Source organism: Microtus pennsylvanicus, chromosome 11 (assembly GCF_037038515.1).
Source record: "Microtus pennsylvanicus isolate mMicPen1 chromosome 11, mMicPen1.hap1, whole genome shotgun sequence".
Lineage (NCBI taxonomy): Eukaryota > Metazoa > Chordata > Mammalia > Rodentia > Cricetidae > Microtus > Microtus pennsylvanicus.
In genome coordinates this window covers 47500097-47572185 of record NC_134589.1, presented here as the reverse complement: position 1 = coordinate 47572185, position 72089 = coordinate 47500097, and the positions used below count along the sequence as shown (strand labels likewise).

The following is a 72089-nucleotide window of genomic DNA, read 5'->3' as shown; positions in this document are numbered from 1 at the left end:
TTGGTTAAATAAAGAGACTGCCTTGGCCCTTTAATAGGACATAAAATTAGCTAGGCGGAGTAAACAGAACAGAATGCTGGGAGAAAGAAGCTGAGTCAAGGAGTTGCCATGATTCTCCCACTCCAGACAGACGCAGGTTAAGATCTTTCCTGGTAAGCCAGCTTGTGGGCTACACAGATTATTAGAAATGGGTTAGGTCAATATGTAAGAGCTAGTCAATAAGAAACTAGAACTAATGGGCCAGGCAGTGTTTAAAAGAATACAGTTTCCATGTAATTATTTTCGGGGTAAAGCTAGCCAGGTGGCGGGATGCAGCCCAGCCCCGCTGCTCCTATTTCAACACTGCTCCTTCTCTCAATGCTGACATCCCATCTGGCTGGAACCCAGACATGCTGCTACAGTTTTTGTGAGTTCATACATACACCATTACTGTTGTTTCTGGAAGACATTGTTTCTTTAAAGACACCCATCACTTATGTCAATTAAAAGCTTTCATTATCTTCTTCCAGGAAGATTCCTCAGCTTTGAAGGGATTGTTGAAGTTGCTATCTTTTCACCAGTGTGTATTTTTGGCTTTCTATTAAGAAATGAGGTGTGGACTTATGTCTGCCTTTTCAATTTGATCCCATTTATCAATATGCTTATCTGTAGGCAATGCATTGATTTCATGCACAGTGAGAAGGAAAAGTCTAATATCACTCTTCCATATGTGGATATTCATTGTTCCCAGGATTATTTCTTGATGAGATTGTCTTTTTCTCTAAGGTGAATTTTAGGTGTTGCTTAGCTTTAGTTGTTATTGATTACAATACCTATTGCATATTAAAATATTAGTTTTTTTTCTCACGTATAGGAAAATGACTTAACTTATATGATCATATTTTTTTATCATTGATAATTCTGTTGTACTATACCACTGAGATTTCAGTTCATCTGTGACAAAAACTGCTGTGACATTTAAAACCATGTAGAAAATAATGTTCCAGGAAGAATATTTACTTGAAAAGGTACAATATAAAAGCTGTATGAATGATTGTCTATTTTTATGGGCAGTTATACACATAGAGATGTCAAGGCTCAGGTATTTATGTAGAAGATGATATGATAAATTTAACCAAGAAAGGACAAGGAGAAGTAGTGGTAGAATTTAGCATTCATGGGTTTGTATGTTAAGATTACACACACATGAAAATGTGCACTGGACAGACATGCAACAAAGAAAAGAACTTTGACGGTCCTGGTGTTTGAATAAAAATGAGAGAGTCAATGAAGTCTTGAATACAGTAACAGATTTTGCATCATTCCATATAGGGACAAATTAGGGAATGAATTATTAAGACAGGAGATCTAGTTCATGGAAAACTAGAGGTTATAACTGTTCACATGGCATGAAAGTATTTGGACAGCATATTTTTGAAGTACTATAAAATATTTTTGAAGTACTATAAAATATCTTAAAACAAAAGACAATGTTTGAGATTTAATTTTGTTATATTCCACCTTCTTTCTGTGGTTTGGGGCAAATAAACTTTGAATGTCTTCTGGCTAATAATTCCATGAAAAAAGATAGTACAAATAATACTGTTATACAAGAGGCTGAGAAAGTCAGAAAAGACAACACAGAAATAAAAAAAGGGGGAACGATAAGAGATGAAATGATATAAAACTAGTGTAGGAAGAACAGTAGGAGACAGTAAAACGAGATTGTGGTTGAGTTATTTAGATGCTATGGAACATCAGTCTAGATCATGATACATCATTTATTCATGTTTAAATATTATACTGTAATCAACACAGAAATTTGAATAAAATAATAAAACCTTGGGAAAACTTGATTTACTTCAATTTATTTCAAGCTATACCACTCTCAGGCTTATACCCAAAGGATGCCCCATTCTTCCACAGGGACACTTACTTGCTCAACTACATTTAATGCAGCTTTATTCATCATAATCAGGAACTGGAAACAACCTACATGTCTCTCAACTGAAGAATGGATAAAGAAAATGAAGGACATTTACACAAGGAATCATCTGCTTAAAAACTGACATGAATTTGCATGCAAATTGTTTAACAAGAAAACGTCCTCCTGAGTGAGGTAATCCAGACCCAGACAGATAAATATGGTATGAATTCACTTCTCTGTTGATATTAACTGTTAAGTAAATAACAATCAAGCTACAAATTCACAGATCCTGAGAGGTTACATAATGAGGAAGGCTAAGACAAGCATTGATCTCTCTGTTAAAGGGAAATTGAATAGATTCTTCAGCTGAACTGTCTGCAGGTGGGGATGGGAATGTGAGGACTGAGTTGCAGGGGTGGAGGGAGAAAGTTCTGGGAGAGACAGCTGGAACTGGGAGACCTATTGGTGGCAGTGTAGAAACATAGTGTTGTGGGAAATACCTGGAATCAACCATCCTAGTGAGAACATCCAGAAATGAATGATTACAGAATCTGAACTGGCTGTCTTTTGTAGCCAGACAAGGCTCCTGGTGGTAGGAATGGGTTACATTTGGTTGAATTGTTGGTTGTAGATGTCTTGTGGATATGCCTAAACAACCTAGACTGTTGCTAGAACAGAGGTTAGCTTTCTGAAAAGTGACAGAGGGGCCCAGTTGACGAGACGACATCCGTGCATCACATTGAGCATTCAGAGGATCAGCTCATGAAGGATTGCAGCCTTCACCCCTACATTCTAGACTCTTTAACATATGAAAGAACTCGTCAGGCTACAAAAAAGACAAACATGGACACCAATATAGTCACAAAACTCTCCACATACAATCTGTTCTGCTTGAAACATATGCTGGGACAATGGTAGCGCAGAGCTTGTGGGAGTGGACAACACGTTTGATGTGTTTAGGCCCATCGCACCAGATGGAACCCATGCCCTGGAACCAGGAACTGCACAGTCCAGAGACCTAGGTAGAACCAAACTGGCAAAAAAATCAATGAAATTATTACTAATGGTACTCTTCTGTTTTCATAGATCAGCGCTGTCCAGCCATCATCATAGGGACTTCTTACAACAGAAGATGGGAGCAGGTGCTGAGGCCAACAATCAGAAATCATGCAGAGAGAACATCTCAATTGGAGGTCTCCAATTGTGGCCCTCCCCTTTAAGATTAGGGAGTACCAGGGAAGAGGTCTAAGAAAGATTATAGGAGTCAGAGGGAATGGAGGACTCCAGAAAAACAAGGCCCACCATGTCACCTAAGTAGGGCTCACATAGGCTCACAGAGACTGAAACTTCAAGCATGGGGGGCTGCTTTGGTATGTACCAGGTCCTCTGCATATAGGTTAGACTGTTAGCTGGATGTTTTGTGAGCTTTCTAAGAGTAGGGGTGGGTTTTTGTGATTCATTTGCCTTATTTTTGTACTTCTTTATTCTTCCTGTGTTGCCTGGCCCAGCCTCCATGTGAGGGCTTTTTGCCTTGTCTTATTCTATCTTTTTTGGTCATGTTTGACTGTCATCTTGTGGAGGCCTGCACTTTTCTAGAGAGGAAACAGAGAAGTGATAGGTATAAGGGAGAAGGGCCATGATGGGGAACTAGGAGGAGTGGAGCAAAGTGAAACTGTGGTTGGGATGTATTGTGTGAGAGAAGAATCTATTTTCAATATAAAAAGAATGTAAGGAATGAAAATCTGATAAAACAATGGCTCTTATCTAATGATTTCCTGGGATCACACATGCACGGCCGAGAATGTGTCACTGAGTCATTGATGTCCCCTTCCTTAAGTGAACAATGTTACAAAGTTTCTGTTTGAAATTGAAAATATTATGTAGTTTGTTCTTGCATGTGGGTCCCATTGCATGGAAATATTTTGTGATATTAATATCAATATATTTCATAGATAAATTTAAGTAAAATTTCTGGTAATGCTACCATAAGGAGATTTTCTTCTTACAAAGGACTGTTATCAGGGCTTCTTTCATATCTCTGTTCCTCAGGCTGTAGATGAAGGGGTTCAACATGGGAGTCACCACTGTGTACATCATGGCCATGGAAGTTTCCTTCACAGTAGAGTTGTTAGCTGATGGACATAAGTAGAGACCAATAATTGTCCCATAGAACAGTGACACCACAGACAGGTGGGAGCCACAAGTGGAGAAGACCTTGTGGATAACCCGAGTAGATGAAACTCTCAGGATGGAGGAGACAATTTGTAAATAGGAAACAACAATGAGTAAGAATGGGGTAACAATAACGAGCCCTCCCAAGATAAATATCATTAGTTCATTAATATAACTGTCAGAGCAGGCCAACTTGAACAGAACAGATATGTCACAGAAAAACTGGGGGATCACATTGTCCTCACAGAATGACAATCTAGTCAGGAGTAGGGTATGAAACATGGAATGCAACAAAGTAAGGACCCAGGACAACGCTACTAGACTTACACAGAGCTTGGTGTTCATTATACTGGTGTACCGAAGGGGGAAGCAGATGGCCACATAGCGGTCGTAGGCCATGACCACAAGAAGGAAGCTCTCCATGTCTCCAAACACCATTAAAAAGTATATTTGTGTCAGACAACCTGCATAAGGAATGGATGGGTCCTGGCTCTGCATGTTCTGCAGCAATTTGGGCATTGTGACAGAGGAAAAGCAGAGGTCAGAGAAGGACAAGTTGCTGAGAAACAAGTACATGGGTGTGTGGAGATGGGAGTCCAGTAGAATGAGGATGATGATGATGAGGTTCCCCAGGACAGTGGTGAGGTACATGGCCAGGAACAGGGCATAGAACAGGTGTTGGTGCTCTGGGGAAATGCGCAGGCCCAGGAGGAGGAAGTGGGAGATGACAGTTTGGTTGTTCATTATTGTTCTTCATACCCAGTATCCTAATGAAAAAAATAACAGGATTTCTTATAATTCAAAGAAAAAAATGAACATATATTTAGGATGTATATTCTACCATAATGGATATGACAGTAATCATAGTAAGTATAATCTTAAACTCCAAATGTCTGTAATCATAACCATCAATGATTTTTCTCGACTTTCATATGCAGGTTTCTATTTCCATCCTTTCCTAGACAGCTTTATGCTATTTTTATTGGTATACACAGTAGACTAATGTGTCTCTCTCCAACTGCCTGCTCAATTCTAGTTTGTTCATTTGTAACCTGTTCTATGTTATTTTGTATAATTGATGTTCTTGGAGAATTTGAATAAATTTTAACATCATAATATTACATAAATTTCAATAAAACCCTTCAAAAATAAAAAAATGCTTTAGATTGCCATTTCAAACTAAGACACCCATGTCTCTGTAGCATACAGATTTCTACTCCACTCTTCACTGATCATCTCCCTCCATTGCATGAATGACAGGCATCGGAAGCTCAAAAACCCCAAGAGAAATTCGTGTCTTCACTCTGTTGTCTCCCAAAACATTCTTTTGTTGTTGTTGTTTTTTTTTTGTTTTTCGAGACAGGGTTTCTCTGTGGCTTTGGAGCCTGTCCTGGAACTAGCTCTGTAGACCAGGCTGGTCTCGAACTCACAGAGATCCACCTGCCTCTGCCACCAGAGTGCTGGGATTAAAGGCGTGCGCCACCGTCTCCCGGCCTCCCAAAACATTCTTCAATCTCCTTCCTCCTAGTTTCCCCATAGTAAAGCCAAGGAGGAAATTAAGGTTTGAGTCAGAACTCTATGAATTTTGATCCATTCAATTTTTTTTTTGCTTACCTTGAACTGCTGTCGTACATTATACAGTCTCCTCGTCATTCTCCTCCTATTTCACCCATTTCTTTCTGTGAGATTGTATCCATATGTGAGGATCAGATTTTGTCTTTACTGGAATACAGAAGAAAATTCAGTTCATGTCTATGTTCTCATGTTTGTCTCTTTCAACCTGCTTCTTTTACACTGGGCATTCTAAAAGAGGAAGCCCATCATCTCTTTTCTGGTTTATTTTTCACATTACCACTGTTGCTCTGAGGATAAGGAAAAGCTCCTATTAAGGACACAATGCTGTTTCATTACCTCACATGTGCCAATGGTATATCCTTACTTAGTATTACAGTGACACTTGCTTTTTTCTCTTAATCAAGGTTGGGTTAAAATTTTTCACTGCCCTCATTTCAGATTTCTCCTCTACTTGCCTATCATTCCTCCCCTCTGCTTCTCCTTTATCTGCTTCTTCTTCACTCATATGTAAGGGATATTACTTCTCACATTTACAGCTAAATTTATTCTATCTTTTCATAAATGAGACCTTCAGCCATGTTCTACAGTATCCCAAACATATCCCATGTACTCAAAACTCTGATCACTACTTTAAGACACCTCACCGTCAATTGTAAACTCTGTGGAGGAAATGTATCATATGTTCTCTTTCTGCTTTATTATTTATAATCATTCTTAATCTCCAACTAGAGCCAGTACCTTTCACGATGCATGAATTTGGCCCATGAAGCTTTGTTACTTGCTGCTCACCTCATGCAGATTTCTTAAAATACAATGGAACAAAACATTCCACATAAACAGACTTGAGCAATTAGCACTAAATTTTGTACTTTATAATGAGTGTTGGAGATCTAATGTTGCATCTCCTCAGTGTTAGTGCTAGTCATTTGTATTTCTCTGTAATACTGGTGACTCCAAATCATGTCCATATGCTTTAGTCCAAAAAATGTCATGAAATTGCTGCCAAAGACAGCACGAAAAATATTATAAATAATTAAAAAGTAAAAGCAACAAGTAAATTTAGAATCTTCCCTTGAGTTATTCTTCAGATGTCTATATTGTGTGTGATGGTTAATTTATCCATAGAGTGGGTTAAACCTAATAGCAATTTTGGACAAATACTATTTGCTATGCAGATATTCTTTATTTTTTGAGACAAGGTTTCTGCATGTCACTCTGCAGATTTTCCATAAATGTCCGTTAATATGTAGACTTTGAGTAGAATAATTAACACTTCACATGATGAGCTTCATGCAGTCAGATGAAGGAATTAGAGGAAAAGGGCATATCACTGTATCAAAATCTACATTTTCTGTCTAAGACACAACTCTGTAGCATCCACTCTTTTCAAGGATTCTAATGTTCTAGAAAGTTCTTTGAATAGTGTCCTTATCAGCCTCTCACACTGGAGAGTCTGTGTCCTATGTCACATGCATGGGAGCACACACACACACACACAGCACATGTGTTATTATATGATTCTATACAACACTGTCTAATGAATCTATTACATATCTCATAACTCACAAAAGAGTAAAAACATCTAAGAGATCTAAGGAACTTTCTCTGATATGTTCACCCAAGTCTGACTGAATTTTCACAGACCGACAAGAGTTCAACGCAGCTGAATTCAGAGTTTGCACACTTACACATTGTGTATTAACATTACAGAGATGAAGCCACATAGGAAAAAGAAATAATATGCCCCTTAAAATGATATTCTCCTTATGTATTCAAGACTGGCCTCAAAGATGCGCACTCCTATCTCTGCTTCCCGAGTACTGGCATCATAGGTATGTGCCACCATGCCCAGTGTCTCCTTCTTCTGTAAATTAATAGTACTATTGTGATAGGTATGCATGTGTGCAAAGATCAGAAGCCAGAGAAATCACCATCAACTGTTACCCCTATTGGGCCAATGGGCTTCATACTGTCTTTAGATATTCAGAACATTTTCAAATTAAACAGTACTTAAAATTTACAAGTGATATGTTTATAACATTTGGTACACCTGCCTATACTCTTGGGTTACATAGAAGTACTGAGTTTGAGAGTTCTTCTTGTACCTTTGCATAAAAACATAGATGATATTAATTAATATCTCCCTTGATGGACTGCCCTTAGGAGCAGTCACAGATATTATCATTAAAACATAGATTTGTGAACTTGTACAGATAAAATTAATCATCATCTTGGGTAGAACATTCTGCAGAGTTTGTTAAGACCCCACAGGAGAACATATCAAAACAACCATTTAGCATTACAGCAGTGAACTCCATCTCGCAGTGCTGAAACGGTGTGATACTGAGAGACATTTACATGATGAGTAACTGTGATGAACCCGTCCATATAAAAGTGCTTATAGTATGACCGTGAAACAAATACTCGTACAGTATGGTGATGTCTTGAGAGACAGATAAAAGAAGAATTCTATCATACCTAGAGGCTGTCCTGCATCACACTGGAAATTCATGTGGATTGACAAAAAGACACCAGCTTATTTTCTTGAATGTACTCAGATCTGCTGAGTACAGAGTCACAGTTTCTGGTTCAAGATCCTGCTCAGCTTTGCAGGCAAATGAACTGGTGGCCTCTGTACTCATCCTGTTGCTCCATACCTACTCACATCCCCATGGCCATTTCTGGGCCTTAGGGGCCCTGCTTCCCTGAGGAGTCCAGATCCGGTATAACTCATTAAAGACATAATAATTACCCAGGACCTTTCTACAACCAATTTACCCAGGGATTTCAAGTGAAGACCAATTATTATTACCTATCACTCCTTCCTATACTTAGGGGAAGAAAAAAATTTAATGAATAACAATAAACAAAACACCCAAACAAATAGCAGTGACAAAAGCTTGAAAAAATACAAACTCTTTGCCTGTTCAGGTTACGTACAGGGGTTCTGTTTGATTGTAGCCCACTTTCCTAGGGGGAAAAAGTGAAGAAGGGTGACTGAAATACCACTCCAAGTTATGATGCATTATTCTAATAATGATTTAAAGTGTCTAAAATAATAAAATTTAATCAAGAAGCTATTAGTAATCAGGAAGCTAACCTAGCCTTTAAAGGCTATTTATTCAGCCCACCCAACAGTAGGTTTTATATATATATTTTTTGTTTGTTCAAAACAGAGTTTCTCTGTGAAAAAGTCCTGTCTGTCTTGGAACTCACTCTGTAGACCAGCCTGGCCTCTAACTCATGGAGATCCACCTGCCTTTGCATCCTGAGTACTGAGATTAAAGATGTGCACCACTGCCACCCAGCTCCAGCAATAATTTTTTTAAACAAAGTGAGAGAGTAGAAAACCACACACATTGGAACAGCTTTTAAAGGACAGCTTCTCAATAGATATACAAATTTCTGGAAAATTTTAAACTTCTCAAGCCAACTTTCTATGTGTGCTAATATGTGAAAAGTCAAGATAATCAATCACGACACCAGCTCCCAGATCTTTTCCAGGGTAATAAAAGAAAGACTCAGAGTAGTGAACCATTAGAAAAAAATTCTTGCCTATTTAAAAAGGCCTTTATAAAATAAAAAGGCTCACATGATCTGAAAGTAGCTTTCTTTACTGCTGCTTCTTTAAAAAGTTATCCTTCAGGAAAACTTTTGCCAATGTAAGAGCTGGATATTGAAGGTCATTTTTTATTCCTTAAGTAAACAATAGAGACAGAGACACATAAGAAATCATAAGGTTTTTCTTTTCAGGCTTGAAGAAGTCACACCAACTGTAATCTTGGCAATGCTTAGTTGTCAGATTCACTGATGTTTAATCTGAAAGGCACAGAAATGCACAGAGCAACAGACAGTGACCTAGACAACACCACACATCTTAAGATATATTCTTCTACTCTGCATAAATAGTTAGCTAAACTTTGAATTTTATAATATAAAAATGAGGTTAGAGATATGTGCTGCAAGTCAGTTATTGAGATGGGGAATTGTGTCTTTACTGCTATCTTCCAGGTTCTTTTTGTGAGTGAAAAACTGGCACTAAAGTTATTTCATGCCCCACCTCGGTAGACTCCTGGGAACTTGTCCTTGAGCACTTCATCTCCAGGGCAACTATTCTGTTTTGAATTTTCTGAGGCCTTAGCTAAAGACCAGGCTGTGAAAGTATATTTTATTCACCAAAATTACTCAGTCTAAGAAGAGGTCATCCTTTTGACAAATTATATAATATAATATAATATTTATGGCCAGAAAGTGTGAAACACACCACTAAAGGGCTGTGGGAAGAAACACACCACAGCTGTTCATATCAGGAAGGTAAGTAAAGGCATTTGAGAACATTACAGACAGGAAAAAGCAATCATGCCTAGTCATTAACCCTAAGGCTTTGCCAAGGAGGGATCCTCAATAGCGTCTATTGTGTCAGCTTTGCAGCAGCGCTCCCCAACAACGTCTAGTGTGTCGAAATTACTAGTTGTCGCTGTTTTATATTCTCTTAGTGGCCTCCAGCAAATGTGGCAAGCAGATGACATGGTTAATGTTTCCTTAAGTCAATATAAAAACAATCGATATTTCTGTGCAAGTTTGCTCATTTTGTCTTCTTACCTGTCTATGAAAACCTTAATTGTACCTACTATGACCAGTGTCCCAAACCCTCTCCTTACATGTGAGATCACTTCCTAATTCCATGTTCTATGAGGTCACCATTGGTCATAAGTTTATAGGTTGACTTATAATTCCTTCCTTCAGGATAATTTTATGAACTGATGGATATCAGATGGATGAAATCTTTCTGTGATAATGACAAAGAAAATTTCAACCCCAGGGAATCTAGATCCTTATACATTTAACTTTTGTTTTTGAATATGGAAACAGTAATTGGGATCTAAGAATTTATTCAGAATTTTAAACACTGTTTCCACTTCTGGTTGTATAGAACAACCACATTTTTGCTTGCTAATTAATTGGTTTCAATTACTCCAAGAAGAATGATGCATCCACTCTGTTTTGGTTGACACAAGAAGTAAAAGTGGTTGTAAGGTTGGCTCAAGTACCAGTTCAATCATCCCTGACTACTTAGATGTTCACTCACATGAATGTAATTAAATTGCCTTAGTATTTTCAGTGCCATTAAGGTAATTTATGATGCATTTTAAAATCCATAATACCCTAAAGAAATTGTGTGCCCATTTACACATACACTCACCTCCAACCATCTACATGCAAAGAATACTTAATATTCCTACAGATTTTCCTATTTTTGATATTTCATATGAATATAATCTCTTCATGTCTAACTTATTTCTACTAGCATGAATTCAAGGCACATTTGTGTAGTTCTGTGTTGTCAATAACTACTTATTGACAAATAATATATCATTGTATTTGTATGCATTGGTTATTTACTTAATCATTGGTTGATTTTTTTTCTTCTTAGGGAACATGATAAGGACAATTGTGAATGTTAATGCACAGTCATTTGTTTGACTCAATCATTATAGGTATCTAACAAGTCATGTCATAATTCTACATTAAAAGGTTGTTTTGTAATTTTTAATATATTGTAAATTAAAAACTATCCTTATTTAAAGTAGAATACAAGGTAGTTAGTTTACTCATGGCATTTTTATTATACTTAATTTTGTTCATCATCTTCTCAATGCTTTTTTTACCCCTTATTTTTATCCTCAACTCTGCCTTAATCCTGATGAAATTCAATATTCTCTCTTCTACTTTGATATTACATGTATTCTGTTGTCCTTCCACATAAAGGCCTCTATTTACTCCTATCGTAAGTAATTTTAGCAGTCTGCTCTCTAGACATAATCCCACATAAATATATATAACAATTTTTAATGTTTCTGGAGTAATAGCTCAGCAGTTAAGAGTACTTCCTCCTCCAGTAGTGGGTAGATTCCATTCCCAGAAACAGTGGGACAGCTCACAATCATTTGTAATTCCACAGAAATGTTAAAAACTGAATATTGCTCTGTCCAGATTCTTTCTAACATTTTAGGTACATAAATTTTAAATGGCTGCTGGCTAATAATTTCAGGGAAAGAAAAATGACACAAAATAACACCAATATGCAAGGGGATCACAAGAATTTTTTTTATTGTCAGGACATGTCAGAAAAGACAACACAGAAATAAAAGAAGCTGGGTAGTCATGAAACACACCATTAATCTCAGCACTTGTGAGGTAGAGGCAGGAACAACATTGTGAGTTCAAGGCTAGCTTAGACTACAAAATGAGTTCCAAGTCATCCAAGTCTACATTGAGAAATCCTGCCTCAAAAAGCTAGAAAATGAAGAGAAAAAAAAGAGAGGAGATTATGAGATAAATGTATAATAAATTATTATAAGAAGAATAGGTGAAGACATTAGAAAAGGTTTGTGCTTGGAATATTTGGATGATATGGAGCATCATAGGATCATGATACATCATTTATTTATATTTAAAAGTTATACTGCAGTCAACATAGAAATTTTTATAATATAATAAAACCTTGGGAAAATTGGGAATCAATCTATTTCAAGGATCCAGCAGGCATTGGAAAGTGAAGCCTGGACACCAACCCAACTACTGAACACTCCATCTACCATCTGTCTTGCCTGTAAGGTGTGCTGTCAGTGGTGGTCCAGAACTTGTTGGAGTTAAGCCAATCAAACTTTGGTTTAACTTGAGGCCCACTCCACAACAGAAAACTCTTGTCCTGCACTGCCTGGATGGCAAAAAACCAGGGACTAAATAGCCCAGAACACTAAGATCAAACCAACCACCACTAGTTAAACATTAATTAAATGATTCCCAATGATACTTCACTATACCTATAGATCAATACCATGTCTTATTGTCATTAAAGAAGGTTCATTGGAAAGCAGATTGGAACAGTTGCAGAAACTGAAAGCCAGACATTCTGTAGAGAGAGTCTAAATTGGAGGTCTCAATCAATTTTCTCTCCTTGGGCATAAAGGAACCCTATGTGGGGGTGAGTGGAGGAAAGATCGGAGGAGTCAAAGGGGATAGCAATGCCAGAAGACCTCGATTCACTGAATCAACTAAGCAGGGCTCACAGAGACTGAAATGGCAAACACAGAGCTTGCATGGGTCTGTACCACTTCCTCTGCACAAATATTAGGACTGTTGCTTTGGTGTTTTTGTGGTACTCCAAACAGAAATGAGCAGATTTATCTCTGATTCTTTTCCTACTCATGGATATCTTTCCTTCTATTGGGATTGCCATGTCCCACCTCGACATGAGGGCTTTCACCTTCTCTTACTGTATCTTTTTTTTGTCACATTTTAGTGTTGCCTCTTGGAGACCTGCATCCTTCTGAGTAGAAAATGGGGAAGTGAATCTGTGGAGGAATGGGTAAAAGTAAGAGTAGTGAAGGAAAGTTATCTGTGGTTGGGATATGTCTTATGAGAAAATCTATTTATTAATTTAATTTATTCTTTCATATATTAAATCCTAAGCATAGTTTCTCCTCCCTCTTCTCCACCCAGTCCCTTCCCCCTCTCCACTCTCCACCTCTCCGTTATTTTCCCTCCAGAAAATGGTAGGCCTCCCACAGATGTCAACCAAATATGACGTATGAAGTCTCAATAAGATTAGGCAACTCCCTTCAAATTAAGGCTGGATGAGGATGAGGGTTCCAAAGCAGTCAAAACCATCAGAAACAACAGCCTCCACTTCCTCTGTTAGAGGTTCCATAGAACACCAAGTTATACCATTATCACATATATGCAGAGGGCCTAGGTTAGATACATGTAGACTTCCTGGTTGTCATTTAGTTGCGCTATCAGATCCATGTAGACTTCCTGGTTGTCATTTAGTTGCACTATCGGTCCAGGTTAGTTGATTCTGTGGGCTTTCTTCTTGTGTCTTTGACCCTTATGGCTCCGACAATTCTTCCTTCCCTTCTTCCACTGGATTCACAAATTAGAAGGATGGCTTAAGGGGAGATGCAAGTATCTTTCTTGGATAAAGAAATAAAATAGATATTGAGGATTGACTGGGTACAAATAGGGGTGGAAACAGGAAGGATTAGGTGGGGGAGTAAGAAGGGAAAGAGAACTGGGAGAAACAACTGGAACCAGGGGCAATTTAGTGGCAGGCTAGAAACATAATGTAATAGAAACTCTCTGGAATAAATTAGGATGATGTTAGCTGAGACTCCTAGAAATAGGGGAGATGGAAACTGGACATGCCATGTCCTATAACAGACAAGTTTTCTAGTGGAGGGATTGGGACATTAAAACAACTGCAAAAATATCTGATCTACACTTTGTCCTGACAGCGAGATTTGCCATGGTAAAAGTGGCACAGGAAATGTGGGAGTGACCAACCAATAGCTGATTCAGCCTGAGACCCATTGCGAGTGAGAGTACACCCTGACATCGCCTGGAGGAAGAGCATCCAGAAGATAGATGGGCTAGAGATTCATGATAGAACCAAACAGGTCAGAAAGAAGTAAATGCAATCATCCCCTAGGTATCAGTGACGCTCCATAAAACCACCTATGAAAATAGAGGCAGAGACCCACCACCAAATATTAGGCAGAATTAAGTGACAAACATAGTTTCAATAAAAAAGGAATATAAGGATTGAAAATCTGATACAACAGAAGATCTTATCTAATGCTTTTCTAGAATCACACTTGCAAGGCAGTGGATGACATCAGTAAGTCAGAAATTTCCACTTCCTAACTGAACTACTTTACAAAACTCCCTCTTTTCAAATAAAATTATTATGTAGTATGTTCTGTGGTGTGGGTCCAATTGTAGGGATACATTTTGTAATATTAGTATCAATGTATTAATTATATATTAATTAATAGATGAATCTAATTAAAAATCCCAGTTTTGCCATTATAAACTGATTATCTCTTTGCAACAGACTCTTAGCAGGGACTCTTCTAGATCACTGTTCATTGGACTCTACATGAAAGGGTTCAGCATGGGACCTAACAGTGAGATTAACATAGAAATTTGTGTAATATCATAATATATTAAGAAGGAATAAAGATCAGCCAAAACAGTAACTTGTAAGTAAATTTTTTGAGAGTCACACATGCAAGGCAGAGGAAGGCATCACTAAGTCAACAAAGTCTGGTTCCATACCTAAACTACTTTGCAAAACTGCCTTTTGCAGATGAAAATGTAAGTTTTTTTAAAAGATTTATTTATTTATTTATTTATTAAGTATACAACATTCTATCTCCATGTATGCCTGCACGCCAGAGGAGGGCACCAGATGTCAGTACAGATGGTTGTCAGCCACCATGTGGTTGCTGGGAATCGAACTCAGGACCTCTGGAAGAGCAGCCAGTGCTCGTAACCATTGAGCTATCTCTCCAGCCCGAAAATGTAAGTTCTTGAATGCTGATTCCATTGTAGGGATACATTTTGTAATATTAGCATCAATATATTTATTAGGTAAATTTAAGTAAAAGTCCCAGTGCTGCAATTATAGGCAGATTTTCTTCTTGCAAAGGACTCTTATGAGGGCCTCTTTTATGTCTCTGTTCCTCAGGCTGTAGATGAAGGGGTTCAGCATGGGAGTCACCACTGTGTACATCATGGCTACCACAGTCTCTTTCACAGTAGAGTTGTTAGCTGAAGGACATAGGTAGACACCAATAATTGTCCCATAGAACAGTGAGACTACAGACAGGTGAGAGCCACAGGTGGAGAAGACCTTGTGAATAACCCGAGCAGATGAAACCTTTAGGATGGAGCAGACAATTTGTACATAGGACACAATGATGAGTAAGAATGGGATGACAATGATGGGCCCTCCTAAGATAAATATCATTAGTTCATTAATAAAAATATCAGAGCAGGCCAACTTGATCAGGGCAGATAAGTCACAGAAAAACTGGGGGATCACATTGTCCTGACAGAAAGACAATCTAGCCAAGAGAAGCGTGTGCAGCATGGCATACAATATATTAAATACCCAGGACATTACTACCACACACACACAGAGCTTTAGACTCATGATGCTGGTGTAATGAAGGGGGAAACAAATGGCCACATAGCGGTCATAGGCCATGGCTGAAAGAAGAAAGTTTTCCATGTTTCCAAAAACTATGTGAAAGTACATTTGTGTCAGACAACCCACATAGGGGATGGATGGAACTTCGATCTGCATGTTCTTTAATAACTTTGGCGTTGTGACAGAGGCAAAGCAGAAGTCAGAGAAGGACAAATTACTGAGAAAGAAGTACATGGGAGTGTGGAGATGGGAGTCCAGTAGAATGAGGATGATGATGATGAGGTTCCCCATGATGGTGGTGAGGTACATCGCCAGGAACAGGGCATAGAACAGCGGCTGATGCTCTGGGAGGATGGGCAGACCCCGGAGGATGAAGGAAGAGATGACAGTTTGGTTTGTCATTATCATACGTATCCAGTATCCTAAGGAGAAAATATTAGGATCCTTTCAAATTAAAAAAATAAACATATATTTTGGAAATATTTGTGTAAAAAGAAATCTGACAATGATTACAGTGACTATATTCTCGAACTCCAAATTGTAATTATTACAATCAGCAATGATTTTTTCCCAACTTTTCCCTAATCTGATTCTATCTCCCATCCTTTCAACGGAGATCTATGCATTTTCTACTGAATGTCAGATGTATTAATTCTTGTCTCTTATGCAGCTTGCTCAACTGTTGTTTAACCATTTGTAATTTGCTCTCTTATTTTGTATGTTGATGTTATTTATAAATTTGATAAACTATGTCCTTATAATTTTATATGTTTCTAGAAAAACACACATACTCTAGTAGCTTAGATTACCATTTCAAACTCAGATGTGTATGTCTCTGTAACACACAGATGTCTGCTTTGCTATACACTAACAATCTTCTTGCCACTGCATGTATAAAAGATAAGGGGCCCAAAAGCCACAAGAGAAATTCATGTCTTCATTCTGTTGTCTTCCAAAGCATTCCTCAATCTCCTACCTCTCCAGTCTCTCATTGGAAAGCAAAAGAAATTAATGTTTGTGTCAGAAATCTCTAAATTAGACCCAGTTTTCCCTTACCTTGAACTACTGTCACATATTATACAGAGTCTCCTCTCTAGCCTTCTCCTATTTATTCCATTCCTTTCTGTGTGATTATATCAATATATCAGAATCACCTCTTTTCTTTACTGGAACACAGAAGCAGACTCAGTTCTTGTCCATGTTCTTAATTCTCTTGACCTTGTTTTTCTCCTCCAACATGCTTCATTTACACATTCTAACAGAGGAGTTCCGTCCTTTGTTGTCGTATTTATTCTGCACGTTACCACTGTTGCTCTGAGGATAAGGACACAGCTCCTATCAGGGACACAAACACTGTTTAATTTTCTCACCTATGCCTGTGGTATATTCCCCTATGATCACAGTGACACTTGTATTTCTTTCTTCATCCATGCTGGGCCTAAAATTTTTCCCTCTCAGTCGGACTGTTGTGGTGTATGTCTTCAGTCCCAGTACTTAGGGGGCAGAGATAGGTGGTTCTCTGTGAGTTTGAGGCCTGTCTCGTCTACAAGAGCTAGTTCCAGGACAGGCTCCAAAGTTATAGGGAAACCCTGTGTCAGGGGGAAAAAAAGGAAAAAAATCTTATCTCTACCATTTGAGAGTGGCTCATCGACTTCACTATCACTCCCTTCCCACTTCTGTCCCTTCATTTGGTTCATACTCCTTCATATGTAAATGGTATTATTTATCATGTACACAGTTACATTTACCAGTGCCCCATACTAAATAAGACTTTATCCATGTCTCATAGAATTCTATATGTATCCATTTCATTTATATTTTTTAATCACTGCAGTAATCTACCTTCACATGAATTGTAATCTACATGCATTTTAGGTCTTAAATGACTCCATTCTCTTTGGTTATTTACAAATTTTCTTAATCTCTACCTAGCGTTAGTACCTGTCATGATATATAACTTTGTCCGGTGAAAATTTTTTGCCTGGTGATTAAACTGATATGTATTTCTACAACTTCAATGGTAGAAAATTCCCCATTTCAATTAAAAAACTTGATGAGTTAGCATTAAATTTTACACTCTATGATAAGCACCAGAGATCTAATGTGCAGAGGTAGAGCCCATCATTTGCATCACTGTTCCATAATACTGATAACTCCAAATCATATACATATGATTTGATCCATAAAATGTGATTTGCTGAAAACAAATAGGATGAAAAATTGTATAAATTATAAAATAGAAGGAACAAAGTTACTTTGGAATTTTCACTTAACTTATTCCTCAATTGACAATACTCTCTGTGATGGTTGATTTATACATCAAAAGGGTCAAGCCCAATGCCAAGTTTGGACATATTGGTAATACTATATTCTATAAATGTCATTAAAATCAGCAGAATTTGTGTAAAACAACTAACACTTCATGACATGATCTTCATTCAGACAGATGAAAGAAATAGGGGAAGAACACAATACAGAAAAAATTTACATTTTTGCCTTAGATAAAAGTCTATAACCTCTACTCTCAGAGGCCCCAATATTCTAATAGTTTTCAAATGTTCACCTTTTCAGTTGCTAATCTATACAATCAGTATTCTAAGTCACATGCATGTACACACACACACACACACACACACACGTACACAAGGCTGGCCTCAAACATGCAACACCACTATACTTTTCTAAACACTAGGATTATGGTATGTGCTAACATCCCCAGTTTCTGCTTCTCCTTGAAGTAGATAGTACCTTTGTGTTATGGAGGCTTGTGCACGTTAATCACGATCCATAGAAATCACCATCATCTGTTGCCAATGATGGGCTAGGGGAGTAAATGCCTTATTTAGGTGTTAAGTCCACCATTCTCAAATTAAACAGCACCTAGAAATACCAAGGGATATATTTCTAACAGCTGGTACACCTGCATATCATCTTGGACTATGTAGAAAAACTGGTTTTGATTATAGGGATATCATTTTATATGAGAACCTAGATGATATTATGTCTTCCTCGATGGGCTGCTCTTAGGAGCAATTACAGATGAAATCTCTAAAGTGCAAATTTGTGAACTTGTACAGATAAAATGGATCATCATCTTTGGTAGGACACTCTTCCGACATTGTTAAGACCCCACAGTGGAAAGCATAGTAAATCACTGAGCACTGGGGCAGTGAACTCCATCTCAAAGCACTGCTCTTGGATTGAAATGGTTTGTTATTGAGAAAATTACATAATGAGTAATTGTAATGAAGCCATAAATATGAAAGTTGTTATATGATGACCATGAAAGATTCAGTGTGATAAATTCTTGGAAGACAGTAAAAAGAAGAATTCTACTGTACCTGGAAAACTGTTCTGCATGGCACTTGAAATTCATGTAGATTGACAGCAATACAGTAGCTTATTTTTCTGAATGAACCCAGATCTGCTGATGCTGAGACCAAGTTTCATGTTCAGGATCCTGCTCGCCTTTGTTTTATTTACACACACAGGGACTAATGGCCTCTGTACTCATTACCTATCTGCCCATCCCTACTCACATCCTCCTGTGGCCAGTCCTGGGCCTTAGGCACCCTGCATCTCTCAGGAGTCCAGATGCTGTATAACTCATTAAAGACATAGTCATTATCCTGTTCCTTCCTAGGACCAATTTACCTCAGGGATCTCCAGTAGATACAATTATAGTCACTGATCACTCTTTCCTACATTAACAGGAAAGTAGAATTTAAAGAATAACAACATACAAACAAAAATAAAGACATGTATGATGCAGTTTTCCCGTTTGTATGCTGTGAATATGTTCTATTACTGTTTGTTAATAAAGAATCTGCTTTGGTTTATGACAGGACACAATATACATAGAATAGAAAACTAAACTAAATGCAGGGAGAAAGAAGGTAGAGTCAGGCAGATGCCATATAGCTGCTGAAGGAGAAAGATACCTTACCAGGAAGCCAAAGCCTTGTGCTGAAACACAGGTTAATAGTAATAGGTTAATTTTTAATGTAAGAGCTAGCTAGAAACATGCCTGAGCCATTGGTGAAACAGTGTTGTAATTAATATTGTTATGTGCGATTATTTGGGTTTGGGCAGCTAAGAAACAAAAGTACAGTCTCCATTTACATATGCAGTCCCAAGAAAACTGAAAAAATAAAGGTGGAAAGATGCCTACTCATTGACTGGTCAAGTAATGAGCATGCTTCTGCTTGATGGAGCTCTCATTTTCGAGGGAGAAATGGAGCAGTTGACTAGAACACCAGCCCATGTTATTTTCGTTGGTAAAGACTTAAAGTGTCTTACACAACAAAAATTTACACAAGAAGCCACAGATAGTTTTAAAAGTTTTGGCTGTGATCCTTGCTTTTAATGGAAGTTCAAACTCTCCAGACCATTCTACACTATGGTGCAAGTGGAACGAAACTGTAGAAGATCACACACACTGGGACAGCTTCCAAATATTGCATCTCAATCCAACATGATTGTCTAGCTGCTAAAGTAAAGAGTTTCGGGCATAGACACAATCTTCTAGTAAAATTTAAACTTCACCTACCAACTAAATATGTGTGCCAAGGAGAAGGGCAGGAATATGGTGTTGTTTGTTTTCTTTACTCCTTTTGTTTCCTGCCACCCAGCTACCAGATAAATCACACATGGAGGCTTATTCTTAATTATAAATTCTGATTTATGCCAACTTGTCTTAACCTAAATTATTCCATCTAATTTTTGCCTCTGGGTTTTTTCTTTTCTTTTCCTGCATACCTTGTCTTTCCTTCTTACTGTGTCTGGCTGTGTAGCTTGGTGGCTGGCCTCTGAATTCCTCTTCCTTCCTCTCTTGTTCCTTGATCCCTCTTTGTGCTCCTCCAAGATTTCTCCTTCTATTTATTCTCTCTGCCTGCCAGTCTCACCTATTCTTTCTGTTGCTTCACTATTGGCTGTTCAACTCTTTATTAGACCATCAGGTGTTTTAGACAGGCACTGTTACACAGCTTCACAGAGTTCAACAAGTACAGCATAAACAAAGGTAACACAACTTAAAATAATATTCTACAACAATATGGCAAGTAGATGGAATATTTAATGCTTCCTTAAGCCAAAAGAAAAGCAGTCCATGTTTTTATGCCTGGTCATTCATTTGGTATTCTCACCTATGAATACCATGATAGTACCTTCTACCACCATTACCTCAACTCCTCTAAATATATGTGGGATGACTTCCTAATGCCCTGTTCTATGAGTTCATCATTGATCATGATGCCATTGGTGGCATTTATAATTCCTTCCTTCATTGTAGTTCTGAGCTTGGTAGTCATCTGATGAAGTTCTGTATTTGATTATGAAACACAAATTTTCATCTCCAGGAAATCTCAATCCTTATTGGTCTAATGTTATTTGAGCTCCTAGAGATGAGTAACTTTTGTTTGTGAATGTGAAAATGCTAAGTGAGATCTAAGGATGTATCCAGTATTTTAGAGAGAGTACTACCTGTTCTTGTTGTGGAAAACAGCCATGTTTTGCTTGCTAATGTAAAGGATTCAGTTACTCCAGAAGAATGATTCATATACTCTCTGTATTTTGATTAGCATAAAAAGCAAAAGTGGTTTTATGGTAGATTTAAGTTCCACTCAGTCATCTCCTGTTCCTCAGGTGCTGGATGAAAGGGTTCAGCATGGGAATTATAGTGATATTAACACAAAAATTTGTGAACTATCACAAAATCTTGGGAAAGATTAGAGATCAGTCAAAACAGTGATTTTTAACTAAAGCTTTTAGAGTCACACATGCAAGGCAGAGGAAGGCATCACTAAGTCAACAAAGTCTTGTTCCATACCTGAACCACTTTACAAAACTGTGTTTTGCAAATAAAATGTATGTACTTGAATGTTGGTTCCATTGTAGGGATACATTTTGTAATATTAATTTCAATATATTTATTAGGTAAATTTAAGTAAAAAAATCCCAGTGCTGCCATTATAGGCAGATTTTCTTCTTCCAGAGGACTCCTATTAGGGCCTCTTTCATGTCTCTGTTCCTCAGACTGTAGATGAATGGGTTCATCATGGGTGTCACTACTGTATACATCATGGCCATGACAGTCTCCTTCACAGTAGACTTATTAGTTGATGGACATAAGTAGACGCCAATGACTGTTCCATAGAACAGTGAGACCACAGACAGGTGGGAGCCACAGGTAGAGAAAACCTTGTGAATAATGCGAGCAGATGAAAACTTTAGGATGGAACAGACAATTTGTACATAGGATACAAAAATGAGTAAGAACGGGATAACAACAACGGGCCCTCCCAAGACAAATATCATTAGTTCATTAATAAAAATGTCAGAGCAGGCCAACTTGAGTAGGGCAGATGTTTCACAGAAAAAGTGCTGGATCATGTTGTCCTCACAGAATGACAATCTAGCCAGGAGTAGGGTGTGCAACATGGAATGCAGCATGTTAATCACCCAGGACAGTGCTACCATACACACACAGAGCCTGGGGCTCATGATGCTGGTGTAATGAAGGGGGGAGCAGATGGCCACATAGCGGTCATAGGCCATGACCACAAGGAGGAAGTTTTCCATGTTTGCAAAAAGAATAAAAAAGTACATTTGTGTCAGACAACCCACATAGGAGATGGATGGAACTTGCCTCTGCATGTTCTGCAGCAAGTTTGGCATTGTGACGGAGGAAAAGCAGAGGTCAGAGAAAGACAAATTACTGAGAAAGAAGTACATGGGTGTGTGAAGATGAGAGTCCAGTAGAATGAGGATGATGATGATGAGGTTCCCCAGGATGGTGGTGAGGTACATGGCCAGGAACAGGACATAGAACAGGTGCTCGTGCTCTGTGGGGATGGGCAAACCCCGGAGGATAAAGTGAGATATGATAGTTTGGTTTTTCACTATCATTTTTGTTATCCAGTATCCTCTTGAGAAAAAGTAGGATCCTTTATATAAAAAATGAAATATATTTTGGGTATGTTTTGTATAAAAAGAAATCTGACAATGATTATAGTGACTATATCCTCAAACTCCAAATGTCTGTAATCATTACAATCATCAATGATTTTTCCTAACTTCTTTACCTGATTCTATCTCCTATGCTTTTCAAGAGAAATCTATGCATTTTATACTGAGATACAACTACACTAAAGCTTCTCTCTCCATCATTCTGCTCAAATGTTGTTTATTCATTTGTAATTTGCTGTATGTTTTTTGTATATTGATCTGATTGAAAATTTTTATAAACTTTGTCCTCAAAATTTTATATAAGTTTCAAAAACCCCACATATATTCCAGTGCCTTAAACGACCATTTCAAATTCAGATATTCATGTCTCTGTAACAAACAGATTCATGTCTTCACTCTGTTGTCTCCCAACGCATTCCTCATTTCCTTCCTCCTCTCCAGTCTCTTATTGGATAGTAAAAGAAATTCAGGTTTGAATCAGAAATCTCTGAGTTTGATCCTTTCATTTCTCCTTACATTGAACTACTCTCATACATCATACAGTGTCTCCCCTTCATTCTGCCCCTATGTTATCCATCCCTTTCTGTGAGATTATATCCTTATATCAGGATCAGCTCTTGACTTTACTGGAACACAAAAGCAGATACAGTTCATGTCCGTGTTCTTATGTCTCTTGATGCTTCTCTTCTCCTTCAGCATGCTTCATTTATGCATTCTAACAGAGGTGTCCAATCAACTATTGTCTGATTCATGTTTCACATTACCACTGTTGCTCTGAGGATAAGATAAGGACAAAGCTGTTATCAGGGATGCAAACACTGTTACATATACTCACATGTGCCTGTGGTATATACCCATATGCATTCCCAGTGACACTTGTATTTCTCTCTTCATCAATACTTGAGTTAAAACTCTTCCCCTCCTCCATTTTAGAGTTGCTCATCTACTTTACTATCACTTCCTTATCTCTTCTCCCCCATCATTTGGTTCATCCCCATTTGTATGTAAATGTATTGCTTATCACATACAAAGCTAAATTTATTGTCTCCACAAACTAAGATCTTCAGCCAAGTCCCATAGGATCCTATATGTATCCAATACACTTATTATTTTAGTCCCTGATTTAAGCTACCTTCACATCAGTTGTAATCTACGTGCATTTGAGATCTTATATGACTTAATTCTGTTTGGTTATTTACAATTTTTTTAGGGCCAGTACATGTCATGATGTATGACTTTGTACAGTGAAATAATTTTGCCTGCTGCTCAAACTGATATAAATTTCTTCAACTTCAATAGTAGAAAACTCCCCATTTCACTTGAAACCCTAGAACAGATATAATTCAATTTTAAACTCTATAATGTGTATCAGAGTTCTAATGTGCACAGTTTTGGGACTAATCATTTGCATCACTTCTCAGTAATACTGATATCTCCAAGTCACATATATAAGCTTTAATCCCCAAAATGTCATTGATTTTGTTGCAGAAAACAAACAGGATAAACTTTTTTATGAATTATAAAAAAGGAACAAAGTTAGTTTGAAATCTTCACTTAAGTTACTCCTCAGATGACTTTCTGTGTGATAGTTGATAAGCATATCAAGTAAACTAAGACCAATACCAATTTTGGACAAATTCTAGTTGGTAATAAGATATTCTATGAATGTCATTAAAATTTGTAGATTTTGCATTAAACAACTAAGACTTTAAAACATGAGCTCCATTCAGTCCAATGAAAGAACTAGGGAAGAGGACAATACACTGTAGAAAAAAGTTTCATTTCTTCCTTAGATATAAGTCTATAACCTCCGCTCTTCAGAATTCCCAATATTCTACACAGTTTTCACATGTTTACCTTATCTGTTGCTAATCTATGCAGACAGTATCCTAAGTCACATGCATGTGCGTACACACAGAGAAAAACACACTCACATACACAAATCGTTCTGTGATTCTGGATAACACTGGTTAATGAACTTATTACATGCTCCAAAGCTGACAAAACAGGAGAAACATCAAGAGTAGTAATCAACATTTTCTACTGAAATGCTACAACCAAGTCTGACTGCTTGTTTCTTCACAGACTGGCAGTGTTTAATGCAACTGAAGCCAGAGTTTGTACACATGAACATCACATATTAGCCTGGGAGACGGGTAAACCATATGGGGAAAATCATGCACCATTTAAAAAGACGCTCTCCTTATGGATTCAAAACTGGCATGAAACATGCAACATTCTTGACTATTCCCAAACATTTGGGATTACAGGTATGTACCACCAACCCTGGTTTCTGCCTTTTCTCTAAATGAACAGTACCTTTGTGTTGTGAAGGCTTGTGTACATAGATCATAATCCAGAGAAATCACCATCAACTGTTACCAATAATGAGCTCATGGAGTTCTTGCCTTCTTAAGATGTTAAGACCACAATTCTCAAATTAAACAGCACCTGGAAATAACAAGGTATATACTTCTAACAGTTGGTACCCTTGGATTATGAAGAAGAACTGATTTGATTGTATAGATTTCATTTTACACGAGCACCTGGATGATGCTATTGTCTTCCTTAATGGTCTATACTTAGAAGAAAACACATATGTGACCACTAGAACACAGATTTGTGAACTTGTACAGATAAGATTGATCATCATCTTGGGTAGGGCATTGTTCAGAGTTTGATAAGACCCCACAGTGTAAAGTATATTAAACCAATAAGCACTAGAGCAGTGAACTCCATCTCACAATACTACTCTTGAATTGAAATGATGGGATATCGAGAAGAAATTATATGATGAGTAATTGAAATAAAGTCATTAACACGAAAGTGATTATATGATGACCACGAAACACTAACAGTCTGATAAATTTTTGGAAGACCGAAAAAAGAAGAATGTTATTATACCTGAAATTTGTTCTGCATCACACTTGAAATTCATGTGGATTGACAGAAAGACAACATCTCACTTTCCTGAATGTAGCCAGATCGGCTGAGGCTGAGTCAAAGTTTCTGGTTCAGTATCCTGCTCATCTTTATTTTGTTTGCAGGCACAGGAACTAGTGGCCTGTGTGCTCATCATAAAGCTGCTCTATCCCTTCTCACATTCTCCTGTGGACATTCCTGGGCCTTAAAGGGCTCGAATCCCTTAGGAGTTTAGATACTGTATAACTCATTAAAAATATACTAACTACCCATGTCCTTTCTAGAACCAATTTACCTCAGGGATTTCTACTGGAGACCAGTTGTTACTGATTACTGCTTCCTACACCTAGGGGATTGGAAAAATGATAGAAAAACAAGAAACAAAAGGAATAAACACATGCAATCATAAAAAACCCAAAAAGGTGGAAAGATGCACACCCATTGACTGTTCAGGTAATGAACAAGTTTCTGCATGGCTGGAGCCCACTTTGTTAGAGTGAGAAACAAAGAAGTTGGCTAGAAAACCACTTCAAAGTTATTGGACAATATTTTCATTAGTAATGTCTTAAAGCATCTCAAACCAAAAAATTACAGAAGAAGCCATGGATAGTTTGGAAAGTTTTAGTTGTGATTCTAGCTTTTAATGGCTGAGCCATCACTCCATCCCATCCACTAGTAGTTTTTAAGTAGAATGAGTTCTTAGAATATCACACACACTGGGATGCCTTCCAAATATATCAATTCAACATGACTGAGTAACTGCAAAAGATTTAGGACATATATCAACCTTCTGGAAAAAATTAAACTTCATCAAACAAATTTCTGTGTATTTAATTAGAGTGGGGAAATTCCTGATTTTAGGAACAAAGTTTTTTTTTCTGAGCTTTTCTCCATTAAACATATTGTTGATTATAGCTTGGCCAGTTATATTATTATGTTGAGGTAAGTTTCTTTGATTCCCTGTTTTCATTAAGAATTTTAGCATAAAGGAGTGTTGCATTCTTCTTAAAAAGGCTTTCTTCTTTCTCTCCTGAGAAGATCATGTGACTTTTGTGTTTGAGCCCATATGTGTGATATAGTATATAGTGGTTTACATATGTTAAACAATCTCTGCACATCTAGCATAAAGTCAAAATGGTCATGATGAATCTTTTTTGACATATTCTTAAACTCATTTTTCTAGTATTCTGTTGAGAATGCATTAAATTTTGTTCCTCATGAAGATTGGTTTGTAATTTTCCTGATTTGTTTTATTTTATTCTGATTTTTCCAGTCAATATTTTCTGCCTTCATACTGTTATTTATTCCTAGTAGAGAGTTCTCATTTCATACAGTACCATTTTGGCATTGCTTACATGTGAAAACTTGAGGTTTTGTGGGTATCCTTGTGAATGTTTGCATGTGGAGGCCAAGAGAGAATCTGGAGTTCTTTCCTCAGATGCTGTCCAATGGTGCTGTGATAGGACTTCTCACTGGAGTGGAACCTGACAATTAGGGTTGACTGGCATCACTGTTAATGCAGGATCCTCTTTATCTGCCCAACACTATCATTAAAAAGATGTGTACCACTGAACACATTTTTTGATATAAGTTTAAGGGACTAAATTCAAAACCACATGTCTGCATGGTAAGTATTTTACCAACTTCTTCATTTCCCCAGGATCCTCTTCTTGACATTTTTACTTACACTTTAAAATTAAATCTAGAAGCTCAATGTTTGAATTGTTGCTACGCAAATTTTCTCCCATCTTCTCTTCAAACAGTCTTGTGCTTTCAAGATTTATGTTGGTAACTGAGCTTATCTTGTCAGAGCATAATAAAAAAATCTAAAAAATAGACGAACTAAAATGATTTGGCTAGTCCACACCTTAGTACATATTCAAATGTATGCAAAGCAGCATATAATGTAGAAACTCACATACCCATGTCTCTTGTGGCACTACTGTTAGGACTCAATTCATGAGATCATCTAAGTGCTCATAAGCAATGTGTGAATAAATAATGCTTAGTATATACACTTCATGAACATTTATTCTGTAATTAAAAAATAAAATTGTGCATTATATTTTTTAAGAGATGAAATTAGGTCATGTTAAACCAAAGATGTCAGACACAGTGTGATGAACATCCTCAGTTTCCTCTTGTATGTTGAACAAGAACAATACATAATGCAGAACTATAGTTATTAGGGGATAGAAAAGAACACATACATAGTGGGGGGATAGAAAGAGAGAGAGAACATATGGGAAATTTTATGTTAAATAAAATCAAAGCACCCCATTTTTATGAAATATGATAATGAAATTGATAATGTGAACTATTAATATATGGTCTCAAAATGACATTCTTGAGATTTAACTTTAATTTCATCAGATCCTATATATTGTGTGAATAACATTTTAATAAATGCCTTTGATGGCCGTTTGCATGTATAAGTTTATATAAACTTTTCCATGTAAATATACAGTTTATGTATATATATGTACATATAAATATTACATCCATGTAAATATAAACATGCACATACATGCATATATATGCATATAAACTCTTTATTTACATGGAAAAGAAAACATACATATAGAAGGGAAAGGAAGAACAAGAGAGAGAAGATGTAGGAAAGAATAGGTTATATAAGTTCAAAGCAGTTCATTTGTGTAAAATATGATGATAAGAGATGGAATTAGTATGGTCTTGCTAATGTATAAATGTATATACATACACGTAAATAAAAGGTTGGAAGAGCAGGCAATGCTCTTAACCACTGAGCCGTCTCTCCAGCCCTTAAAATATCTTTATTAGTTACAAATTTATTGTGTGTATGCAATGCTTCTTAATCATATGATTCTCAAACTCCCTCTTCAACTTCCTTGTCCGTCTCCCACATATCTCTCTCTTATGAATATGGGTTATTCCTTCTTCTTATTATATATAACCCCAGATTCTAACTAGTGTTTCCCAGGTGCACATGACTGTGGGCTGATCAAATAGAGGGTAGGCACCCTACCAATGGCCTTGCCTCAATCAAAGAAAAGTGATATTCCCTTCCCTAGTAACCATCCTAGTAACCATAAGCTGCCAATAGCTCCTCTGTTGGGTACGGGGTATTGAGCATCTCTCAATACATGGAGAGTGGCATGTAGGCAGACATGGTGCGGGAGAAGGAATTAAGAGTTCTCCATGTTGATCTGAAGTCAGCAGAAGCAATCTATGTCACACTGGGCAGAGCTTGAGCATAGGAGACCTCAAAGCCCACCCTTGCAGTGACACATGTCCTTCAACAAGGCCATATCTTCTCCTACAAGGGTGCTCAACCTAATAGTTCCACTCCTTACTGGGGCTATTTTCTTTCATACTACCACATTCTGCTTGCTGACCCCCATAAGATTGTAACTGTATCATAATGCAAAGGTACATTCACTCCAACTTCAAAAGTCCCCATACAAACTTATTTAAAATTCTAAAGTTCCAAGTCTCTTCTGAGATTCATACAACCTCATTACTGTAATCTAATATAAGTTCAACATAAAGAAGAGGATCACATATTTCCAACATATAATGGCAGAGGCTATACATTGCTAATCCAAAACATCGGGAAGGGAGCATAGTGAGGAAACACTGCACCAAAGCAAGCCTGAAAACCAGCTGGGCAAGCTCCAAATTCTGCATCTCAATGTCTGATGTCAAAACACTCATCAATTCTCCAATTCTTTTTATCTTTGCTGATTGCAACACAATTCATTTTTAGGGTTGTTCTATTCCCTGTCAACAACTCTTTCAGCATGTGACCCATGGCTCTGGCAACTTCAACGTCTTGGGGGGTCTCCAATGCCATCCAGGCTTCACTTTCACAATTACAAGCACTCTTTTCTTTAGGCCTCTAGTATTACAGCCTGGGAGAGCAGTTCCCATGACTGCTCCAGGGTAGTAAAAAGAAACACTCGTAGAGCAGTAGGACTTAGGAATAATTCTTATCTATCTGAGGAATGAAGACACAAGCTCTGAGGGTCATTAGCTTTTTTCTTTCCATCTCTTTTTGTGCACACTTTGTTTTATACAGCTCTTTATATACATTCTATGGAAGGCATTAAAAAATAAAAAAGGTTACATCTGAGGGTCACATTTCATCCCTTGAGTAAATGATAAGGAGAAGCCATTCCGGTAACATGAAATAAATCTGCCAGCCTTCTGATTAGTGGTACAACTGCAGCTATGAAGGGATATTCAACTGTTTTGCTAACCCCTAAAGAGATGTCCTAGAAATAGGTTAAAAAATGTTAAAGTATTGAAAAGTCTAAGGAAGAAACAAAGAAGTCGTGTGCTATTTTACATTTCTTAAGTGTAGCTGACATTATAGACTGACATTTTGTGATTAACAAAACGTAAATATGTTAGTTTTCCTCAGGGCCAGGAGGCAGCTCTGACAAGGAAGTGCAAACTCATTGGGCTGTGAGTGAGTAATCATGACAATACATGGTTCTGTTGGCTGCAAGGTGAAAGATGGTGGTATAGTGTTCTGCATTTCCCAACATACAGTGACATTGGAAATGTCCCAGTCCTAAAAGTATATTCTCCTATCCTGTGTAAAACTTCAGATCACAAGGAAAGAAACTTGTAACACTTTATTCAAGGCTATGAGGTTAGATTATTATCTTCATCCCTAGCTAATTGGGAAAACTTTTCCCACGGTTTAGTTGAATGAAAAGCTATTTCTCTCTAGACATAATTAGTTCATTAATTGCTATTTTGCCACGCACATAAATTTCAGGACTTAAACAAAAACCAGTTAATTAGCTGAACATTGAAACTTTTATTATAAAACTGAGATTCAGAGTTCATGCAATGATTTAATTGCTAAGGAATTTGTATAGAAATTTAATCGTTGGTCTGTGTTGTCAACCAGAATTGGCAAAAGAGATTGCCATAGTAATTTAGGTTGCTTTGTGTCTAATAATCATGGGTCAACAAATTGGACACCTGGGAACTCTGTGATCATTATCTGTGAAGGTATAGCTTATGGAACAATATGTGTATTTTGAATTCAATCTGAGGCTTTAAATCAGAGAATTGTATGTAACTTATCTTGTAAGCTTGAGCTAAGAAAATAAAGCAGGCTTCTAAGTTTCTCATAGTTTTGTGGAACCAAGTCCTGATTATGTAAATATATTTTATTCACCAAAATTACAGTGTAAGATGGAACAATCATTTTCTGTTGATCCACTTAAATAAATGTACCAGATAAGTAGCGAACACACTGCCAATAAGCTGTAGGAAGAGTCCCATAGCTGCTTTAAGGGAGAATTGTGGTAGCACACAAAAAGATTACAGACAGAAGGAAACATCATTCATAGTGGCCTGTGACCCTGTAAGCCTTGCTTGCTGAGGTTCTTCCATCAGAGAGTTATTGTCTGGTGTGTTGACCTTATGAATATCAGTTGTTATCTGCTGCATATTCTTACAGACTCTGGAACTCCATTCAGGCACACCCCTGACACATGACTTTCCTCAGCAGCTTTCTTTAGTCACAGGGGGATATTCCATAGCCCCTGTCTTCTATCGTTGACTCTACAGCCAGAATCAAGTGACTGAAGCTGCCAAGTTCTGTTGCTTATTGTTCAATTACATCTTCACTAGCTTTCTTTTTCAATAGTTTTTTCACTGCATAAGCTTGGCCATTCTGGAACTTCCTCTCTAGCCCAAGTTTGTTGTAAGGAGGCCATTAGTTAGTTCCTGATTGCTTAGCCCCAAAATAATTACACAGAAACTATATTATTTTAAATCACTGCTTGGCCTATTAGCTCTAGCTTCTTATTGGATAACTCTTACATCTTAATTTAACACATCTCCATTAATCTGTGCATCACCACAAGCTTGTGGCCTACCAGCAAAGTTTCAGCACATCTGTTTCCATGTCTTCTCTCTGACTCTGCTGTTCTTTCTCCCAGCATACAGCCTAGCTTTCCCTGCCTAGTTCTAGTCTTCCCTGCCATAGGCTCAATGTTATCTGCTGCATACTCTTTATGCAGTTTTTTTTTAATTTAGCAACTAATAAAAGCAACACACAAACAAAAGGACCTCCCACACCACAAGTTGGCTTCAAACTCAAGAGATCTGCCAGCTTCTGCCTTCAGAGTTCTGGGATTAAAGTTGAGCAACTCCACACCAAACTCTAAAATTTTCTTCAATTTGTTTTCACAACTTGGAAACTCATCTGCGTGGGATATTGCTCTGAGATCATCACTCCCTTTATTTCATTTAATATCAAGATATTTAAAAAAATCACTTAACTCCTTGAGTATAAAATTTAGCTACATTCCACTTTCTGGTGCCCCTTCTTCCTCCAATTGTGCATTTTGTATTTTCATTTGCTCAGATTGTTTCTTCTCATTGTAAATCTTCATTGACGTTAACACAACTAACCATGTTCCAGAGTCAATACTAGGCTGTTAAAGATTTCCTCTGCCAATACAGTTAATCCATAACTCTTTACTTTAGCTTCAGGCAAAATTTTAAGAAGGAGCAAAAATAGACACGTTTTTCTCAAAAATATCACAAGATCAGTCTCTAGGCCACATACTAACATTCTTTTCCTCTCAAATCTCTTGATCCAGGCCTCCACAGTTCAAAGCACTCTCAACACCACTGCCTTCCATGTTCTTCCTTGTTCATAGGATGGCCATTTAGATCCACTTAAATTGTCCCACTGCCTTTCGAATCCATGGTCCCACAACCCATAGTCCTCTAACCATAATCATGCTCAGGCCTATCACAGCAATACCCCAATCCCTGGTACCAACTCCTGTCTCAGGGTTTCTATTGCTGTGAAGGAACACGCTGACCATTGTAACTCTTATAAAGGAAGACATTTGATTGGGGCTGTATTACATTCAGAGATTTAGTCCATTATTTTTATAGATAGTGACATGTGGACACACATGTCACAGGAGGAGGAACTGAGAGCTCTATATCTTATTCTGCAGGCAGCAGAAACAGACTGTATCACACTGCATAAAGCTTGAGCATAGTAGACCTCAAAACCCACCCCATAGTGACAAACATTCCTCAGCAAAGCCTCACCACGTCCAACAAATCCACATCTCCTAATTCTGCTACTTCCTATAGGGCAATTTTCTTTCAGACCACCACAGGCAACCATCAACGCTGTCTTCCTACCCGGTCTACATTTATAATATCACAGCCTAATGCCCAAGTCTGGTTCCTGTAATTTCAAGGCAATAGCAGCGATCCATAATTATTTTTTCATTTATCCATTGTTACATGTGGCAATCATCATTTGGATGAAACTCATGATATTGTGTTATCATGTAAGCATTTTTTTTCTGAAGATTCTGAATTTTTATTATTCTTACACTGTGATAATATATCATATCAACACTTATTTTTAAACATGTAAGTACTACTGTTTCTAAGAGAATGGCCCTGGAAAAGACACATTATTACTTGTTCTAGATGTTTTCCTTCAGTTGTAAGCATTTCATCTTGCCCCAGGCAGGATGCTAAGATTAAGAAAATGAATGATAATAATGCTGGTGATGATATGAAAAAAGGTAAGGGGAATGAAAAGTGGTATAGCCACTAGAAAAATTTAAATGACCATACCTCAAAAAGCTAGGAAATATATTTACTACCTAAACCAGTTGTACATTTACTGGTCTCATACCCAAATAATTCTGTCTGACTAGAGAGATGTTCATAACCATGCTTATTGATGCTCTATTCACAATAGCTAGGAAGCAGAAACAGTTTAGCTCTCTCCAGCTGATTATTGGCTAATGGAAAGGTGGTATGTATATGCTACCAAATTTTATTGAGCTACATATGGCCCAGTTTTTGATTGAGTTGTATAATTTCTTGATTTTACAAATCTTAATTTTTGTATAGTCTAGGTATTAAATCTCTGTCACTTGAATAGCAAGCAAATATTTTATCCCAGTCCATAGGCTACTTCCAATATCTTGTCTGTTAAACTTGCTGTACAGAAACATTTTTCCTTATGTGTTTTTTAAATTTTTTATTTCATTTTTTAAAAAAAGAAAACAATCTTTTTTTCATTGTCCTACCAATATTACTTCCCATCCCCTCCCCTCCTCCCATCCCCTCCTCCTACCCTTGCATCTTCATCCACCAGCCAAAGAAGGAGAAGACCTGGTCAAGAAGAACTTTAAGGCTTTGAAGAAAGAAACTGAAGAAGATATCTTGGAGAGATAGGATCAACATAATAAAAATGGCAATCCTACCAAAAGAAGTCTATAGATTCAATCCAATCCCAATAAAAATCTTTACAGACCTTGAAAAACCAATAATCAACTTCATATGGAAAAACACAAAATTCAGGATATCCAAAACAATCCTGTACAATAAAGGAACTTCTAGAGACATCACCATCCCTGGCATCAAGCTCTATTATAGAGCTACGGTAATGAAAACAGCCTGGTATTGACAAAAAAAGAGAGGTTGATCAGTGAAAGAAAATTGAAAACCTGGATATTAATCCACATATCTAGATAATTTTGCACACTGACAATTGGCTGCTCAGGTAACTGGATAGGAGGTTACAAGACAAAATCAAAATATGAAAGGACAATGAGAAGATGCTTTGGAACATAGCATTCAAGTTTGTGTGTGTCAAGATAGAAATGCTCACAATGCCTTACATGAAGCTGTGCACTGGACAGATAAGCAGAAGAGCAGAGAGCTATGGAGAAAATGAACTTAAAAGATGAGGAAGTCAATGGAGTCTAGAATGGAGGAACATATTTTACATTGTAACTTATCAGGACAATTAAGGGACTGAATGGATCAAGGTAAGAGATCTAGTTCATGGCACACTAGAACATTTACCACTCATGTGAAATGGATGTGGTCGAGCAGCATAATTTTCACATTCTATGAAATATCTGCATAAGGAATTTTGAAGGCCAAATAAAAAAATGAAAATGGTGTTAAAAACTGAATATTGTTCTGTTTCCAGACCCTTTTTTTGATTTGGGGTAGGCAACTTTTGAATGGCCTATGGTTAGTAATTTCAGGGAAAGAAAAATGGAACAAATAACATCATTACGCAAGAGGATCTCAAAATTTATTTTATGATTAGGACAGGCCACAAAGGACAACACAGAAATAAAAAGAAGGCTGGACAGTGGTGGCGCATGCTTTTAATCCCAGCATGTGGGAGGTAAAGGCAGGCGGATCATTGTGAATTTGAGGCCACCCTCAAGTGAGTTCCAGGAAGCCAGGTCTACATATAGAAACCCTGTCTACATTTTTTTAAAAATTGAAATAAAGGAAAATGAAAGAGAAGTGAAAGTTATGTTAAGATTAGGAGGACATATTAGAAAAAGGTTGTGTTTAAAATATTTGGAGGCTTTGGGGCATCCTAGGATCATGAAACATAATTTATTCATATTTAAATATTATGTTGAGGTCAATACAGAAATTTGGATAAAATAAAATCTTGAGAAAATTAGGAATCAATCTACTTCAAGATTCAATTATACCATCTCAGACATATACCTAAAGGTTTCTCTATCCTATCACAAAGACAATTATTCATCTATGATCATTGTGGGTTTATTCATTATAGCCAGAAAATGGAAGCAACCTAGATGCCTGCAACTGAAGAATGGATAAAGAAAAAACGCAGTACAGTTACACAATGGAGTATGACTCAGCTGCTAAAAATGACATCATCAAATTTTCATGCACATGGTCATCCTGAGTGAGGTAATCCAGATTCAGAAATCAAATGTGGCATGTGTTCACTTATAAGAAGATATTAACTGTTAAGTCATGACAATCAGGCAATAATCCACAGACCCTGAGAGATTATGGAAAGATGAGAGATATAGGGGCAAAGCTAGAATCTCCTGGGAAGGGAAAATCTAATAGATTATGGGGGTAGACTGGAGACATGTAGATCATGAGGGATCAGGTGTGGGAGAAGGGATAGAGGAAGATAGTACAGGGAGAGACAGTTTGAATTAGCATGCAGTTCCAGGACAATGTGGAATCCTAGTGCACTGGAAACTTCCTGGGATCTATGAGGGTGCCCATGGTGAAGACTTGCAGTAATGCAGAATACAGAGTCTGAACTGGCCACTTTTTCTAGTCAGACAATGTTCCCAGTGGTGGAATTTTATTACATTTGCTTGAGTTGTTAACCTAAGAATCCCCATAGAGATTCCCAAACAACTCAGGCTGAGGCTAGGACAGATCTAGCTCTCTGATAACTTATAGAAGAGGCCCAATTGCAGGAGAAAGCATCCACATAGTTAACTGAACACGGAGAGGTTGAGCTAGTTTGGGCTTCGAGCCTTCACCCCTATATCCCAGTCTCTTTGGAAAAGGAAGGAAGGTGCTCTGCAGGCTTAGAAAAGTGAAGCCTGGATACCAACCAAACCACAAAACCCTCACCTACAATCTGTCCTACCCATATGGTGTGCTGTCAGTGGTGGTCCAGAACTTGTGGGAGTTTAAGGCAACCAAAGTTTGGTTTAACTTGAGGCCTACTCCACAACAGAATGCCCATACTGGCTGGATAGCTAGAAGCCAGGGACTGAATAGCCAAGAAAAGTAGGGTACAACCAACCACCACTAGCTAAGCATCAATTAAATGATTCCTAATGATACATCACTATACTTAGAAATTAATGCCATGTCCAGTTGTAGTTAGAGAGGTTTCATTGGGAAGGAGATTGGAAAAGCTGCGCAGATTGAAAGACATTCTGGAGAGAGAGAGAGAGAGAGAGAGAGAGAGAGAGAGAGAGAGAGAGAGAGAGAGACTAAATTGAAAGTCTTCATTAGTTTTCTCTACTCATATCTCAGATATTATGGAACCCTGTATAATGAGTGTGAAGGAAAGATTGGAGGAGTCAAAGGTCTGGAGGATACCAGAAAAAGAGGACCCATTGAATCAACTAATTAGGGCTCACAGAGACTGAAATTGCAAGCACAGGTCCTGAATGGGTCTGCACCAAGTCCTCTAACATATATTAGGGCTGTTGGATTGGTGTTTTTGTAGAACTCCAAACAGAGAGTCATCTCTAACTATTTTGCCTGCTCGTGGACTTTTTCCTTCTATTGGGTTGCCTTGTCTAGCCTCAATATGAGTGCTTTCACCTTCTCTTACTGTGTCTTCCTTTGTCACAACTGGTTTCTTTCTCTTAGAGACCCACAGTTTTATGGTGAGGATATGAAGACGGACTGCATCTGTGGAGGAATGGGTGAGTTAAGGGTAGTGGATAAAAGGAAACTGTGGTTTGAATGTGTCTTATGAGAAAATCTATTTTTATTTCTTTTTAATTTTTATTAATTTATTCTTTCAAATATTAGATCCTGACAATAGTTTTCTCTCCCTTTTCTATACCCAGATCTTTCTTCTGCTCCACTTTTCATTTCTCTCTCCTATTTTCTCTTCAGAAAAGTGTAGACCACCCACAGATATCAACCAAACATGGCATGCCATGTTTCAATAAGACTAGATGATGCTGCTCAAATTAAGGCTGGATGATGCAACCCAGCAGGAGGATAATGGTTCCAAAGTGCTCAAAAGTGTCAGAAACAACAGCCCCCACTAAATCTGTTAGTAGTCCCTTAAAATACCAAGTTGCACAACTATAAATATATGCAGAGGGCCTAGGCTAAACCCATGCAGACTCCCTGATTGTCACTTAGTTGCAGTGAGACACTATGGGCCCAGGTAAGTTGAATTTGTGCATTTTATTGTTATGTCTTTGAATCTTATGACTCCCACAATTCCTCTTCCCCTTCTTCCACAGGATTTGCCCCATCAGACAAAGAATGGATAAAGAAAAAGTGGGACAGTCATGCAATAGAGTATATGTAGAAATAAAAAATTAACATTATTGTTGAAGGAGTAGCAGACTGTGTTCCTGCCACCTGGCTCCCGGCCGCCTGGCTAGCTTATGCCCCAAAATAATAACACGGAGACTGTATTCTTTTAAACACTGCCTGGCCCATTAGTTTCAGCCTCTTCTTGGCTAACTCTCACATCTTGACTAACCCTTTTCTAATAATCTGTGTAGCACCACAAAGTGGTGGCTTACTGGAAAGGATTCTAGTGTACGTCCATCTTGGGCTGGAGCTTCATTGCATCTGACCAGAGAGGAGAAGCATGGCATCTGTCTCACTTCCCTTCTTCCCAGCATTCTGTTCTGTCTACCCCACCTACCTAATTTTCTGACCTATCAGGCCAAGCAGTTTTCTTTATTGATTAACAAATGAAACAACAGATTGGCAAATGACCTTCCCACATCACATTATGAAATAGGTAGGCATATTTTGCATGGATTCTAATTGTTCTTAATAATAAAAACCCAGATTCAGATATCACAGTAAATGCTGAAAGATTAGAGAAGTAAAAGAAGTCAGCCACTAGAGAGAACTTTTACATTTATCTAATCCTTAGACCAAAGTAGGCAAGATGTCTCTGTAAATCCTCAGACTGAATGAAATGCATCCTTTCTCCTCCTGCCTTATATTCCTTTTTCTGCCCAGCCATATTCATTTCTGTCTCCACCTCCTTATTGCTGAAATTAAAAGTATGTGACTCTCAAGTATTGGGATTAAAGGTGTTAGCCATCTGACTCTGTTTCTATTTGAGACTGAATCAATCTAGTGAAGCCCAGAGATGCCTTGAACTCACAGATGTCCATTTGCTTCTGCCTCCTGAGTTCTGGGATTAAAGGTACATGCCAACACTACCTTGCCTCTATGGCTAGCTAGTAGTTTAGCTCTGTACTCTGATTTTATGGCAAACTTTATTTGTTATATCACAAACAAAATATCACCACAGACAAATGGGTAGTACTAAAAAAAAATCAACTGGGCAAGGTAAGCTAGACCCAGAAAGACAAACAAGGCACATACTCACATGTATATAGATATTAACCGTGTCTTAGTGTTTCTATTGCTGTGAAGAAACACCATGACCACAGCAACTCTTATGAAGGAAAACATTTAATTTAGGAAGCTTACACTTTCAGAGTTTTAGTCCATTAAGCTCATGGCAGGTTATGGCAGCTTGCAGGCAGACATGCTGCTTGAAAAGAAGGTGAGATAGATTCATATTGATCAGTAGGCATCAGGATGTGAACTGGAACATTGGGCAAAGCTTGAAAATAGGAGACCCAACAGTGCCACACTTCTCCCAACATGGCCACACCTACTCTAACAAGTATACACATCTATTAGTGCCACTCCCTCTAGGCTCCATTTTCTTTAGAAGTAGCCCAAACTGTCAAGTAAAGGATGGTTATGCTACAATACACAGGTACAGAGAGGCCAAGTTACAAGGATGGCTCAAGGGGAGATGCATGAATCTCCTGAGGAAGGGGAAATATCCTAGATATTGAGGGTGAACTAGGTGAAGTCAGGGATGTGAAAAGGCAGGATCAGGTAGAGCAAGTATGGAGGGAGAGTGTAATTGGAGGAACAGCTGGAACTTGGGGCAATTCAGTGGTAGGGTAGAAACATAGTGCAATGAAAACTCCCTGGAATCAGTTAGGGAGATGCTACCTAAGACTCCATGCAAGCCTTATAGTGGAGGGAATGGGACACTAACCCAATTGCAAACTTTTTGATTTATAATTTTTTTCTGCCAACAAGATGTGCTGCAATAAAAGTGGCACAGAATAAATGGGAGCGACCAATTAACAGGTCTTATGGGAGACCCATGACTTAAGAGGGAGAATACCCCTGACATTGTCTGGAGTAAAAGAAACTAGAAGCCTAATGTCCGAAGACCTATGATAGAACCAAACAGGTCAGAAAAAATAAATAAAATTATGCCTAATACATTAGTTAGACTCATTCAGACAACTGATGAAAATAGAAAAAGCCCCACAGCTAAACATAGGGAGAACTCATTGAAGAATATGTTTTCCATTTAAAAAGGCATCTGAGTAATGAAAATATGATGCAACAGTGGCTCTTACCTAATGCTTTTCTAGAATCACACTTACAAGGTAGTGGCTGATGTCACTGATTTACCAAGGTCTACTTCCCTAACTGAACAACTTTGCAAAACTCCATTTTACAAATGAAATTATTATAGAGTATGGTCTTTTGTGTATCCCAATTGTTGTAATTGTTCTATAATTTGCAATATTGGTATCAATATATTTATGAGAAGAAATTAAGTAAAATTTCCAGCGTTGCCATTATAGGAATATTTTCTTCTTGCAAAAGACTCTTAGCAGGGCCTCTTTCATATCTCTGTTCCTCAGGCTGTAGATAAAGGGGTTCAGTACGGGAGTTACCAATGTGTACATCATGGCTGTTACCGTCTCTTTCACAGTAGAGTTGTTAGCTGATGGACAGAAGTAGACGCCAATAATTGTCCCATAGAACAGTGAGACCACAGACAGGTGAGAGCCACAGGTGGAGAAGACCTTGTGGATAACCCGAGCAGATGAAACCTTTAGGATGGAGTAGACAATTTGTATGTAGGATACAACGATGAATGAGAACGGGATGACAATAACGGGACCTCCCAAGATAAATATCATTAGTTCATTAATAAAAATGTCAGAGCAGGCCAACTTGAGCAGGGCAGATATGTCACAGAAAAACTGAGGGATCACATTGTCCTCACAGAATGACAATCTAGCCAAGAGAAGGGTGTGTAACATGGAATACAATACGTTAAATACCCAGGACAGTGCTACCAGACACACACACAGCTTGGGGCTCATGATGTTGGAGTAATGAAGGGGGAAGCAGATGGCCACATAGCGGTCATAGGCCATGACCATAAGAAGGAAGTTTTCCATGTTTCCAAAAACCATGAAAAAGTACATTTGTGTCAGACAACCTATATACGGTATGGATGGAACTTCAGTCTGCATGTTCTCCAGCAACTTTGGCATTGTGACAGAGGAAAAGCAGAGGTCAAAGAAGGACAAATTACTGAGAAAGAAGTACATGGGTGTGTGGAGTTGGGAGTCCAGTAGAATGAGGATGATGATGATGAGGTTCCCCATGATGGTGGTGAGGTACATGGCCAGGAACAGGACATAGAACAGTGGCTGATGCTCTGGGGGGATGGGTAGACCCCGGAGGATGAAAAAAAAGATGACAGTTTGGTTTTTCATTATCATACTTATTACCCAGTATCCGAAGGAGAAAATATGAGGATCCTTTCAAATAAAAAAATGACTATATAATTTGGATATATTTATACAAAAAGAGATCTGACAATGATTACAGTGACTATATCCTCAAACTCCAAATGTCTGTAATCATTTCAATCATCAATGATTTTTCCCCAGGTTCTTCTTAAGCTGATTCTATCTCCCATCCTTTTCAACAGAGAGCTCTGCATTCTATACTTAATGTCAGGTGAACTAATTTTTCTCTCTCCTACTGCCTGCTCAACTGTTGTTTATCCATTTGTAATTTGCTGTATCTTATTTTGTATGTTGATGTTATTTAAAAATTTGATAAACTTTGTGCTTGTAATTTTATATAAGTTTTAAGAAAAACCCACATACTCTAGTGTCTTAGATTACCATTTAAAATCAGATGTGTATGTCTTGTAACACACAGTTTTCTGCTTTGCTATTCACTAACAATCTTCTTGCCACTGTATGTATTATAGGCATAAGGAGTGCAAAAGCCACAAGAAAAAAATCATGTCTTCACTCTGTTGTCCTCCAGAGCATTCCTCAATCTCTTACCTCTCCAGTCTCTCACTGGATAGTAAAAGAAATTCAAGTTTGTGTCAGAAATCTCTGAATTTGGTACATTTCCCTTACCTTGAATTACTGTTGCACATTATACAGAGTCTGCCATTCATTCTCCAGCTAATTTATCCATTTTTTTCTGAGTGATTTTGTCCATATATCAGGAAAACCTCATTTCTTTACTGGAACACAGAAGCAGATTCAGTTCACGTCCATGTTCTATTTCTCTTGACCCTTCTCTTCTCCTTCAACATGTTTCATTTACACATTCTAACAGAGGAGTTCCATCATCTCTTGTCTGATTTATTCTGCACATTACCACTGTTGCTCTGAGGATAAAGACAAAGCTCCTATCAGGGACACAAACACTGTTTAATTTTCTCACCTATGCCCGTGGTATATACCCCTATGTTCTTACAGTGACACTTGTATTTCTCTCTTCATCAATGCTGGGGCTAAAATTCTTCCCTCTCATTTGGGCTGTGGTGCATGCCTTCAGTCCCAGCACTTGCGAGGCAGAGGCAGGTGGATCTCTATGAGTTTGAGGACAGTCTCCAAAGCTATAGAGAAACCCTGTCTCAGGAAAATAAAAAGGGAAAAAATTTTTCCTCTCCCAATTGAGAGCTGTTCATCTACTTTACTATCACTCCCTTCCCTCTTCTCCCCTTCATTTGGTTCATCCTCATTCAAATGTAAATGGAATTATTTATCATATACATAGTTAAAACATACTAAGTAAAACCTTTATCTATGTCTCATAGTATTCTATATGCATCCAATGTACTTATTTTGTTAATCAATTCTGTAAGTTACCTTCACATTTATTGTAATCTACACATATTTTAGGTCTTCAATGACTTTATTCTGTTTGGTTATTTACAAATTTCCTTAATCTCTAACTATTGTTAGTACCTGTCATGATGTATGGCTTTGTCCAGTGAAATTTTTTTGTCTGGTGATTAAACTGATATGTATTTCTTCAACTTCAATGCTATATAGTTCATCATTTCAATTAAAAAATTTGATGAGTTATCATTAAATTTTACATTCTAAATTGATCATCAGAGATCCTAATGTGGTATATGTGCAGTGTTAGGGCTCATCATTTGCATCATTATTCCATAATACTCCAAGTCATATACATATGTTTAATCCACAAAATATGATTTGTAGAAAACAAATAGGATGAAATACTTTATGAATTATAAAATAGAAAAGACAAAGTTACTTTGGAATTTTCACTTAAGTTATTCCTCAGTTGACTATCCTCTCTTTCATACTTGATTTATACATAAAATAGATTAGGCCCAATATGAATTTTGAAAATATTATAGTTGGTAATAATATATTCTATAAATGTTGTTAAAATCAGCAGATTTTGTATAAAACAACTAACACTTCTTTTATTATTATTATTGTTATTATTATTAAAAATTTCTGCCTCCCCGCCTCCCATTTCCCTCTTCCTCCCCCCCCTCCCCCTCCCTCTTCAGCCTGAAGAGCAGTCAAGATTCCCTGCCCTGTGGGAAGTCCAAGGTCCTCCCCCCTCTGTCCACGTCTAGGAAGGTGAGCACCCAAGCAGCCTAGGCTCCCACAAAGCCAGTACATGCAGTAAGATCAAAACCCAGTGCCATTGTTCTTGGCTTCTCAGCAGCCCTCATTGTCCGCCATGTTCAGAGATTCCGGTTTTATCCCATGCTTTTTTTAGTCCCTGTCCAGCTGGCCTTGGTGAGTTGCCAATAGATCAGCCCCATTGTCTCAGTGTGTGGGTGCACTCCTCGCGGTCCTAACTTCCTTGCTCATGTTCTCCCTCCTTCTGCTCCTCATTTGGACCATGGAAGCGCAGTCCAGTGCTCCAATGTGGGTCTCTGTCTCTATCTCCTTCGATCGCCAGATGAGGAAATTCAGGATCAACCTACCCCAGGACCCAGCAATACCACTCTTGGGAATATACCCAAGAGATGCCCTATCACATTACAAAAGCATTTGTTCAACTATGTTCATAGCAGCATTGTTTGTATTAGCCAGAACCTGGAAACAACCTAGATGCCCTTCAATGGAAGAATGGATGAAGAAAGTGTGGAATATATACACATTAGAGTACTACTCAGTGGTAAAAAACAATGACATTTTGCATGCAAATGGATGGAAATAGAAAACACTATACTGAGTGAGGTAACCCAGACCCAAAAAGACGAACATGGGATGTACTCACTCATAATTGGTTTCTAGCCATAAATAAAGGACATTGAGCTTATAATTTGCGATCCTAAAGAAGCTAAATAAGAAGGTGAACCCAAAGAAAAACATATAGTTATCCTCCTGGATATTGTAAGTAAACAAGATTGCCAGGCAAAAACTGGGAACTGGGGGGTGGGGTGGGATGGGGGAAAAGGGAGATGGGGAGAAAAAAGTGAGAAGGGGAGGATGGGAAGAACTTGGGGGAATGGGATGGTTGGGATAAAGGAATGGTAGATGTGGGAGCAGGGAAGTATATATCTTAATTAAGGGAGCCAATTTTAGAGTTGGCAAGAGACTTGACCCTAGAGGAGTTCCCAGATGTCCAGGGAGATGTCCCCAGCTAGTTCCTTGGGCAGTTGAGGAGAGGGAGCCTGAAATGGCCCTACCCTATAGTCATACTGATGAATATCTTACAACTAACACTTCTTAACATGAGCTTCAATCAGTCCGATAAAAGTAATAGGGGAAATGCACAATACACTATAGAAAAATTTTTCATTTTCCCTTAGATAGAAGTCTATAACTTCTATCCTTCACAGAGGCCCTAATATTCTAGATAGTTTTCAAATGTTCACCTTTTAAGTTGCAAATCTATGCAGTCAGTATCGTAAGTCACAAACAAGTGAACAAACACGCATGCACACACACACACACACACACACGTAAGACTGGCCTCAAACATGCAACAGCACTGACTCTTTCCTAAACACAAGGATGACATCTTAACATCTTATTTAGATGTTAAGTCCACCATTCTCCAATTAATCATCACCTAGAAATACCAAGGGATATGTTTCTAACAGTTGGTACACCTGCATATCATCTTGGATTATGTAGAAGAACTGGTTTTGATTATAGGTTATCATTTTACATTAGCACTTATATGATATTATGTCTTCCTTGGTGGAGTACACTTAGGATCAATAACAGATATACCTACTAAAGCACAAATTTGTGAACTTGTACACATAAAATGGATCATCATCTTTGGTAGGACATTCTTTGGACTTTGCTAAAACCCCATAGTGAAAAGTATAGAAAAGCACTGAGATGACTAGAACAGTGAACTCCATCTCACAGCACTGCTCTTGGTATGGTATTGAGAAAATCACATATCGAGTAATTGTAATAAAACCATTAATATGAAATCTGATATAAGATGACCATGAAAGATTCACAGTTTGATAAATTCTTGGGAGACAGTGAAAAAAAGAATGCTACTGTACCTGGAAAACTGTTCTAAATGACACTTGAAATTCATGTAGATTGACAGCAAGACGTTAGCTTATTTTTCTGAATGAACCCAGCTCTGCTGAGGCTGAGACAAAGTTTCAGGTAAAGGATCCTGCTCACCTTTGTTTTATTTACACACACAGGGACTAGTAGCCCCTGTACTCATTACCTGTCTGTCCATCCTTATTCATATCCTCCGGTGGCCATTCCTGGATCTTAGACACCCTGCATCTCTCAGGAGTCCAGATACTGTATAACTCATTAAAGACATTTCATTATCCAGTTCCTTCCTAGGACCAGTTTACATCAGGGATCTCTAGTGGAAACCAATTCTAGTCACTGATCACTCTTTCCTACACTAACAAGGAGGTATAATTTAAAGAATAACAATAAACGAAATAAATAGACATATGCATGATGTGGATTTCCTGTCTGTATGCTGTGAATATGTCTTATTACTATTTGTTACTAAAGAAGCTGCTTTGGGCTATGACAGGAGACAATGTATGTAGGAGTGAAAACTGAACTAAATGCAGGGAGAAAGAAGGCAGAATCAGGCAGATGCCACATAGCTGATGAAGGAAAAGACACCAGAATCTTACCAGTAAGCTACAACCTCATGCTGATACACAGGTTAACAGTAATGGGTTAATTTTTAATGTATGAGCTAGCTAGAATTATGCCTGAGCCATTGGTGAAACAGTGTCATAATTAATATAGATTCCTGTGATTATTTGGGTCTGGGTATCCCAAAACAAAAATACAGTCTCCATTTACATATGTAGTTACAAAATAAACCTAAAATAGTGGAAATATGCATACTCATTGACTGTTCAAGTAATAAACAGGCTTCTGCTTCCCTGGAGCCCATTTTTTTAGAGGGAGAAATGAAGTAGCTGACTAGAGAACAACCCCAAGTTATTTTCATTGTTAATGACTTAAAGTGTCTCACAAAACAGCTCCATCTATTCTTTCTGTTGTTTCACTATTGGCTGTTCATCTCTTTATTAGCCCATCAGGTGCTTTAGACAGGCACAGTAACACAGCTTCACAGAGTTCAACAAATGCAATATAAACAAAGGTAATACAACTTAAAATAATATTTTACAGCAATATGGCAAGCAGATGGCATGTTTAATGTTTCCTTAATCCAAAAGAAAAACAGTCCATGTTTTTATGCCTGGTCACTCATTTGGTCTTCTTACCTATGAAAACCATGATAACACCTTCTACCACCATTACTTCAACCCCTCTCCATATATGTGGGATGATTTCCTAATGCCCTGTTCTGAGTTCATTATTGATCATGATGCCATTGGTGGCATTTATAATTCCTTCCTTCATTGTAGTTCTGAGCTTGGTAGTCATCGGATGAAGTTCTGCATGTGATTATGAAATACAAATTTTCATCTCCAGGAAATCTTTATCCTTATTGGTCTAATGTTACTGAGCTCCTAGAGATGAGTAACATTTGTTTGTGAATGTGAAAATGCTAAGTGAGATCTAAGGATGTATCCAATATTTTACACAGAGTGCCGTCTGCTCTGGACAAGAAAAGCAGCCATATGTTGCTTGCTATTATAATGGTTTCAGTTACTCCGAGAAGAATGATGCATAAACTCTCTGTATTTTGATTAACATGAGAAGCAAAAGTGGTTTATTGGTAGGTTTAAGTTCCACTCAATCATCTCCAAGGATTGTGACATTCACTGATATAAGCATAATTAAATAGGTTTAGTATTTTCATTGTCTTTGGCTACAGGAGAGATTCATGTTCATCCTTGTTTACTGATGCTTTATTCACAATTACTAGAAATGAAATAATACAAACATGTTCAATTGATTGATAATAAAAATATGGTACATACATGCTACAGGATTTTATTCAGTTATAGAGTGTCAATTTCAACTTCTTCCAGACCTTCTCTACCTCTCTCTATCACCTCACTCTCTGCCTTTTCTCTCTTTCCTTAAAAAAAAAAACAGAATACACACATACACACACATCACAAAACTACAAAAATGGACTCATAAACAAGAAAACAAAGGACCTAAAGGACAAAAATTTCCACCAAATCAAGATGTCTACAAAAATACTGATTCCAGTTGCTGTTGGCTTACTTCTCATGAGCATAGGGCCTACACTAAAATATGATTAATATACCCAGTTAGGCTCCACTGAAGAAAACTGGTTTTTCTTTTTCTACCAGTTATCAATGATGGGGAAGCCAATGGAGTCTAGAATGGAGGAACATATTTTACACCATAGTGTACAGGGACAATTAAGGGAAGGAATGAATCAAGGTAAGAGATCTAATTTATGACACATTAGAGCTTTTAATCATTCATGTAACATGAACATGCTTGAACAGCATTTTTTTACATACTGTAAAATATCTACAAAAGAAATTTTGCAGGTAAATTAAAAAGAAAATTAATGTTAAATAATGAATATTGTTCTGTTTCCATCTTATTTTTATCATTTTGGGTAGGTAACTTTTAAGTGGCTGGTGGCTAATAATTTCAGGGAAAGAAAAATGGCACAAACAACACCATTATGCAAAAGAATTTCAATTCTTTTACATGGTCAGTATAGGTCAGAATGGACAACACAGAAATAAAAAGAAGGCTTGGAAATGGTGGCACCTGCTTTTATTTATTTATTTTTTTCTTTTTTCTTTTTTTTAAATTTATTTATTTATTAAGGATTTCTGCCTCCTCCCCGCAACCGCCTCCCATTTCCCTCCCCCTCCCCCGATCAAGTCACCCTCCCTCATCTGCTCGAAGAGCAATCAGGGTTCCCTGACCTGTGGGAAGCCCAAGGACCGCCCACCTCTATCCAGGTCTCCTAAGGTGAGCATCCAAACTGCCTAGGCTTTTAATCCCAGATTGCGGGAGGTAGAGGCAGGTGAATCTTTGTGTGTTTGAGGCCACCCTTAAGTGAGTTCTAGGACAGCCAGGTCTACATAGAGAGACTCTGCCTAAATTTTTTTTTAAAAAAAAATTGGAAAGATTCACCAATTGTAGACTCCGTGACCCATATTTATGGCTAGAAACCAATTATGAGTGAGTACATCCCATGTTCATCTCTTTGGGTCTGGGTTACCTCACTCAGTATAGTGTTTTCTATTTCCATCCATTTGCATGCAAAATTCAAGAAGTCATTGTTTTTTACCGCAGCGCAGTACTCTAATGTATATATATTCCACACTTTCTTCATCCATTCTTCCATTGAAGGGCATCTAGGTTGTTTCCAGGTTCTGGCTATTACAAATAATGCTGCTATGAACATAGTTGAACAAATGCTCTTGTCATATGATAGGGCATCTCTTGGGTATATTCCCAAGAGTGGTATTGCTGGGTCCAGGGGTAGGTTGATCCTGAATTTCCTGAGAAACCGAAACACTGATTTCCAAAGTGGTTGCACAAGATTGCATTCCCACCAGCAATGGATGAGGGTACCCCTTCCTCCACAGCCTCTCCAGCAAAGGCTATCATTGGAGTTTTTGATTTTAGCCATTCTGACAGGTATAAGATGATATCTCAAAGTTGTTTTGATTTGCATTTCCCTGATTGCTAAGGAGGTTGAGCATGACCTTAAGTGTCTTTTGGCCATTTGAACTTCTTCTGTTGAGAATTCTCTGTTCAGTTCAGTGCCCCATTTTTTAATTGGGTTAATTAGCATTTTAAAGTCTAGTTTGTGGGGTGGGATGGGGGTAAGGGGAGATGGGGAGAGAAAAGTGAGAAGGGGACAAGGGGGGAACTTGGGGAAAAAGAATGATTGGGATAAAAGAAGGTTCGATAGGGGAGCAGGGAAGCACATATCTTAATTAAGGGAGCCACCTTAGGGTTGGCAAGAGACTTGAACCTAGAGTGGCTCCCAGGAGCCCAAGGCGATGTCCCCAGTTAGTTCCTTGGGCAGCTGAGGATAGGGAACCTGAAATGACCCTAGCCTATAGCAATACTGACGAATATCTTGCATATCACCATAGAACCTTCATCTGGCGATGGATGGAGATAGAGACAGAGACCCACACTGGAGCACTGGACTGAACTCCCAAAGTCCCAATGAGGAGCAGAAGGAGGGAGAACATGAGCAAAGAAGTCAGGACCACGAGGGGTGCACCCACCCACTGAGACAGTGGGGCTGATCTATTGGGAGCTCACCAAGGCCAGCTGGACTGTGACTGAAAAAGCATGGGATAAAACCGGACTCTCTGAACATGGTGAACAATGAGGGCTGATGAGAAGCCAAGGACAATGGCACGGGTTTTGATTCTACTTAATGTTCTGGTTTTGTGGGAGCCTAGCCAGTTTGGATGTTCACCTTCCTAGATATGGAGAGAGGGGGGAGGACCTTGGACTTTCCACAGGGCAGGGAACCCTGACTGCTCTTTGTACTGGAGAGGGAGGGGGAGAGGAGTGGGAGGAGGGGGAGAAGGGTGGGAGGAGGGGGAGGGAAATGGGAGGCTGGAAACTTTTTTTTCCCTTTTCTCAATTAAAAAAAAATTGGAAAGAAAAAAATGTGAAAAGGATATTAAGAGTAGGAGGACACATGTGTTTGAAATATTTGAAAGATTTGGGGTATCCCAGAATCATGCAACGTCATTTATTCGTATTTGAATATTATAGTGTGATCAATACAGAAATTTGAATAAAATAACAAAATCTTGAGAAAAGTGGGAATCAATCTACTTGAAGACTCAATTTTGCCATTCTCAGTCATATACTCAAAGGTCTCTCTGTCCTAGAACAAAGACAATTTCTCAACTATGTTCATTGTGGGTTTATTCATTATAGCCAGAAAATTGAAACAATCTAGATCCGCAGTTGAAGAATGGATAAAGATAAAATGCAATGCATTTACACAATGGGGTTTCACTCAGTTGTTGAAAAATGGCATCATCAAATTTGCATACAAATGGTAACAAGAAAAATTTATCTTGAATGAAGTAACCCAGATTCAGAAATCAAATACGGTATGCATTCTCTTGTAAGTGGATATTAACTGATTAGTAAATGATAATCAAGTCACAATACTCAGATCCAGGGAGATTATGGGAAGATGAACACTATAGAGGCAAAACTAGGATCTTTCTGGGAAGGGAAAATGCAATAGATTATGGGGAAAGACTGGGGATCAGGTGTGGGAGGAGGGATAGAAAGAGACAGTGCAGGGATAGAGAGTTGGAAATTGCATGCAGTTAGAAGACAATGTGGAATCCTAGTGCAGTGGAAACTTCCGGGAATCTGTGAAAACTAGGACTCCCAGTAATGAGGAATTCAGAGTCTGAACTGGCCACTTTTTCTAGTCAGGCAATGTTCCCCATGGCGGGATTTTATTACATTTGGTTGAGTTGTTAGCCTAAAAATCTCCATAGCGATCTGCAAACAACTCAGGCTGAGGCTACAACAGACTTAGCTCTCTTGTGTCTGACAGCGGGGCCCAATTGCAGGAGACAATATTTAATTAAATATAGAGAGGTGGAGCTAGTAGGGGCTTGGAGCCTTCACCCTTACATTCCAATCTCTTCGGAAAAGGAAGGTACTCTGAAAGCTCTGGAAAGTGAAGCCTGGATACCAACCCAACCACAAAACCCTCACCTACAATCTATTCTGCCTATAAGGTGTGCTAGCAATGGAGATCAAGAACTTGTTGGAGTTTAGGCCAATGAAAATTTGATTTAAGTTGAGGCCAACTCCACAACAGAAACTCAATGACCTGCACTGCCTGTATGGCCAGAAACCAGGGACTAAATAGCCCAGAAAACTAGGTTAGAACCAAAACCACCTAGATAAACATCAATTAAATGATTCCTAATGATACTCTACTATACTTATAGATAAATGTCATGTCCACTTGCCATTAGAGAGGTTTTATTGTGCAGCAGATTGGAAAATTGTGGAAATCGAATGCCAGACATTCTGTAGAGAGAGTCTAAATTGGAGATCTCTGAAGTGCAATTAATAAAAACTCAGGGTCAGACTTAGAGTTGAGGGATTGGGACACTAAACTCACTACAAAATTTTTGACCTATAATTTTTTTCTGCCAAAAAGATGTGCCATGGTAATTTGGCACAGAATAAACGGGAATGACTAACAGTAAGTTGTCCAGTCTAAGACCCATGTTATGAGATGAACCATACTTTTGACATTCAGAAAAAAAAGAAACCAGAAGCCAAATGACCTATGAGAGAACCAAACAGGTCAGAAAAAAGTAAAGAAAACAATGTCTAATGTGTCAGTTAGACTCCATCCAACAGCTGATGAAAATAGATGCAGAGAACCACAGATAAACATTAGAGAAAATGCAGAGAAAAATCTGTTTTCAATTAAAAAAGGAATCTAAGAGATGAAATATTGATATAACAGTGACTCTTATCCAGTGCTTTCTACAATCACACTTGGAAGACAGTGGATAATATCAGTGAGTAACAAAGGTCCACTTCCCTAACTGAACTACTTTGCAAAACTCCCTTTTGCAAATGAAATTATTATGGAGTATGGTCTATAATGTGAGTTCAATTGTAGGGACACATATTGCAATATTAGTATCAATATATTTTGTAGATGAATAAAACTCACAGTAATGCCATTATAAAGAGGTTTTCTTCTTGCAAAGGACACTTATCAGGGCCTTTTTCATATCTCTGTTCCTCAGGCTGTAGATGAAGGGGTTCAGCATGGGAGTTACCACTGTGTACATCAAGGCTATCACAGTCTCTTTCACAGTAGAATTATTAGCTGATGGGCATAAGTAGACACCAATAACTGTCCCATAGAACAGTGAGACCACAGACAGGTGGGAGCCACAGGTAGAGAAGACCTTGTGGATAACCCGAGCAGATGAAACCTTTAGGATGGAGCAGACAATTTGTATGTAGGACACAATTATGAGTGAGAATGGGATGACAATAAAGGGCCCTGCCAAGACAAATATCATTAATTCATTAATAAAAATATCAGAGCAGGCCAACTTGAGCAGAGCAGATATGTCACAGAAAAAGTGGGGGATTATGTTGTCCTCACAGAATGACAATCTAGCCAGGAGTAGGGTGTGCAACATGGAATGCAGCATGTTAAATACACAGGACATCGCTACCAAACACACACAGAGCTTGGGGCTCATGATGCTGGTATAATGAAGTGGGAAACAGATAGCCACATAGCGATCATAGGCCATGACCACAAGAAGAAAGTTTTCCATGTTTGCAAAAAACATGAAAAAGTACATTTGTGTCAGACAATTCACATAGGAGATGGATGGAACTTGGCTCTGCATATTCTCCAGCAACTTTGGCATTGTAACAGAGGTAAAGCAGAGGTCAGAGAAGGACAAATTACTGAGAAAGAAGTACATGGGTGTGTGGAGATGGGAGTCCAGTAGAATGAGGGTGATGATGATGAGGTTCCCCAGGACAGTGGTGAGGTACATGGCCAGGAACAGGACATAGAACAGATGTTGATGCTCTGGGGATATGGGCAGGCCCCGGAGGATAAAAGAAGAGATGATAGTTTGGTTTTTCATTATCATTATTATTATCCAGTATCCTAAGCATAAAATATTAGGACCCTTTCAAATTTTAGAAAATATGAACTATATTATGGACATATTTCTACAAAACAGATCTGACAATGATTATAGTGATTATATCCACAAACTCCAAATTTCTGTAATCATTACAATCATCAATAATTTTTTCTCAACTTTTTCTTAACCTGATTTTATCTCTCAACTTTTCCAATAAAAAATCTATGCATTTTCTACCAAGAGTCAGATGTACTAATGTTTCTCTCTCCTTCTATATATGCTCAACAGTTGTTTGTTCATTTGTAATTTGCTGTGTGTCATTTTGATTATTGATGCTATTGAAAATCTGATAAATTTTGTCATCATAATTATATAGAAGTTTCAACAAAAACACACATACTCCAGTGTGTTAGATTATCATTTCAAACTCAGATGTCTATTCATTAACAATCTTCTTTCCTATGCATGTATGACAGGTATCAGGAATTCAAAAGTTACAAGAGAACTTCATGTCTTTCCCTTCTTGTCTTCCAAAGAATTCTTCATTCTCCTACCTCTCCAGTCTCTAATTGGATAGTAGAAGAAATTCCAGTTTATGTCAGAAATTTCTGAATTTAACCCCTTTATTTTTCCTTACCTTGAAGTACTGTCACACATTATACAGAGTCCTCCTTTCATTCTCCTGCTATTTTATCCACTCCTTTCTATGAGATTATATCCATATATTAAGATCACATTTGTCTTTTCTGGAACACATAAGTAGATTTAATTCATGTCCATATTCTTATATCTCTTGATCCTTCTCTTCTTCAACATGCTTCATTTACACATTTAACAGAGGAGTTCCATCATCTCTTGTCTGATTTATTCTTCACATTATCACTGTTGCTCTGAGGATGAGGAAAAAGCTCCTATCAGGGACAAAAACATTGTTTAATTATCTCAAATATGCCAGTGGTGTATCCCCCCTAGGGTCTTACAGTGACACTTGAATTTCTCTTTTCATCAATGCTGGGGTTAAAATTCTTCTCTCCTCCAATTTAGAGTTGCTCATCTAGTATATTATCACTTCCTTCCATGTTCTCCCCCTTCATTTTTATCAGCATTCATATGTAAAGGGTATTAGTTATCACATACATGGCTAAATGTATCTCCCCATACTAGGTAGGACATTCATCTTTGTCCCTGAGCATTCTCTATGTATCCAATGCTCTTATTGTTTTAATCACTGCCTCATGCTACCTTTATATCAATTGTAATCTACACACACTAGAGGTCTTATATGGCTTCATACTCTTTGTTTATTTAAAAATTTTTCATAATCTCTAACTAATGCTAGTACTTGTCATGACGTATGACTTTGGCTAATGAAAATTTTTTGTCTGGAGCTCAAACTAATAAATATTTCTTCAACTTTAATGGTAGAAAATTCCCATTTCAATTGGAAAATTGACAAGTTTGCATTAAATTTTGCGTGCTATAATGAATATCAGAGATTTAATGTGGTATATGTGCAGCATTAGGTCTAATCATTTTCATTACTCTTCCATAATACTGACAACTACAAGTCATATACATATGCTTTAATTCACAAAACAAATAAGATGAAAAATTTTATCAATTATAGAAAAGAAGGAACAAAGTTACTTTGAAATCCTCACCTAAGTTATTCCTCAATTGACTAGTCTCTATGTGATGGTTAATTTACACATTGAGTGTGTTAAGCCCAATACCAATGTTGGATATATGATTGTTTGTAATAATATTTCTATAAATGTCATTAAAATCTACAGATCTTGTGTAAAAAACTAACATTTCATAACATGAGCTTCCTTCAGTCAGATGAATGAATTAGGGGAAGAGGACAATGCACTACAGAAAAAAATTGCATTTTTACCTTAGATAGAAATCTATAACCTCTACTCTTCTCAGAGTCCCCAATATTCTAGACAGTTTTCAAATGCCACCTTATCAGTCGTTAATCTATGCAGTCAGTATCCTAAGTAACATATATAGGCACACACATACACAGACACATACATAAGACTTGCCTCAAACATGCAACACCCCTGACTCTTTCCTAATCACCAGGATTACAGGTATGTGTCACCAATTCCACTTTCTGTTTCTCCTAGAAGTGGATAGTACCTTTGTGTTATGGAGGCATGTGTAGATAGATCACAATCCAGAGAATCACCATCAGCTCTTACCAATGATGGGCTAATGAAGTACATATCTTACTTAAATTTTAAGCCCAACATCCTCAAGTTAAAGAGCACCTAGAAATAACAAAGATTACATTTCTATTTTTTTTTAAGATTTATTTATTTATTATGTATACAACATTCTGCCTCCATGTATGCCCACACACCAGAGGAGGGCGCCAGATCTCACTACAGATGGTTGTGAACCACCATGTGGTTGCTGGGAATTGAACTCAGGACCTCTGGAAGAGCAGACAGCGCTCTTAACCACTGAGCCATCTCTCCAGCCCCCAAGATTACATTTCTAATAGTTGGTACAGCTGAATATGATTTTGAACTATGTAAAAGAAATGGTTTTCATTATAGAGATATCATTTTACATGAGCACCTAGATATATTATATCTTCTTTGATAGACTGCACTTAGGAATGATCACAGATGTAACCACTAAAGCACAGATTTGTGAACTTGTACAGATAGAATGGATAATCATCTTGGGTATGACACTGTTTAAATTTGCTAAGACCCCACAGTGAAAAGTATAGTAAAGCATTCAGCACTAGAACAGTGAACTCCATCCCCCAGTACTACTTTTAGATTGAAGTGTTGAGGTTTTGAGAGAAAATTACATAATGAGTAATTGTAATGATGCTATCAATACTAAAGATGATCATGAAAAATGAACAGTATGATAAATTCTTGGGAGACAGTGAAAAGAAGAATGCTACTGTACCTGGAAAACTGTCCTGCATGACACTCAAAATTTATGCGGATTGGCAGCAAGACAATAGTATATTTTTCTGAATGTACCCAACTACGCTGATGCTGAGTCAAAGCTTCAGGTTCAGGATCCTGATCACCTTTATTTTATTTGCATTCACAGGGACTAGTGGCCTCTCTACTCATTACCTATCTGCTAATCCCTTCTCACATCCCTCAGTGACCATTCCTGGGCCTTAGGGACCCTGCACCCCTTAGGAGTCCAGATACTGTATAACTCATTAAAGATGTAGTAATTACCCACTTCCTTCCCAGGACAAATTTACCTCAGAGACCTCTGGTAGTGACCAATTATAGTTACTGATCACTCCTTCCTACACTAAGGGAGAGGTAGAATGTAAAGAACAACAATAAATAAATAAACATATGCATGATGTGGGTTTCCCCTCTGATTGCTATGAATATGTCTTATTACCATTGGTTAGTAAAGAAGCTACTTTAGCCTATGACAGGACACAATTTAGGTAGGCAAGAAAAAAAACCGAATGCAGGCATTAAAAAGGCAGAGTCAGGCAGATGCCATATAACTACTGAAGAGAAAGACACCAGAAACTTACCAGCAAGTCACAGCCTCATGGCAATGCACAGGTTACTATTAATGTGTTAATTTAAGATTCAAGAGCTAGCTAGAAATATGCCCGAGCTATTGGTGAGACAGTGTTGTAATTAATATAGTTTCTATGTGATTATTTGGGTCTGGGCAGCCAGGAAACAAGAAGCTATGGATAGTTTTGAAAGTTTTGGCTGTGATCCTAACCTTTAATGGTAGTGCCATCTTCCCAGATCATCCTACAGTAGGTTTTAGTGGGATAAAACTGTAGAAAATCACACACTATGATGGCTTCCAAATACAGCATGCCAACTCAACATAACTGAATACATGCAAAAGGATTTAGAACATACATACAATATTCTAGGAAAATTTAAACTTCATCAGCCAACATTCTGTGTGTGTCAAGGAAAAAAGCAGTAATAACAGTGGTTTTTGTTTTCTTTACTGTTTTGGGGTCTCGCCACACAGATCCTAAATACTCACACATGGAAGCTTATTCTTAATTATAAATTCCCAGACTTGGCTTGTTTATGCCATTTTATCTTAACCTAAATTATTCCATCAACCTTTGGCCTCAGGGCTTTTCCTTTTTCTATTCCTATACACATTTTCTTTCCTTCTAGCTCTGTGTCTGGCTGTGACCCTGAAATCTTCTTCCATCCCCTTTCCTTGATCTAGCTTCCTGCTCCTCCCAGTTTTCTCCTTCTATTTATTCTTTCTGCCGGTCAGCCTTGCCTATTCTTTCTGCTGCCTCACTATTGGCTGCTCAGTTCTTTATTAGACCATCGGGTCTTTTATACAAGCACAGTAACACAGATTCACAGAGTTATACAAATGTAGCAAAAAGTAACACACCTTAAAATAATATTCTCCAGCAATACGAACATGGCAAGCAGGTGGCATGTTTAATGCTGCTTCAAGTCAATAAAAAAAGCAGTCCATGTTCTTTTGCCTGTTTACTCATTTGGTCTTGTTACCTATGAAAACCATAATAGTACCTGTTACCACCATTACCTCAAACCCTCTCTATGTATGTGAGATCTCTTCCTAATGCCCTGTTCTATTTGATCATCATTGATCATAATAGTACCTGTTACCACCATCACCTCAAACCCTCTCTATGTATGTGAGATCTCTTCCTAATGCACTTTTCTATGTGATCATCATTGATCATAATAGTACCTGTTATCACCATTACCTCGAACCCTCTCTATGTATGTGAGATCTCTTCCTAATGCCCTGTTCTATGTGATCATCATTGATCATGAAGCCATTGGTGGCATTTCTAGTTCCTTCATTCATTGTAGTCCTGAACTTGGCAGCTATTTCTTCTGTATATGATTTTGAAACACAAATTTTCAACTCCAGGGAATCTTGGTCCTTATTGGACTAACGTTATTGGGCTCCTAGAGCTGAGTAACTTTTGTTTTTGAATGTGACAATAGTAAGTGGGATCTAATAATGTATCCAGTATTTTAGACAGAGTGTTGCCTGCTCTAGTTGTGTAAAACATCTGTGTTTTGCTTGCAAATCTATTGGTTTCAGTTACTCCAAGAACAATGATGTGTCTACTCTCTGTATTTTGGTTAATATGAGAATCAAAAGTGGTTTTATGGTAGGGTCAAGTTCTATTCAATCATTCCTAGGGACTGTGATATTCACTTGTATATGGATAATTACAAAAGTTTAGCATTTTCAGTGTATTTAGCTGACTGGAGAGATTCACATTTATCTTTGTTTATTGATGTTCTATTCACAATATCTAGAAACAGAAACAGTACAGATATCTTCAACTGATAGATAATGAAAATATGATACATATATGCTATGAAATTTTATTCAGTTCTGCAGTGGCAATTTTTTTAAAATTGTTTGTTTACTTGATTTTTTAATTTTTGTATATTATAAATTTTAATCACCTGTCACATGTATAGCTGGCAATTATTTTTCCCAATAAATATACTACTTCGGTTGATCTTCAGTTTTTTTATTGCACAGAAACACATTAACTTCATTTATTATAACTCTTCATTTAATTTGCCTCCAACACCATATTTATAATGCCCTTACCTCTTCCTACTTCTTACACTGTATTCTCCATTTATTCCAAAGATGTTTAAGAGTCTCATGATGAAGTCCTTAATCTATTAGTCATTGATATTTCTTTTTTCTTCTTTCTTTTTTCATTTCCTGCTTTTCTTTAATTTAAAAACTCTATACAGTTTATTTTGATCATTCTTACTCCTCTTCCAACTTCTCCTAGATCCTCCATACCTCTCTACCAAATCCATTCCATGCCTTTTCACTAGTGGATACTAGCTATAAACAAAGAATATTAAGCCTATATTTCATGATCCTAGAAAAGCTAAGGAATAAGGTGAACCCTAAGAAAAACATATATAGATCCACCTGGAAAGTCAAAACAGACAAGATCAATTGACAAAATTGGGAGAATTGCAGTGAGGGGAGAAGTAAGGGTGAAAGGGGAAGAAGAGGGGAGAAGGGGAGGAGTAAGGAGAACTTGAGAGAATGGGATAGTTGAGATGGAGGAAGGACCGAGATGAGAGCAGAGATAGAGAGATATCTTGATAGAGGGAGCCATTATAGGGTTAGCAAGAAACCTGACACTAGTGAAATTCCCAGGAATCTACAAGGATAACCCCAGCTAAGACCACAAGCAATAAAAAATATGGGGCTGATCTTAATTTGCCCTGTAGTCAGACTGATGAATATTTTAAATATCACCATGATAGGTTCACCCACAGAAACAGTCTACCTGAGCTAATGGGTCCTCACCAACTCCAGCCAGACTGGGAAGGAATAAGCATAGAACCAAACTAGTCCCAATGAATGTGGTTGACAGTTGCATGGCTGAAGCAGACTGAAGGATCACTGGCAGTGGCCCCAGGATTTTCCCTACTGCATGTATTGGCTTTTTGGGAACCTGTTCTCTTTGGATGGATATATTAGGGAGGATATTGGACCTTCCCCAAAGTAATGTGCCTTACCCTCTATGAGTATTGGATGGGGGTGGGGTTGGAGGGTATGTGGAAGAAATGGGAGGAGTGGAAGGAGAGGATTTGGATTGGTATGCATAATGAAAAAAGATAGATTGTTTTCTTCAAAATAAATAAATAAGAGTTAGCTAGAGATATGCTTAAGCTATTGACCAAACAATGTTGTAATTAATTTAGTTTTAAGTGTGATTATTGCAGGTCTCGGTGGCCAGGAAATGAGCAAACAGTCTCCCCTTACAAAATGGCACCCATACATTTGGGCTAACCCACATGGCCATGCACAAACATTGGGTCTGGGTATTTGTATGCCCAATCATGGTTTTGAGGGAAGCAGCTGAGATCATGCCTGCTACTCAGCACGTCTTTCTGGGAAAGGAGCTTGATTGGGTCTGCTAGGTGTGCACAGAAAGGAAAGCGTGGCAGATTCCTGCTGCCATACATGGAGATATTTCCAGGCTGCTCAGCACACTGCATGCAGATTTAGTGTTTACTCAGACAAAATGGTTTGTGTATTGAATGCTATTTCCCAGAGTTGAGGTGGTGAGCATGGCTTCCACCCAACAGTCCATGTGAAGTTGAATACTGTTTTTCGAGGTCTGTGAAGAATTTTGCTGGAATTTTGATGGGCATTGCTTTTGGAAAATTGCCATTTTTAAAAAATGTGTTAATTTTGCCTACCCAAAAACAATTTCTATTTTGTCAGATGCTAAGTAGCTCTGCTTTCTTGTTTCTTAGGTCCATTTGATTGAAATTTATATTTCCAACCCTTTTCTCTGAGTTAATATTCATCTTTGAGGTTGAGGTGCATTTCTTGTATGCAGCAGAAGGATGGATCCTGTTTTCATATATTTTTATATAAAATCTTTTTATAGGTGAATCGAATCCATTTCTATCAAGAGATATGAGTGACCAGTGATGGTTTATTCCTGTTATCTTTCAGCGGTAGCATTGTGTGTTTCCCTTCCTTGGGGTTTGCTAGTGTGAGGTATGAGGTTATTTATTGCCTGTGTTTTTGTGGGTGCAGCTAACTTCCTTTGGTTGGAATTTTCCTTCTAGTACTTTCTGTGGTGCTGGATTTATGGATAGGTAATGATTAAAAATATTTTTTTCAAGGAATATCTTGATGTGTCTTTCTGTGGTAATTAAAAGGTTTGTTGGGTATAGTAGTCTGGGCTTGTATCCATGAACTCTTAGTGTCTGTAGCATATCTGACCATGATCTTCTAGCTTTCAGAGTTTCAATTGAGAAGTCGGGTGTAATTCTGATGGGTCTGACTTTTTATCTTTCTTGGTATTTTTTCCTTTGCTGCTCTTACTATTCTTTCTTATTCTGTATGTTTAGTGTTTGATTATTATATGACAAGGGGACTTTCTTTTCTGGTCCTGTCTATTTGGTTTTCTGTAAGCTTCATGTACCTTTATAGGCATATCCTTCTTTAGGTTGGGATAAAGTTTTCTTCTATAATTTTTTGAATATACTTTCTGTGCCTTGGAGTTGGACTTTTTCTCCTTCTATCATATCAATCTTAGGTTTGATTTTTTCATTTTGTTCCAGATTTCCTGGAATTTGTTGGATTTACCATTTTCATTGGCAAATGAATCTATTTCCTCTATCATATCTTCAAATCCTGTGAATCTCTTTGCCAACTTTTATAATCTGTTGGTTATGCTTGCTTGCATTTGTAGTTCCTGTTTATTTACCAAGATTTCTCTCTCAGTTTGTGTTTTCTTTATTGTTTCTATTTCAGTTTTCATGTATTGAATTATTTCAATGTTTTTTCCCTGTTTGATTTTTTTCCTTAGGATTCTTTAATAGATTTGTTGATTTCTTCCAATTTTTCTTTGTTTTTTTTCCCCACCATTTTGCTAAGTGATTTTTTTATTTCCCTTTAGGAGTCTCTATCATCTTCATAAAGTCATATTAAAGATCATTTTTTCTGTTTTTTCTAGGTTAAGATGTTCAGGTCTTCCTGTTGTAGGACCATTAGGTTCTGGTGGTACTATATTGGTCTTTTGGTTGTTGAATAATTTTTTATACTGAAATCTGCCCATCCTTTCCTCTAAGAGTTCAGATGGGACCTTTGCTTCAGGGGATCCCTCTTACTCCAATAGGTGACTATGGGGCCTCTCAGTTAGGTGGTCACTTTTCTTCCAGATGCAGGTGCATCTGTGTCTCTAGTGTATATTGATATGGCTCTGGAGCACATACAATCTGTCCTGCCTGTGTGGTGTGCTGTCAGTTGTGGTTCAGAACTGGTGTGAGTTAAGCCAACCAAAGTTTGGTTTAACTTGAAGCCACTCCACCACAGAAAGCCCATTCCCTGCACTGCTTGGATGGCCAGAAAACAAGAACTGAGTAACAAGAACACTAAGATCAAACCAACCACCACTAGCTAAACATTAGTTAAATGATTCCTACACTATACCTATAGATCAATATCATGTCTAGATTATTAGAGAGGGTTCATTGGGCAGCAGATTGGAACAGTTGCAAAGACTAAAATCCAGACATTCTGTAGAGAGAGTCTAAATTGGAGGTCTCCATCAGTTTTCTCTTCTTGGATATCAGAGAACACTATGCAGGTGGGGGGAGGACAGCAAAGATTGGATGAGTCAAAGGGGATGGACAATGCCAGAAGACATTGGCCCACTGAATCAACTAAGCAGTGGTCACAGAGACTGAAATTGCAAGCACAGGGCCTGCATGGGTCTGTACTAAGTCTTATGCACATATATTAGGTCTGCTTGTTTGATGTTTTTGTGGTACTTGAAGCAGTGACAGCTGGTTTATCTGTAACTATTTTGTGTGCTCATGAACTTCTTTCCTTCTGCTGGGTTGCCTTATCCAACCTCAATATGAGGGTTTTCATCTTCTCTTACTGTATTTTCTTTGTCATATCTGGTTTTTGTCTCTTGGAGACCTACACCTTTTTAAAGAGAAAATTATGGAGGAGTGCATCTGGGGAGGAATGGGTGTGTTAAGGGTAGTGGAAGGAAAGAAACTGTTGTTTGGATGTGTCTTATGAGAAAATATATTTTCATTTCTTATTAATTTACTCTTTCATAAATTAAATACTGACAATAGTTTTCCCTCCCTCGTCTCCACACAGACCATTTTATCACTCCACTCTGCATCTCTCTCTCTCCTATTTCCCTTCAGAAAAGTATAGGCTTCCCACAAATATCAACTAAACATGTCATATCAGTAAGGATAGACAATGGCTCTCAAATTAAGACTGGAGCATAAGTGTTCTAAAGTAACCAAAAGCATCTGAAAAACCAGCACCAGTCCCTCTGTTAGAAATTCCATAAAAAACAAGTTATACAACTATAACATATATGGAAAAGGCCTAGGTATGACACACAGACCTCCTGGTTGTCATGTAGTTGCAGTAAGACAATATGGGCCCAGCTGATTGTGTTGGTGTGGGACAATTCTGTGTTCTGTCAATTATGTTTTAAATAAATGCTGATTGGCCAATAGCCAGGCAGGACGTATAGGTGGGACAACCAGATAGGAAGTAGAGGTGGGACAATGAGAACAGGAGTATTCTGGGAAGAAGGAAGTTGTTCTTGCAGTCCTGTCTAGACCGCGAAGAAGCAGGATGTGACCTACCCTACTGAAACAGGTACCAAGCCATGTGGCTAACATAAATAAGAATAATGGGTTAATAATTATTATTATATATTATTATAATATATAAATTATAAGAGCTAATACGAAGCCTGAGCTAATGGGCCAATCAGTTTATAATTTATGGAGACTTCTGTGTGATTTTTTTGGGACTTGCCAGCTGTAGGAACTGGGCAGGACAGAAAAACCAACAAGCAGGCCCTCATGTTATGTTGTGTCTTTGAGCATTATGTGTTCCATAATTCCTCTTCCCTTTCTTCAGAGGAGTCAGCACTCGTCCAAAGAATGAATAAATAAAAAGTGGGACATTTGTACAACAGAGTATTACTTAGAAATAAAAAAAACAATATGAAACTTATAAACAGATACTGCAAGGATTCTAATTGGTCTTAATAATGAAAACCCAGAGTCAGATATCAGGGTAAATGCTGAAAGATCAGAGAAGTAAAGGAGCCACTTAGAAAACTTTTATCTTTACCTATTCCTCAGACCAAAGTAGGCAAGATACTGTCTTCATAAATTCTCAGACTGAGTGAAAGGCACTCTTGTCTACTCCAGCCTTATATTCCTCACTCTGCCCAGCCCTATTCATTCCTGTCTCCACCTCCTTATTGCTGGAATTAACGTTATGCGACTCCAAAATATTAGAATTAAAGATGTGAACCATCTGACTATGTTTCTGTTTGAGACTGGATCACTAATGTGAAGCCCAGAGTTGCCTTGAATTCACAGAGATCCATCTGCCTCTGCCTCCTGAGTGCTGGAACTAAAGGTGAAAGCCACCACTGTCTGGTTGCTATGCCTAGCTAGTAGTTTAGCTCAGTACTCTGATCTTCTGGAAAGCTTTGTTAAATCACAAATAAAATATCACCACAGAGAGATGGGTGGAACTAGAGATGGACAAGACTAGAGTCTTGGTCAAGGTAACCCAGACTCTGAGAGACAAACATGGTACATTAACTTTTAAGAAGGCCACACCTACTCTAACAAGTACATACACCCTAATAATGCCACTCCCTCTAGGGTCCATTTTCTTTCAAACTAGCACAAATTCTCAAGAAATGGACAATCATGCTATAATCCACAGATCTATACAGGCTAATTTACAAAGATTGCTGAAAAGGTGATGCATGTATCTCCCTTGGAAGGGGAAATATAACAGATATTGAGGATGAACTAGGTACAGGTATGGATGGCAAAAGGCAGGATAAAGTGGGTTGAGTATGGAGGGAGAGATTAATGGGAAAAACTATGTCTAAAGACCTATGATAGAACCAAACAGGTCGGAAAAAATGATGCCTAATACATCAGTTAGATGCCATCAAACAACTGATGAAAATAGTTGCAGAGTCCCACAGAAAAACTTCAGGAAGAACTCAGTATAGTATCAGTTTTTAATTAAAAAAGGAATCTAAGGAATGAAAATCTGATATAACATCGGCTCTTATCTAATGCTTTTCTTGAATCACACTTGCAAAGCAGTGAATGACATCGCTAAGTCAGCAAGGTCTACTTCCCTACTTAACTACATTGCAAAATAACCTTTATGGAGTATGATCTTTTGTGTGGGCACAAATGAATTTATTGTACTATATTTTGTAATTTTAGCATCAATATATTTACTAGATGAAATTAAGTAAAACTTTCAGTGTTGCCATTATAAGGAAATTTTCTTCTTACAAAGGACTCTTAGCAGGGCCTCTTTCATGTCTCTGTTCCTCAGGCTGTAGATGAAGGGGTTCAGCATGGGAGTCACCACTGTGTACATCATCGCTATGACGGTCTCTTTTACGGTAGAATTATTAGCTGATGGGCATAAGTAGACACCAATAATTGTCCCATAGAACAGTGAGACCACAGACAGGTGGGAGCCACAGGTGGAGAAGACCTTGTGGATAACCCGAGCAGATGAAACCTTTAGGATGGAGGAGACAATTTTTACATAGGACACAATGATGAGTAAGAATGGGATGACCATAAAGGGCCCTGCCAAGACAAATATCATTAGTTCATTAATAAAAATGTCAGAGCAGGCCAACTTAAGAAGAGCTGATATGTCACAGAAAAACTGAGGGATCACATTGTCCTCACAGAATGACACTCTAGCCAGGAGTAATGTGTGCAGCATGGAATGTAGCAGGGTAATCACCCAGGACAGCAGTGCCAGACTCACACAGAGCTTGGGGCTCATGATGCTGGTGTAATGAAGGGGGAAACAGATGGCCACATAGCGGTCATAGGCCATGACCACAAGAAGGAAGTTTTCCATATTTCCAAAAACCATGAAAAAGTACATTTGTGTCAGACAACCGACATAGGAGATGGATGGGTCCTGGCTCTGCATATTCTCCAGCAACTTTGGCATTGTGACAAAGGAAAAACAGAAGTCGGAGAAGGACAAATTACTGAGAAAGAAGTACATGGGTGTGTGCAGATGGGAGTCCAATAGAATGAGGATGATGATAATGAGGTTACCCATGACAGTGGTGAGGAACATGGCCAGGAACAGGAAATAGAACAGTGGCTGATCTTCTGGGGGTATGGGTAGGTCCCGAAAGATAAAGGAAGTGATGACAGTTTGGTTTTTCATCTTTATTCTTATTATCCAGTATCCTAAGGAGAAAATATTAAGATTATTTTAAATTAAAAATGAACATATATTTTGGATATATTTGTACAAAAAAGAGGTTTGACAATGATTATAGTAACTATATATCCCAAATCTTGGTAATCATTGTAATCATCAATGATTTTTTGGCCAACTTCTTCTTAACCTCATTCTATTTCCCCTCCTTTTGAACATAGATTTATGAATTTTCTACCTAAAGTCAGATGTACTGTTCCTCTCTTCTGCTGCTGGCTCAACAGTTATTTTTTCATTTTTAATTTGGTGTATTTTATTTTGTATATTCATGTAATTGAAAAATTTGATAATTTTTGTCCTTATAATTTTATTTAAGTTTCAAAAATACACATACTCTAGTGTTTTAGATTAATAATTCAAACTCAGATGTGTATGTCTCTGTGCACAGATGTCTGCTCCAGTATCTTATCACTGCATGTGTCACAGGCATCAGGATCTCAAAAGCGACATTAGAAATCCATGTCTTCATTCTGTTTTCTTCCAAAGCATTCCCGAATATCCACCTCTTCAGTCTCTTATTGGATAATAAAAGAAATTCAAGTTTGTGTCAGAAATCTCTGAATTTGACCCATTTATTTTTCCTTACCTTGAACTACTGTCACACTTTATACAGAGTCCCCCCTTCATTCTCCTCCTATTTCATCCATTCCTTTTTGTGAGATTATATTCATATATCAGGATCACCTCTTGTCTTTATCAGAACACAGTAGTAGATTCAATTAATATCCATGTTCTTATATCTTGAATCCTTCTCTTCTCTTTCAACATGCTTCTATTACACATTCTAACAGAAGAGTTACATCATCTCTTTTCTGATTTATTCTTCACATTACCCTGTTTGTGCTGAGGATAAGGACACAGCTTCTATCATGAACAAAACACTGTTTAATTTTCTCAAATATACAAGTGGTATTTTCCTCTGCAGTCTCACAGTGACATTTGCATTTCTATTTTCATCAATGCTGGGGTGAAGATTTTTCCATAACAGTCATGCTGTGGTGGTGTACGCCTTTAATTCCAGCTCTGGGAAGGCAGATCCAGGCTGATCTCTGAGTTTGAGGCCAGCCTGGCCTATAAGATCTAGTTCCAGGACAGGCTCCCAGGCTATAGAGAATACCTGTGTTATGAAAAAATAAACAAAGTTCTTCTGTCTCTCTTTTTAGAGGTGATAATCTATTTTTCTATCACTCACTTCATCCTTCTCCCCCTTCATTTGGTTCATCCCCATTCATTTACCATTGTTTAAATGGTATTAGTTATTACATACACAGTTAAGCTTACCAACTCCTCATACTAAGTAAGACCTTTATATCTCATAGCATTCTATATGATGTATCCAATGCTTTAAAATACCTTCACACCTGTTGTAATCTATGTGTATTAGAGGTCTTATATGAAGTCACGCTATTTGGTTATTTACCAATTTTATTAATCTCTAACTAGAGTTATGACTTGTCATAATGACTTTGCCCAGTAAATATTTTTTGCTTGGTGCTCAAACTGATATATAGTTCTTCAATTTCAATGGTAGAAAATTCCCAATTTCCAGTGAAATATGACAGGTCAGCATTACATTTTACAATCTATAATGAGCATCAAAGATCTAATGTGGTATGTTTGCAATGTTAGGGCTAATCATTTGCATCACTGCTCCATAATACTGACAACTTCAAGTCATATATATATATATGCTTTAACCCACAAACTGTTACTTGCAGAAAACAAATAGGATAAAAAATTTTATGAATTATAAAAAATAAGGTACAAATTTACTTTGGAAACTTCACTAAATTTATTCTTTAGTTGACGGGTGATATACACATCAAATGGGTTGAGCCCAAAACCAATTATGGATATTTGGTGGTAATAATATATTCTATAAATGTCATTAAAATTAGCAGGTTTTGCCTTAAAAAACTAACACTTCATAACATGAGCTTCATTCAGACAGATGAGAGAAATAGGGGAAGAGGATAAAACACTATAGAAAAGTTTGGCATTTTGCCTTAACCTCCATTCTTCTCAGAGTCCCTAATATCTAGACAGTTTTCAAATATTCTCATTATCAGTTACTAATCTATGCCATTGGTATCCTAAGTCACATGCTTGTGCACACACACACACATACATACATACACACACACACACGGTTGGCCTCTAACATGCAACACCCCTGACTCTTTCCTGAACACTAGGATTACAGGTATGTACCACCCTTCCCAGTTTCTGATTCTTCTAAAAACAAATAGTACCTTTGTGTTATGGAGGCATGTGTACACAGATCCCAATCCAGAGAAATCACCACCAACTGTCACCAATGATGGGATCATGGAGTAAAAGCCTTATTTACATGTTAAACCCACCACTTTCAAATTAAACAGCACCAAGTAATACCAAGGGATATGTTTCTAAGCATTGGTATACCTAAAAATTATCTTAGATTATGTAGAAGAACTGGTTTTGATTATAGGAATATCATTTTATATTAGCATCTAAATGATATTATGTCCTGATTGATGGGCTGAACTTAGAAGCAATCACAGATATAAACTCTAAAGCACAGATTTGTGAACTTGAACAGATAAAATGAATCATCGTCTTCGGTGAGACACTCTTCAGAGTTTGCTAAAATCCCACAACGGAAAAATTATCATAAACCATTCAGCACTAGAACAGTAAACTCTATCCCACAGTACTGCTCTTGCATTTAAATAGTATGGTATTGAGAGAAAACTACATAATGAGTAATTATAATAAAACCATCAATATGAAAGCTGTTATATGATGGCCATGAAATATTCACAATGTGATAAATTCTTGGGAGACAATGAAAAGAAGAATGCTACTGTACCTGGAAAACTTTCCTGCACGGCGCTCAAAATTCATGTGGATTGACAGCAAGACACATGCTTATTTTTCTGAATGTACCCAGCTCTGCTGGGGCTGAGAAAAAGTTTTAGGTTCAGGATCCCACTCACTTTTATTTGCAGACACAGTGGCTAGTGGCTTCCCTACTCATTATCTATCTGCCCATCTCTACTCACATCCTCCTGTAGCCATTTCTGGGCCTTAGGGTCCCTGTATCCCCTAGGAATCCAGATACAATATAACTAATTAAAGACATAGTAATTGCCCAGTTTCTTCCTAGGACCAATTTACCTCAGTGATCTCTAGTGGAGACCAATTATTGCACTGATCACTTCTTCCTACAACAAGGAGAAGGTACAATTAAAAGAATAAGAGCAAACAAAAGAAATAAACATATGAATGATGTGGGTTTCCCCTGGGTATGCTATGAATATATATTAATACTATTGTTAGTAAAGAAGCTGCTTTGCCCTATGGCACAACATAATATAGGTAGGAGAGAAAACTAAACTGAGTTCAAGGAGAATGAAGGTAGAGCCAGGCAGATGCCATATAGCTGCTGAAGACACCAGAATCTTACCAGTAAGCCACAGCCTCGTGGTGATACACAGATTAATAGTAATGGGTTAATTTAAGATGTTTAGAGCTAGCTACAAATGTTCCTGAGCAGTTGCCAAAACAGTTTTATAACTACAGACTATCCTACTGTAGTTTCTATGTGCAAATGGGATAAAACTGTAAAAAAATCACACACACTGGGATGGCTTCCAAATATAGCATCTCAATCCAACACAATTGTCTACCTGCTAAAGGATTTTGGACATGTACACAATCTTCTGGGAAAATTTAAACTTCATCAGTCAACTTTCTATGTATACCGAGGAAAAGGACAGGACTATGGTGTTGTTGTCTGTTTTCATTAATTTGGGGGGGGGGGTCCTGCCACCCAGCTCTGAAACAAATCACACATGAAGCCTATTATTTGAGACAAGCTTTGTGTGTAGCCTTAGAGTTTGTCCCGAAACTACCTCTTGTAGAGAAGACTGGCCTTGAACTCACAGAGATCTGCCTGCCTCTGTTTCACGAGTGCTGGGATTAAAGGCGTGTGCCACCACTGCCCGGCTGGAGACTTATTCTTAATTATAAATGCACAGGTTTAGTTCAGCTTGTTTATATCATCTTATCTTAACCTAAATTATCCCATCTAATTTTTGCTTTTGGGTCTTTTCTTTTTCTATTTCTGCATGCCTTTTCTTTACTTTTTATTGTGTCTGGCTGTGTAGCTGTGTGGGTGTCTCCTGAAGTCCTCCTCCTTCCTCTGTTACTCCTTGATCTTTCTTCATGCTCCTCCCAGATTTTTCCTTATATTTATTCTCGCTGCCTGCCAGTCACACCTATTCTTTCTGCTGCCTCACTATTGGATTTTTAGCTCTTTATTAGACCATCAACTATTTTAGACAGGCACAGTAACACAGCTTCACAGAGGTAAATAAATAAAACATAAATAAAGGTAACACAACTTAAAATAGTATTCTACGAAAATATAGCAAGCAGATGGCATGTTTAATGCTTACCTAACCCAAAAGAAAGGCAGTCCCTGTTCCTATGCCTGTTCACCCATTTGATCTTCTTACCTATGAAAACCATTATAGTACTATCTACCACCATTACCTCAACCCCTCTCCATATATGTGAGATATCTGCCTGTTATTTAAGGTCATCATTGTTCTTTATTTCTAATTCCTCATTTCTTTTTATGTATTTTTTTTAATTTTTCCATTCAAAATTTCCACTTCCTCCTCTCCTCCCATTCTTCTCCTGCTCCCCCTTCACCCTCCTCCCTCCCTCTCCAGCCCTAAGAGAGGGCAGACTGTTCTCTTAGGGTACTTGCCATGTGGGAAGACCAAGACTCTCCATCCTCCATCCAGGCCTAGGAAGGTATACATCCAAACAGACTAGGCTCCCAAAAAGCCAGTACATGCAGTAGAAACAAGTCCCAATGCCATTATCAATGACTTCTCAGTCAGCTCCCATTGTCAGCCACATTCAGAGAATCGGTTTGATCACATGCTCGTTCAGTCCCAGTCCAGCTGGATTTGGTGAGCTCCCATTAGATCAAGCACATTGTCTCAGTGGGTGGACCAACCCCTCGTGGTCCTAACTTCCTTGCTCATCTTCTCCCCGCTTTTGCTCTTCAACTGGACCTTGAGAGCTCAGTCCAGTGCTCCAATGTGGGTCTCTGTCTCTATCTCCATCCGTTGCTGGACGAAGGTTCTATGGTGATATTTGAGATGTTCATCAGTGTGACTACGGGACAAGGCCAGTTCAGGCCCCCTCTCCTCTGCTGCCCAAGGACCTAGCTGGGGACATCCCATGGACACCTGGGATCCCCTCTAAAGCCAAGTCTCTTGCCAACCCTAAAATGGCTCCCTTAATTAAGATATTTTTTTCCCTGCTCCTATATCCATCCTTTCTCCATCTCAAACCTCCCACCCCCCCCAAGCTCTCCCAATCCTTTCCTTCTCCCTTCTCTCTCCCTCTCCCCTTCCCCCCACCTCACTCCCACTCCCACCCCCATGCTCCCAACTTTTGCCTGGAGATCTTGTCTACTTCCAATTTCCAGAAGGATCTATATATGTTTTTCTTTGGGTTCACCTTATTATTTGGCTTCTCTAGGCTCATGAACTATAGAGTTAATGTCCTTTGTTTATGGCTAGAGTCCCTTAATGAGTGAGAGCATACCATATTCATCTTTTTGGGCCTGGGTTATCTCCCTCAGGATAGTGTTTTATATTGCCAAGTATTTGCATGCAAAATTCAAGATGTGATTTTTTTTTCTGCTGAGTAGTACTCTAATGTGTAGATGTTCCACACTTTCTTTATCCATTCTTCCATTGAAGGGCATCTAGGTTGTTTCCAGGTTCTGGCTATTACAAATTATGCTGCTATGAACATAGTTGAACAAATGCTTTTGTAGTATAATTGGGCATCACTTGAATATATTCCCAATTGTGGTATTGCTATATCTTAAGGTAGGTTGACTCCCAATTTTCTGAGAAACCACCACACTAATTTCCACAGTGGTTGTACAAGTTTGCACTCCCACCAGCAATGGGTGAGTGTTCTCCTTACTCAACACCCTCTCCAGCATAGGTGTTTTTTATTTCAGCCATTCTGACAGTTTTAAGATGGTGTCTCAATGTTGTTTTTGATTTGCATTTCCCTGATCGCTAAGGAAGCTGAACATGCCCTTAAGTATCTTTTGGCCATTTGAAATTCTTCTGTTGAGAAATCTCTGTTCAGTTCAGTACCCCACTTTTTAATCAAGTTATTTAGAATTTTAATGTCTATTTTCTTGAGTTTTGGAGATCAGACTTTGTCTGATGCAGGGTTGGTGAAGATCTTTCTCATTCAGTAGGTTGCCTTTTTGTCTTAATGACAGTGTCCTTGGCTTTACAGAAGCTTCTCAGTTTCAGGAGGTCCCATTTATTCATTGTTGCTCTCATTGTCTGTGCTACTGGGGTTATACATAGGAAATGGTCTCCTGCGCCCATGTGTTGTAGGCTACTTCCCACTTTCTCTTCTATCAGGTTCAGTGTGGTCAAATTAACATGGAGGTCTTTAATCCATTTGGACTTGAGTTTTATGCATTATATAATTCCCCAAAACTATGAGTTTTGGAAACAGCAGGAATGTTAATCTGGGTATTCCGTTGCTGCAGCAGGTCACAACCTCATAAATTCACTGCAATATTAGCCACATATGTCCAATCTTCAGTCTCAGACCTTCTGGCCCTATTTAGTCAACCCATCTTATGGTTTGTTTAACTTGAGATATGGTTCCAATTCCTAGAAACTGAACATCTGACTCTTAACGAGGCTAATTTGGATACCAAGATTCTGGAGTAATGACACTCACATCTGTATCTGTGTCAATCAAACCAACAATTTCAATGCCATTCATATACACTCTCAGATCTGCTCTTTGATCATTTATAGAAGTCTGCCAGAATATACATTTCCTATCAGAATTTTCGATTTATCCTCAACATTTATTACATCATCCAGAACAGTATGGTCTTTTACAGAAAGCGCTGGACATTTTAATTTTCCTGGTGA

The 72089-nt window shown here is 37.9% G+C and overlaps 6 protein-coding genes across 6 annotated transcripts; all 6 read right to left on the bottom strand.

Moving 5' to 3' along the window:
- Positions 1-3886: 3886 nt before the first annotated feature.
- Positions 3887-4822, bottom strand: LOC142831945 (olfactory receptor 1468-like). The gene has a single exon (XM_075942367.1). It carries the CDS (start codon positions 4820-4822, stop codon positions 3887-3889), a length of 936 nt encoding a protein of 311 aa, XP_075798482.1.
- Positions 4823-15122: 10300 nt separating this feature from the next.
- Positions 15123-16061, bottom strand: LOC142831944 (olfactory receptor 1468-like). Its single transcript, XM_075942366.1, has one exon. It carries the CDS (start codon positions 16059-16061, stop codon positions 15123-15125), a length of 939 nt encoding a protein of 312 aa, XP_075798481.1.
- A 5559-nt stretch (positions 16062-21620) lies between these two features.
- Positions 21621-22559, bottom strand: LOC142831943 (olfactory receptor 1468-like). The gene has a single exon (XM_075942365.1). It carries the CDS (start codon positions 22557-22559, stop codon positions 21621-21623), a length of 939 nt encoding a protein of 312 aa, XP_075798480.1.
- A 17183-nt stretch (positions 22560-39742) lies between these two features.
- Positions 39743-40681, bottom strand: LOC142831942 (olfactory receptor 1468-like). Its single transcript, XM_075942364.1, has one exon. The coding sequence runs from the start codon at positions 40679-40681 to the stop codon at positions 39743-39745; it is 939 nt and encodes a 312-aa protein (XP_075798479.1).
- A 10655-nt stretch (positions 40682-51336) lies between these two features.
- LOC142831941 (olfactory receptor 1468-like) lies at positions 51337-52275 on the bottom strand. The gene has a single exon (XM_075942362.1). The coding sequence runs from the start codon at positions 52273-52275 to the stop codon at positions 51337-51339; it is 939 nt and encodes a 312-aa protein (XP_075798477.1).
- Positions 52276-64116: 11841 nt separating this feature from the next.
- Positions 64117-65049, bottom strand: LOC142831940 (olfactory receptor 1468-like). Its single transcript, XM_075942361.1, has one exon. The coding sequence runs from the start codon at positions 65047-65049 to the stop codon at positions 64117-64119; it is 933 nt and encodes a 310-aa protein (XP_075798476.1).
- Positions 65050-72089: the final 7040 nt, after the last annotated feature.

Excerpts from the sequence above, each read along its gene's own strand:
- LOC142831940 (XM_075942361.1), bottom strand. The coding sequence starts at position 65,049 with ATGAAAAACCAAACTGTCATCACTTCCTTTATCTTTCGGGACCTACCC.
- LOC142831942 (XM_075942364.1), bottom strand. The coding sequence starts at position 40,681 with ATGATAATGAAAAACCAAACTGTCATCTTTTTTTTCATCCTCCGGGGT.
- LOC142831945 (XM_075942367.1), bottom strand. The coding sequence starts at position 4,822 with ATGAACAACCAAACTGTCATCTCCCACTTCCTCCTCCTGGGCCTGCGC.
- LOC142831941 (XM_075942362.1), bottom strand. The coding sequence starts at position 52,275 with ATGATAATGAAAAACCAAACTATCATCTCTTCTTTTATCCTCCGGGGC.
- LOC142831943 (XM_075942365.1), bottom strand. The coding sequence starts at position 22,559 with ATGATAGTGAAAAACCAAACTATCATATCTCACTTTATCCTCCGGGGT.
- LOC142831944 (XM_075942366.1), bottom strand. The coding sequence starts at position 16,061 with ATGATAATGACAAACCAAACTGTCATCTCTTCCTTCATCCTCCGGGGT.